This window comes from Haliaeetus leucocephalus, unplaced genomic scaffold, assembly GCF_000737465.1.
Source record: "Haliaeetus leucocephalus isolate CR32 unplaced genomic scaffold, Haliaeetus_leucocephalus-4.0 Scaffold587, whole genome shotgun sequence".
NCBI lineage: Eukaryota > Metazoa > Chordata > Aves > Accipitriformes > Accipitridae > Haliaeetus > Haliaeetus leucocephalus.
The window spans coordinates 1,810,026-1,873,887 of NW_010973023.1; the positions used below are offsets into that span (position 1 = coordinate 1,810,026).

At 41.3% G+C, this 63,862-nt stretch overlaps 2 protein-coding genes and 2 pseudogenes across 8 annotated transcripts; 1 reads left to right on the forward strand and 3 right to left on the reverse strand.

Moving 5' to 3' along the window:
- Positions 1-2,456: 2,456 nt before the first annotated feature.
- Positions 2,457-3,527, reverse strand: LOC104838315 (UDP-glucuronosyltransferase 1-1-like). Its single transcript, XM_010577998.1, has 2 exons — positions 2,664-3,527; positions 2,457-2,486 (listed from the first exon to the last, which is right to left on the reverse strand). Exons 1-2 carry the CDS (start codon positions 3,525-3,527, stop codon positions 2,457-2,459), a joined length of 894 nt encoding a protein of 297 aa, XP_010576300.1.
- Positions 3,528-6,042: 2,515 nt separating this feature from the next.
- Positions 6,043-6,831, reverse strand: LOC104838317 (annotated as a pseudogene).
- A 2,511-nt stretch (positions 6,832-9,342) lies between these two features.
- On the reverse strand, positions 9,343-9,867 carry LOC104838318 (annotated as a pseudogene).
- Positions 9,868-20,484: 10,617 nt separating this feature from the next.
- Positions 20,485-58,474, forward strand: USP40 (ubiquitin specific peptidase 40). Of its 7 annotated transcripts, XR_775046.1 has the most exons (33): positions 22,729-22,809; positions 23,561-23,777; positions 24,308-24,375; positions 25,375-25,488; positions 26,069-26,233; positions 26,811-26,957; positions 31,408-31,551; positions 32,521-32,649; positions 33,167-33,268; positions 33,607-33,714; positions 35,453-35,771; positions 36,305-36,386; positions 37,436-37,607; positions 38,419-38,503; positions 39,672-39,742; positions 40,899-41,218; positions 42,174-42,300; positions 43,056-43,113; positions 43,782-43,835; positions 45,517-45,605; positions 46,259-46,345; positions 47,148-47,184; positions 48,845-48,909; positions 49,510-49,584; positions 52,927-53,053; positions 53,998-54,092; positions 55,347-55,468; positions 55,873-55,938; positions 56,173-56,383; positions 56,522-56,617; positions 57,475-57,569; positions 57,994-58,324; positions 58,425-58,474. XR_775046.1 is itself a non-coding variant. In XM_010577910.1 (32 exons), exons 2-32 carry the CDS (start codon positions 23,579-23,581, stop codon positions 58,100-58,102), a joined length of 3,738 nt encoding a protein of 1,245 aa, XP_010576212.1. In that variant the 5' UTR covers positions 20,485-20,616; positions 23,561-23,578; the 3' UTR covers positions 58,103-58,412. The 7 variants fall into 7 exon arrangements, 6 of the variants coding, with proteins under 6 accessions (XP_010576212.1, XP_010576209.1, XP_010576207.1 ...); XM_010577910.1 differs by lacking the exons at positions 22,729-22,809; positions 58,425-58,474 and adding an exon at positions 20,485-20,616 and having other exon boundaries at positions 57,994-58,412; XM_010577907.1 differs by lacking the exons at positions 22,729-22,809; positions 58,425-58,474 and adding an exon at positions 20,835-20,953 and having other exon boundaries at positions 57,994-58,412.
- The last annotated feature ends 5,388 nt before the right edge of the window (positions 58,475-63,862 follow it).

The following is a 63,862-nucleotide window of genomic DNA, read 5'->3' on the forward strand; positions in this document are numbered from 1 at the left end:
AACAGGAATGTAGAGGAAATCAGCAATGATAAGTTGGACCCCAGGATGAGCGATGGTCTCCTCAAATGAAAGTCTGCCTTGCACCGCATCAACAGTCCTGAGCAACCTGCTCTAATGTCAAAGCTGGCTTTAAGCAGAGGCACGTGACCAATGGAGAGTTTCCCAGAGCTAAATTAATTTACAACACTTTCTCCATTTTTATACCATGATATTCAGATACCTTCACTGAAAGGAGTACTGGCACCTCTTTGCAAAGGAAAAGCAGTTTAAAATCATTTTACTCACAGAAAGAGATCTTTTTAACAAAACCTGTCTTACAACTTTTCAAAGTATGTAAAAGCCTGCAAGAATGACAAGAAAAAAAAGAGTACGACCCACCTGAGTCAGCTTCTTGTGAGCACAGTTTACTCCACTAACCATAATTATGTTGGGCATCAAAGGTCTCGGATAGTGTAAAACAAAGTCTAGCTTCATGAGCCAAATGGAAGCCTGCCGTAAGAGATGCAGCACAGTCACGTCCCGCTGAAGGAACTCAGAAGCCAGTTTTGCGTATGGTTGAAAGACAATATCACAGAGAAAATAATTTGGGAGTTCAAACATTAGATTCTTCACCCGCTGGAGAAAGTTCATGCGGTCTGTAAGGTCTGTGAATACCCTGGGGACATAAGAAGGGGGACTGGGACACTGAGTGGCTTCCAATTCTAAGCCACATGGTATTTGCTGCAAGAAAAACACGGAAGGGACTGAAAGATGCTCAGCCAGTATCTGCCCGCAGGGTAGTATTGGATCTGTAAAGACAGCATCAAACTTGCTCTCCTCAAGATATCTGACAAGCTCTTTGTTGTACAGTAAGTGTGCACAGGTAGAGAGAGTAATGGCAGAGATGCTTTTCAGTCTCCGGTGCACTTTAAGAATCTTTCCAGAAAAGGTCCTTCTTCAAATACATCCTGTGAAAAAGAATGGATACTTCCATCTACATCTTCCTTTGTGAACAGTACTGGATACATTGTCATAATAAAATTCTCTGATGGTTTTATATGTATGTCTATTTCAGGTGCAACAACGACTATTTCATGTCCCTTCTGCCTGAGACCATCCAACACTTCCCGCATGCTGAGCCAATGACTCCCGTCCACCGGCACCACCAGCAGCTTCCCACCAGCAGCCAAACTGAGCACAGACAGGAGCAGAACCAGTGTTGCCGTGACTTGCGGATGAACACTAAGCACCAGGGCCATTTCAGCAGAAATCTGGTGAGTATCCCCAGCTCCATGTTTTTAAGCAATCTGTGCTGTGCTTTCTCCAGATGATCTTTAGACTTATTTGCTGTGTGGTAAATGTATAATCATGGGCATGGCAAAGACAGAATAAAAGGTGTTAAAGTTCAGCCAATTTAGCAGATAGTAATCAGAGCATCAGCTAGATTGGGAAACACCCACCTATTTGTATTGGAGGAACACTGGGATTTAAGGAAATGAGGGATCCTTTAACTAGTGATCTGCTCCAAAGAGCTAATTAACAGATCATTAATTTTCCAAACAAGAATTTTCAGTCTAAGAAAATTCCTCCCCTCCTGCCAGTCCAAATCATTTTCTATTTGTAAAAGCTTAGAAAAATATTAATGCTTCACATGGGAAATGGTCTGGTTTCTTTATCAGTTTTATATCTTGACGCTGTCATGAAAATGGAAAATTAGCTATGAAAGTTCATTTCACTGAAAGGCCTCCTTTTGGAAGGAAGAAGTAAGGGCTGGAAGGAGAAAGGACAAGGACACGGGGTTTGCCACCTATATTTAAAATTGAATTAGGAACTCAGAAATACCGTTCCAGATCAGCCTGGGAAGAGTACGCCCCAGGGCCATGAAAGCAAACAACATTAATGCATAGGCAGGATTTGCAGACAGACAGCCCTAATTATGAAAATTATTGCAAGTAATTTTGACAATACAATAATTTTGTATGGAGGTTGATAGTATACAGCAGAATTTTTTTTAAGTACATTTACTGAACTACTGCAGCTCTACGTACTCCCTTTGCAGGGAAACTTTTCAGAAGGCAGCGTAAGCTGTTGCAGATGTGCAGTGTTGGCCAGCAGCTATGAAAACGTCCAACAGTTTTGCAGAAAATTTTGTAAGGAATCCATGCAGTGAAAGGATAAGCCTGGACTGACAGAGCAACCAGAACATTACCTGCCGACTGATGCGTTATGACACTTTATTTCTAAATTATGAAAGGATGGTTCTATTAAACCAAAAAGATTCATTGTTCTTAAAAATCAACTGTGACAGTAAAATAAATAGTTTGAGTTAATAATACTGATCTGGCAAACACCAGCAGCAGACCTGCCTGGTAAGACAGCAATCACCGTCACTGGTGGGTGTGTGCCTCATTAGTGAGAGTGCAGTGATGAACTACTTCCACCTAGCCCAAAGAAAACAATTATGTAAGCAAAAATGCTTATATCCTGCTAATGCTGTAGAAGAGTACCTGCAAGAGTAGGAGAGAATTAAAATCAACCCCGTTTTTTACCTATTTTCTTTGTCTTTACAGTATACCTTACTGCACATATAAATCCCACAAACCCATGTATACAATTATATACATACAGAGCAAACAGCATTCTCCCTTCAAACAATAATATTGTTCATCAAGGAAATCACTGACCTGAGATAATGTTTTTTTCTTTCCACAGTTTATACCTCCAATAAAAACTATGTTGGGCATCACTGGCATGGGATACTCAAAAACAAAATCCATTCTTTTAAGCCAAATGGATCCATGGCTTAAGAGCTCCTTCATTGTTACTGGTCTGTGAAGAACATCTGAGGCCAGAAGTTCAAATGGCAAATAGGCAAAATTGCAAAGAAATGATTCTGATGACTTGAGAAATAAGTTTTCCACACGCTGGATAAACGTCATGTGGTCTGAGTTGTCTGTAAATGTTCTTGGGACGTAGGAAGGGGGGTCAGGACACTGAGTAGCCTGCAGATCAAGACTGCAGGGGAGTCCCCGTAAAAAGAAAACAGATGGGATAGAGAGATGCAGAGCCAGTATTTGTCCACATGGTGCAACAGGATCTGTGAGAACTGCATCAAATTTACTCCCTTCAAGATATTGCATCAGATACTTATTGTGCAGTAAACTGCTACAGGAGGAGATGTAGAGATCGGAGATGACTTGAACTTTTTCATAAAGTGCAGTAATTCTTTGAAGAAAAGGTCTTCTCTCAAAAAGATCATTCGCAAATGAATGCATGCTTGCTCCCAGTTCTTCCCTAGTTAAAGGCACTGGATACGTTTTGAGAGTGTAATATTCAGATGCCTTCACGTTCAAGTTTACTTCTGGTGCAACAATGACAATTTCGTGCTCTTTCTGACTGAGGGCTGCCAGCAGTGAGCGCATGCTGAGCCAGTGACTCCCATCCATTGGCACCACCAACAGCTTTCCACCATTAGCCAAGCAAAACAGAGACAGGAAAACCAAAACCCCCACAGAAACTAAGTAACTGTATTTACTTACATGAGCCATGTTCCTAGAAATCCAAAGCCTGTTCATCTGCCCTGACCTAACAGATTTTAAGTAGACCCACAGTCCTCGTCGTCCGCCTGTCTGTCCGTCCGTCCGTCCGTCATCCCCGCCCCCTCTGCCAGATTCTCACATTCCCTCTTAACGATCCGGCTTTTCCAGCAAAACCAGTCACCAGTAACCATTCAAGGCATTGATGAATCATTAAAGAAACATGATAAATCAACTTAGGTTGGGCAAAACTGGGCTTAGTATCTGAGGCTCCCTTGGGATGGGTCCTTTCTGATTGTTTCTCTGTGCTGATTGATGTTAAATTGAAAATAAAATCAGACTTTGCAAAAACAAAATCCCAAGCCTTTGAATAATGCTGGCACTTGGAAGTAACTGGGCCTGCTGAAAGCAGGTATTAAAATGCTTTCCTTCTTTTTTTTCTTTCTTTTTGATAAGAATTTTACAGCTGTTCTGAAATGCTGTTCGAGTTTATGTTTGAAATTATGAAATTATGCCACTATACAGCATGATATCTGTGCAAATCCTAAGGAGGAGGCCTGTGATTTACATACAGCTCAGCACTGGGGCCAGATACAACACCAGGAACAAATTTATTACAGTAAGCAACACTGAAGCAGAGGCTTGCATTCACGAAGGAAAACCACCAACTGCTATGCATGACACTTCTTTTTTCTCATCCTGACCTACCTCTCTGTGCCTCTCTCAATCATTTTCTTCTTCCAGGAGCAATAAGAAGGAAAAGCCACACAATTCCCCTTATACCTAATACAAGAAAGCTTGGACAGAAGTACCCAGTAACAGCCCTCTTGTTTCAGGCCAGGAATTGATTTTAAATGGTAAGAGGTGGTGTTATTGCTTCAGATTAAAAGATAAAAGCAAGACACCATGTCTGAGCAGTTAACAAGTACTTGTGATAAACTTGTCAACCTGCAAGACTGTATTTTGCCGTTAGATCTAACCGTGATGCAGAGGCATAGTTGGAAGACAAGAAGAAATCAGGACTGAAGAATCAGTACTTCTGCAATAAATATTACTGCTGGACTATGATCTTTAGCCCCTGGGCAAGATGAGAGCGAGAGTGAGCTTCATCTTCAGAGGAAAGTCTGATTTTAACCTGGAGCTGCCACATGGCCTTGCCTGCAGGCAGGGTGCTGCTTTCCTAAAGGGTCTGCCTGGGTTTGTCCTGAGGAGCCATTAAGCAGCTCTGATGGACAGAACAGATAGGAGAAAGCACTACCCTGATAAAAGTGGCCGGGGGGGGGGGGGGTTGACAGGCAATTTGAATGCGACTTTTGTGAAAAAAGCAAGATATGAACACTAGCAGCTCAATAGAAATAAACAGTACTTTCAATGGGCAGCATCAGGGGAAGTACTGGGAGGAGCAAAGCAAAGCCTGAGGGCTGTTAAGGTTGGCTCTGGGGAAGATGTGCCAGGCTTGTAAAATGCAAATATATTTTATTGTGAAGCTTCACTCATTCATGTTCAGGAAGGCCTATGAATTTGGGGGAAGAGCAAGAGTGGTGATAGGCAGGAAGAATCCATTCCCTAAGACTCAGGGAAGGCTGGCAAGTGAAAAAGGTTCAAGGGAAGAATAGAGGAAAGTCTGTTTATTTTTAAGCAATGTTCACAAAGGATGAAACTTTATCCTTTCTGGGAACCAATGTGATTTATTGCTGAAACAGCTGGATGACACTAACTACAGATTCATCATCTGCTGAGGAGAGCTGTCTCCTCCTATCCTTTTCTACTTAATCTCTGACTTCACATGAGGCTGTTTGTCTTACAGCACAAGCAAGCAAGAATATACATCACATGCAGCAACAAGCTAACATATATCATGAGCACCAACAAGCTAACATACATCACATGCATGCCTTTATCAAGTACTTTTTGGACCACAGATGCCCCAGCAACTACCCATCAACATTTCCCTATCCAAAGAGGATGTCTCCTAAAAATGCAGTTGAGAATTCAGCTATCTAGTTTTTGTGATGGAAGCTGTTGTTAGACCAAAATCTTCACCACAAAATATTAGCCTTCAACTCAAACAGAAGGCTGCTGTTACAGAAAAGAGCACATGATGCTATTGCACATAACTCAGTGAGTTACTTTTCTGACTGGATAAGCAGCTAATGCTCTTGAAGAAATATTCTACTGCCTCTTATGTGGGGCACAGAATTTTTGGAAGAGCTGTTATAATTCACCTGCCCTTTTTGCATTAATTCCTAGGCTAGATGCTGTTTATGTACCTGACTTCAGCTGGAATTAAACTCAGCATAGCATGTGATCCCCTCACCAAACAAAATCCATGTGTTGGGCAGATCCAAGAAAAGGAGGTGGAATCACATCCTGTTCTGGTCCACTATACCACTCTGTTTCATGTGGATTGGCTATACAGAAAGCATTAATCTAAATTATCTCTTTAGGTAAGAAATGTCCATATCAAACACAGTATTAAACCTCACCCAGATCGTGCAGGTGTATGACTGCCAGAACTTTTCCCTTGTTATACCTTTCCCAGCCAGTCACTGACCTGAGATAATGGTTTCTTCTGTCCACAGTTTATGCCTCCAATGAAAATCATATTGGGCATTACAGGCATGGGATAGTCAAAGACAAAGTCAAGTCTCTTCAGCCAAATGGATCCATGACTTAAAAGGTGCGTAATTGTCATCGGTTTTTGGAGAAAGTCTGATGCCAGTCTTTCAAATGGTGAAAAGACCATACTGCAGGTGAAAGTCTCTGAAATGCTGATGAGGAAGTTCTTCACTCTCTGAGGAAACGTCATATGATCTGTATTGAGTGAGAACATTCGTGGGATGTAGGATGGTGGGTCTGGACTCTGAGCAGCATGAATGTCTATAGCACACGGGATGCCCCGCAAGAAGAAAACAGTAGGGATAGAAAAGTGCAAAGCAATTATCTGTCCACAGGGTGTCAGAGGATCTGTAAAGATGGCATCAAATTTACTTTCTTTGATGTATTTCATCATCTCTTTGTTGTAGAGTAAGGAACTGCAGGAAGTCTGAAACATGGCAGAGCTCTTTCTGAAATTATCCCAGGTATTCAAAAATCGCATCAGGAACGGCTCTTCGCTAAAACAGTTTGCACTAAGTGAGCGCATAAGTTCTTCCATCTCTTCCTTTTTGAAAGGTACAGGGTACATTTTCAATTCATATATCTCAGAAGAATCTATCAGCATTTTGCTGTCTGGTGCGATGACAACGATTTCATGCCCTCTCTTGCTCAGCTCGGCCAGCACCTCCTTCATACTGAGCCAGTGGCTGCCCTCCATCGGGATCACCAGCAGTTTCCCAGTAGTGGCAAGACTCAGGCAGCACAAGAAGGGGAGCAGCACTGCCACCAGCATGTTGCAAGTTAGACGGACAGGAACCCATGCACGAGAAAGGCCAGGGGTGGTTCGCAAGCTTTTGTAGCTATGCTCCACGTATGCAAACACACCACTTGGCAATGCTTTCTAATGATACCTCTGCCCTTTTGGCTTGCCTCACATTTCAGGTGTTCACAAGTTTGCATGCATTGGACCCACAGTAGGTGACTAATGATTATAAAAGCTTGAGATGAGGTTTGTACTTCAAAAGCGGGTTTGTATGAGCACGACAGAGGTGTGTCTCCTATCATATACACTTCGCTTGCCCAAGCTGAGACTACAGCTCAATGCCTCAGCCTTCTCTTCTTCCTCCCATAGTAGGAGCACAGCCCAATGACACTTCTTACCACCAGCAACCCAGCATGTTTTGCTGACATTTACTGACAACATGCTCTAAGGTGCATGGCAATCCATGAAAGAAATGCATACACAGAGTGAATGGACAGAAACACTGCTGACCCCACATGGTAGTACTGGGTCTATAAAGTAAACATAACATAGTAAAGATAAATATGAGAAATCAATGTTAAAGTACCTGGGTTTTGTTTTTTCCTCAGTTGGTACAACTGAGAAAAATGAATATTTTTTTTTCATTGATGCAAACATGCATTTTTTTGAAGTAGCCAACAGAAAATCTTTCCCCATCTCCACATGTAACTTCCATCTAACTGTTTATCCTATCAGGTATTAAAACTAAATTGCAAAACTGCACTTCACCATTGTACTTCAGATAACATAAATCAACAGCACATTTCTAATTCATGAACTCATGAGTTCATGGCCAATGTCAGTTCAGTTCATGACTGAAAGAGTTCATCAACTCTGTGGGTCCAGATCCTTCTCAGCTGTAAACTGCTGGATTTTTAAATGTTGGTGATAAACTCTCACCATAAAAGTTTATAAGTAGGTGGCTGGGCAAGTGCCTTTGGGATACAATTTGCTCCTCCAAGACATTCAGGGCTCTACATCACTGGTGGAGCTTTCTTTCACATGCAGTATCTGCATGCTTATTTTCAAGCCTGGTGGGAAAGCTTTGACCTTGTTGAGAACCTGCCCTCCAAAAAGAGCAGCCAGCTCCATCACCTGCACTGTCTCCATCTCGGTAGTTTCCAACATAGGATTAACTTAATGGGAATTTCCAAACAGCTCGGGAGAAGGTGATGCATAGAAACAGACCTGTTGCTTGGAACCTCTGACAAGGCTGTCAAATGTACACTAGAAGAAGATGCATTCAAGCTAGACTGACAGATGAAGACAGACAGTCATGCATGTCTTATGTGGGGCATTTACAGACATCTGCTTGGGTCTGTAACACCTAGTCAGCAATCTTTCCCACTCCTGACTCCATGTCCTTTTGAAAGACCCCTTGTGAACAACTGCTACTCCTCTTCTTTTATTCGAACATATATAACCAGTTAGAGTGAACCAAGTGGCACTGGAGACTGTCCTGGTAAGAGGATTGGCTCTGCCACTTCCAACACAAGCACTAAATATACTTATTGGGACAAAAAGGGAGGATATTAGGGCTTTCTTCTACTCTACTCTGTTTCAGGGGTACTCACAATTTGCAATACTTGAATATCCCTTTCCTGCTTTTGATCTGCTATAGAATATGCTGTACATGATTCAGAGACCTGGCTGGTACCCAAAGACCTGAATGGGAATTTACAGAAGACATCCACACACGGAAAAGCTTAAAACCTAATTAAATAACCTATAAAAAAAGGGGGGAGGGTACAATTTAAAAAGGCTTTCTTTTGGGGGTTAGGTATTGACACCTTGACATAACGGCAGAGATGTAAATAAATCAGTCTGGCAGATGGATGTGACAGAAAAAGAACTGATGAATAGCTAAAATCTTAAGTTCTATAACCTTCATTGTGGATGAAAGGAGAATGGGTATATGGAAGTATGGATGGACAGTCCATGAGACAGCTGGGAGGGGAGGACACCATGGGGCAGACAGAGAGCAGACTGCTTACGGGTTTTCCTAAGGCTACTCTTTCAGAGCAATATAGCCAAGTCCTGAGCCTGGCTTTGGTTGCAGGGACAGCTCTTACAGAGATGGACATGGCATAAGAAACTTAGATAAATGGAAGGTAACAAGTCTGGCTTCCTGTTGGGGAGGAAAGTTTGCAACTCACCAAAATTCAGGTGAGCTTCAGTTCAACAAAAGACCTTACCATTTGCATAAAATTTACATGTTACTTAAATTCTCATATCTGATAAGGATTTAGGTTTGCCAGGATATGATATAATCTGAATGCTGGATATTAGGAAATAACATTTCTGCATCATGCAGGATTTCTCATTAGCTTTCTATCTTTAAATACCAAAGTGTTGGCAGTTAGGTTTTAATGTAAGGATGTTTAAACATTTATGCTCTTGCCTTTTCAATAAAAATAAAATAAAATTTTATACCTGAGACAGTTTTTTCTTCTGATCACAGTTTATCCCTCCAATAAAAACCATGTTTGGCATCACTGGTCTCGGGAACTCAAACACAAAATCGTATCTCATTAGCCAAACAGATCCACGGCTTAGAAGTTCTGTAGATGTCATTTTCTTTTGAAAAATCTTGTATGCAAGTTCTTCAAATTGAGCGAATACAGGCTTACAGTAAATGAACTCCAGCATACGGACCAGCATGTTCTTCATGCGTTGAGCAAATGTCATGCTATCTGAATTATTTAGGAAGAGTCTGGGGACATAGGAAGGAGGGTTTGGACACTGTGTGGCTTCAGAATCCATACCACAAGGAAATCCCCGCAAAAAGTAGACAGAAGGAACTGAAAGATACTCAGCAATTATCGGTCCGCACATCATAATCGGATCCGTGAAAACCACATCAAATTTGCTCTCTCTCAAATACTGCATCATGTCTTCATTGTGCAAAAGGCTCTTACAGTTGGTGAAAAAGAACCTGAAAATTTCCGACATGCTTTGATACATTGTAATAATAATATTCAAAACAGATTGTTCAATAAAATGAGCACTAACAAATGAATTGAGCGTGACAGCTAAATGTTCCTCTGTGTAAGGTATTGGATATACTTTCACTGTGTAATTATGAGGCTCCTTTGATTTCATATGCAAACTTGTTGACGGTACAACCACAACAACTTCATGTCCATTTTGCTGGAGCTTCCCCACTACTGGGCGCATGCTGAGCCAGTGACTTCCATCCTGAGGTATTACCAAGATCTTTCCACCTTCAGCAAAGATTAAAGATGATGTCAGAAGAAGAAATATCCCAGTACATTGGTAAAAACACTGAAATGGAAGAGCCATTTTGGTGGAAGTAAACCGGAGGGTTCTGCTCTGGAGGCATCCGACACAGTCTTTTATATGAAGGTCCATGCAAGCTTTAACTTTTCTCCAGGGAACTTATTGACTGCAGAAATAAATATTTAACTTCCCAATATTGTTGTGGTTACCCTTCAGTATTGCAATTGCTCATGTAATGGGGAAGGAGAGCACACTGTTCTTGGAAAAAGATGTCTCCCTTTGTACTTTCTGTTAATTTTTAAGCTTGAAAGTATATCAGCACACTCCTTCCTTCATGAAACTAAGAAGACCAGGGATGTCATCTTGTAATAATACTTGTGGTTAATACCATTCACTTGGTAAGTACCCAGTGAGAAAATAAGCCTGGTTTTGCTTTCAAAAGGCAACCTTTAAAATACACCCAGCAGAATGAATGGCAATTGCAACACCATTTCTTTCATGGGCTAGCCTAACTGAGAACACCTAACCAGTATGTAAAAGGTTGATTTTAAATTCCCACCTCCTGGAAGCAGTCAAACCTGCATGTCTTACGAATATATCACAGCTACCAGGATGTACCATGCAATCCCAAATCTGAGGAGGAGAAGAACAATCCTGTTTGTCTTTTCTCCCCATGGTACTAGATTAAAAAAATGAACTAAATGATGGGTTCAGGGCAAGTGAAGGTAAAGGAGGCCAGTGTAGACCTTCCAGGACACAAAGAAGGAGCCACGGTGTTTGGTCACTGTCCTGAAAACCCTTTTTTATATATTTTGAGCAAGACAAAATTTAGAAGGAGATATATCTTTTACTAATCCCACTGGTAACACACACACAGAAAACCCCAACAAGCAAACTAGGCTTCTGAGCTCTCCTCCTTTCACAGATACAGGCAGTAATGTAAGCAACCACATACAGGCGTCTCCTGGACCTCTTCAGCTATAAGCCCTGACAGAGCTGCAAATTCGCCTTTCCTCTTCCATGTTCCCTTCTGAGCAGCAGCTCAACTTTGATGAGAAGAGAGATCCTCTCTTGATTAAATTAGCCAGGAACTTGGTAGTTGGACCTGTGGGTTTGAATCCACTCACAGGGAGGCACAAGCTGTCCCTAGAGTTCATGCTTCCTGAGGGAGGAACTGACTGCTGGGCTGTTATAAAAAAACTAGGTGGTAATATCCCAGCTTGGGTTTCCAGAGAAAGCTCTACTAGGGTGGTGTGACCCCTTGTTCGCTGCCATTCACTGTTATCCTCTGGAAACATGCAGTGAACTGAGGCCCTCAGGGCTTTGCTGGAGGGATGTTTTGTCTTTATGCAAGTAAAAGCAATGACAGATTGAAGCCTTTTGGGTGGTGCTAAGGAAGAGGTCCTTATGAAGTAAAGAGCTGATGAAAAACTATCAGCAGCACAAAGTTATTCCTGTTCCTTCCTTCTATAAGTGGTGGTGGGATTCCCAGTATCTTCGGTATGGAGAAACAAACCCTTACAGCCTTAGGCAATGGGGTTTGTCTCAGTAGATACCCAAAGGGTCCTAGCACTGCTCTGTGTAGCTCCACACTGTCACACTGACATGGAGGAACCACCTTTAGACATGGAGGACCGATTTCTAGAGAGGGCCAAATATGGGGGAGTGAGAGGGGGGAGACAGTTTTGCAAGGCACAGACTGAAAGCGTGAGACTGAACAGATTTATGAGTAATTCTGATTAAATACTGGAGATTTGAAGATAAAACTTTTATTGCAACTGCTGTGACAGGAACTGACTAAATCCATTTTGAACTTGGTACTTGGTATGTTTTTTACTCTGCACTTGGATATGATTTTCAATAGCAAAATTAGCTGGCTGAAAACAGCCAATACAAAGTTCATCTTCCAGTGTCTGTAAGAAACTACAGTATGGCTACACTTTCTTATGGACTCAACAGACTCCCTACTTTTTGTACCAGACCATTAGAGCAAAACTGTGGAAAAGGTGAGGCAGTAACAGGAAGGACAGAAATAAGAAAAAGAGAAATTAGAGGAAAACAGAGAACAGACGAACGGATAAAAAAAGGATGAAGTTCTTAGGTTAGCACAGAATCAGCTGAGGTCAGATCTAAGCTGGGTAATAATTATTCAGAAAATTAACAGACTGGCTCATTTCTCAAAGTAACATGGTAGGTTTACACATGTTTGTTGTTCATTATGCAGTAGTAAAGGGCACCTGGACCCCTTTCAGGTTAGAAGGGTGCGGTGCTCGTTACCAACTCCTGTTGTATGTGCAGATGAGCACCAGAGCAGTTTGATGATCAGAGGTTTCAAAGAGTGAGACCCATGTGCCAGCTTGGAGGACAGGCTTCCCCAGTGGATACTGAAAGACATAAATTTTATGTTAAACAAGGCTGAACCTTGGGTGACCCAAGAGTGCAGATTTGTTTTCCTCTCAGAAGTATCTCTTGCAATCAGGCTTATAGGAAATAAGGTGTGGGTTACTCCAGGGTTTGTCTTTGAGCTGGCAAGGAGCATTGCAGCAATGGAGCAGCACTGCAGCTCTGAGGAGTTCAGACTGCTTGGACCCTAAGCCATAACCATGTTGAGAGGTTTGGGCACAGGTGTGCTTATGCCTCACAGTATGGTTGTTTCAGCTGGAAAAGGTACTAAAACTCTCTCAAAGTGCTTATCTTTGAGTTGTGGTGTGTGGATTTCTTCTAACCTGAGCAGCAAACAATGAGTGGCACAAAAGGAAGAGGATAGCAAATGGATACCTCAGCAGCTACTTGTTAATATGAGCAGCACTAAAATGAGAACTAAAAACAAATGTTTTTTGAGGCAGCCTAGAAATGTTGGTTTCATCTACCAGATTTGTCTTCCTGTTGTTAGATGAGATTGCTCACCCTCTTATGCTCTGGCTCTTGCAAGCAGGTTGCTCAAATACAAGAGTGTGTGGATGATGTAATTTGTTTTCCCAGGTTTCTGGATGATGGATCAGGCTTATACATGGAGGAATCGTTGTGTAATTGAACCCAGTCCTTTTTTTGATACAGAACAGTGCCAGGCAAATGCAGGTTGGTAGCTGCTGACATGAACCTGCCTGATTCTCCCCTTACGTTTTACATCGCTATGGAGATACACTGGCATTTGCCTGCACAGGATAAGATAGTATGTAGTTTCGCTAGCATGACTTCAGAGGAAAAACAGGTCATAAAAGTGATGATATGTTGACTGCAAGTTAGAAAGTAATCTTAAGTCTTTGCAAGAGCAAGAAGCAGCACACACATCTAAGCAAATCACAGAACACAGATCATTTCTAGGGCAGCCCTTTCCTAAGCCATAAATAGAAATCATATGAAAACGATAGTATGTGATCGTGAAATTAATGACTGTATCATAACAGAAAGGTGACATTTAAGGCTGCCCAGGTACTGTAATTGGAACATTTCCTAACTTCTGTAGGGCAATGTGTTTGATATTTTAAAATATAATACTCTATAACCTTTCTAGATTTTTGTGCATAGACCTCTGTCAAATACTTACCTTTAGACTTACATTAGAGAAGGTGTTTTAATTTAACCAGCAGACAAACTTCCCATGGAAAGGGAAAATAAGGCAGTGGTTCCATTTGATATGAGGGAATTTTTGTCAAAAGAACTATTTTACATCTTCCTTCAGTATCTCTTCTTCAAAATATAGAGGCAAAGGGATGTGGACAAGAGCAAACTGAAGAGGACAGTGAGATGAACCGTTTGGTTAGAGCAGCTGTTTCAGGTTGATACATACTGTGCATTGAACATGAACAATGCATGACAGTTAAACTTTCTTTTTCAAAAGTATTGCTGCTTTTACTTGTCTGATGTTGTGTATTTTGACATTGCAATATAAGACAGATGAACAGTATTGCCAGCTTTAAAGGTGCTCAACATCCTTTACAAAAGCATAATAAGCAGATGCTGACAGGATACCAGGCTCCTCTGAACTGCCACTAAGTTCATCAACACCTTGAATATTGCACAAAAAAAGTGACTCTAGTATTTGGTTCATGAACGGAGTGATGATTACTGCTTCAGTGCAGAAAATGAAGAGTTCCCCTATAGCTGTACTAATCTTAGCTACCCATGTCAGCAAATTAACAGTACCCACAGACATGACAGGATCCCTTCTGAGGTCACACAAAGTGACGTTTGGGTTGTGCAGGCTTTTGAAAAGCATGTATCTGCGTACCAGGTATGTGTGTGCACTTTGGTACTGCTTACTGTATTATTTGGCTTCTTGCCAAAGTCTTTGAATTCCACTTTAATTGCATATTTCAAAGGACCAGTTAGAAGTGTCTCCTTATCAGAGCTTCCCAGATTCTGCTGGCTCTGGCAGGAGGGTTTCAGAACAGGACCTGTCTTCTTAATCCTTGTGCTAGAGGGACAAACCACAGGGTATTTATTTAGTTACACTTCTCTTTTACTACCTACTTAAATCTGGGGTTATTTTAATGTTTTAAGTTAACTAGTTGTTTAAATAAGTAATGGGTGGTTTAGATTAAAAAAACAGGAACTCTGAAAGGTTGCTATAATTTACATTTCTGAACTTTGTTTTGATCAAATCATATGAACCTTGTTTTTATGAGCTGCCCAAAAAAGCAACTCTGCATTAACTTTGGCTAAAGATGAGATATGCATCAAAACGTCTCAGGGCTCACAGTCTGAGTTCATTTGCGATGTCCCCCTAATGAGGGACCACTTACCATGCCAGCCTTCAGGTACTTCTGGAGTCATTAGCGCATGACGCTGGCACAGAACCTCTGCTCAGTCAAGATATTGGGTCTGATTTCCTGCAACCCTTGTATTAAACCTCCAGACACAGTAGGACTTGGCAACTGGATTTATGTGTCTGTTAATGAATATGTAATTGCTACTGAGACAGATGCCTATGCAAAGTGCAGGACAAGAGGAAATCCAGCCTGAGGCAGCCAGTGCAGTTATCTGGTTATCTTAGTCAATGAGTAAGTGCAGTTTGTGTTCCCCCAGGCCCAGTCCTGTGGTTTCATGTTCTCCCTCCGAGACTGCAGGCCACGGACAATGCTTACAGCTCAGGAGGGTCAGGGAACTTGGGATTTAATTCCCAGCTCTGGGCTAGATATGACACATATGCCCAGTTCAGCAAAAGCATGAGCTCCTCAGCACCCTGACGCTTTCAGCTCCACAGCAGGTACTCCATGGGGCCATGTCAGACGTGGCAGAAAGGAGCCCTCTTTGGGAATGAGGCCACAATGCCTGATTTCTCTGTCTGTGGAAAACTATGGCAAGTGGTGTAACAGAAACATCTGTGGCTTAAGCTCCTTATCTGAGAAAAGAAACCACATCTTGAATCTCTTGTTCTCTCTCCCTTTCCTAGTCATCCTAACTTTTTGTTTTCTTGTCTGTTCGGCAATGGGCTACCAGGTTTTGGAGAACTATCTATTCTTACCATATGATTATATTTCTGAACAGTAATGGTCAACCCAGGGCTTACCACTGTGTATGCATAGATTTCTTTCTCCCATATGACTCACTTCACATTTGTTTACACTCTACTGCATTATTGCCTTGTTGCTGGGCACTGTTCAAACTGAAATAGGGGAAGTTCCTCTGCTGTCTGTAGGAAATGTAGCTAGAAAAGGCAGACTGAAGATAGGAGGAATACACAAGGCTTTTCAAGGTTTGGAACATGTGATTTCCAGCAAATGACAAATGTCAGTGTGAAGATGGGAGATGCCAGGTATAAAATGAGGGTGGGATGTTCTACCCTTGTAGCAAGTTACAAACCGTTTGCAGCTTTAAGACCTTCAAGATATAGAAGTAAAGACTTATGTCATGGAACCAGCAAGAATTTGCCTCTTAAATCTCAAACTACAAAGTCCCACTCTCTTGAGCCTAACTTGAGAATGCCTTATTTATAATATTATTCTAATATTAGAATTTATAATAACATTCTAATATTCTAATTTATAATATTATTCTTTATTAAGTTCAGTGGACTCTGCATAAGCCTGTCAAAGATTATAAAAGAAATCTGAAAGAAGAAAGAAAATACCCTTCAGCTCAAAGATACTGCACTGCAGTTGTGCAGTGATATTGTGTGACCACAATTCAGAAGTGAGGAAGTAATTTCATAGGAAAGAAATTTGTGTCCTGCTTTGTGCCTGGAAATAAATGTCTGGTGCTATTAATTGTTTTAGAGACTATATGATAACTATCAAAATAGATTTAAATTTCTAGATTAGCTTTAAAAATCCCACAGAACAATTCTGGTAGGAGCAAACGTCAAGAAGTAGGTATGAAAACTTATCTGAGTTTTGCATACAAGTGTGTTTCACCAAATACACTACTTTAGATTAATTCTTCCCATTTCAAGGTGACATTTATGTTTCACCATGATCTACAAACAGAAACAACATAGACAGCCAGTTTGGAAACTGTATGTCATGAAAACACAACCAAAGCAAATTAACTGACTTTGCTGAGCTTAGAGTTAAAAACAAAGGAAGACTCTTAGAGCATGGTCTTTGAGCTTTCGGTCAGGTGAAAGAAATATATGTCAGACTCCATGAAAATGAAATCAAAACTGCATCTGGTTGGTGAATGATATACACTCACTGAGGACAGTAATTTGTGGCTGGCGGATGAAGTCCATTTTTTGTTGGACTTCTCAGAAAATCCTCATTGATTCAAGTAAGTCATTTGCCTCCATAGAGGTAATTTGATTTCAGCCTGTGGAAAACAACTGCCAGAACCTGGTTGTATTAAATCATTACCAGAAATAAAAAAAAATCAGTAGCACTAAACTTCCAGAAACAATGTAATCAGATTTCATTGGAAAATGTATAATTTGGAGGAAAAAGAACATACCTCAGACAGTGGTTTCCTCTGAGCACAGTTTATACCTCCAATAAAGACCATATTGGGCATCACTGGTCTGACGTATTCAAACACAAAGTCAAATCTCAGAAGCCAAATGGAAGCAGAGTTCAGGAGGTCTAGCAGGGATACATCTCTCTGAAGAACTTCAGAGGAAAACTTTATTGCATCTTCGTAGAAACCATTACAGTACACAAGCTCCAGGAGGGAAACCAGTGCATTTTCCACTCTCTGGAAAAAGGTCATGTGGTCCGAGTTGAAGGTAAATAGTCTCGGGGTGTAGGACAGAGGACTTGGGCACTGCGGTGCTTCGTAGTGTAAGTTGCAAGGAAATCCTCTCATGAAGAACACAAATGGAAGAGAAAAATAATTAGCAAGTGTTGCTCCACACATAAAAAAGGGGTCTGTCAGGACAGCATCGAAGCCACTTTGATTCAAGTACTGCAGGGTCTCCTTGCTGCTGAACAGGTTCTTGCACTGAACAAAGAATGTACGGAAAACGTGCACTGAGCTGTTGTATAGTGCTAGAGCATTCAGAGGGAAAGGCAGGTCCTTCAGGTGAGTGGCAATGTACTCATGAAAGGCATTATCCAGCTCTTCTAATGTGTAAGACACTGGGTATGTTTTCACCGTGTATGCCTGTGTCATTTCCATCTGCCAGCTTACTTCTGGTATAACCACCACCACTTCGTGTCCTCTCTCACTGAGCTTTTCAACCACTTGTCGCATGCTAAGCCAGTGGCTTCCACCCATGGGCACCACCAGGAGTCTCCTTCCATCTGAGAGGCCAGGCAGGAGGAGGATAAAAATCCAGGCACAGCAAAGCCTCAAAGTCATGTTCCTGTGGTCAGAGTACAGACTGTGGGAGAGTCTTCTCCCTCAGGCAGTAGCCTGAAGATGCTTTTGAATGAAGCTGATCGGTTTATCTGTTGAGTTGTGCTCCTTTTTCATAATCTTCTAGTTAATGATTCACTGCTTTGGGTTGTGGATGGTTTGGGTTCTTTTCTCATTACTTGTGAAGCCAAATGCTGTGACCCTTTCCTGTCCTGAGAGTGATTGGAGTTCCCCAGTGTTCAACAGAGAACTAGCTCCTCAACATGGTAGTCAGATTTCTTAGGAATTCTCTCTTGATCATTGATGTATCCTGTCTTACTCCTTGGCCAGGACCAAGGAAGGCAAGTTTGGCGTGAAAAAATCCAACACCACAGTAACAAATGAAAACAGCCTCAACAAATTTCATTGTGGTTGGAGACATGGAAGTTCAGATCATTTCTCTGAGGACAGAACAGGAGACCCTCAGGATAAGGGGAAAGGGCAGATGAACCAACTCTTCTGAGCTAGCAGGAATCTCCAGTCTACAATGACACCAGCAAGAGACACTGAGAGAGGCTGACCTGGCAGCTGAGGCAGAGATCTGTGAAGTTGAAGCCCAGGTTCTTGCTTCAGGGCAGTAATGCAGTTGTTTCACAGCCTATGAGATGGCCTTCAGGCGGTTGAAAACTCTTCACCACTTGCCTATACATCAAGTAGAGTCCAGACATAGGACATGTACTAAATGTGTTTTAACAACTACAACTCCATGTATGGCTTGGACTGTTCAGTAAAGACACAGGTGTGAGCCCAGGTATCGGACCTGACTGCTAACGAGCAGCTTCAGTGCAACTGTGGGTTTGCAAGAGCCTTCAGCTTCACAGCATTGCTTTTGACATTAATGGTGCCAAAAAGATTAGAAGCCTAAATAGCACTGTGACATGGAAAAATAATGAAATGTAAGATATTTAGAGCCATGCAGCCTCTGTCCCTCAGGAACACAACTTCTTTGATCTCCCTTCCGTACCATGGTCAATGCAATGAAATTAATTACGTATCATTTTCTTCATCTTTTCCTATTAGCCTTTTTGTTTCTTTTTCCCACTTTACCGACATCTGTAACTTTTTCCTTGTGTAGGGAAACTACTGAGTAAGTGGCAAAATGCAGTTTTCTTTCAGGCACTTGATAACTTTTCAGAAAACAAAATATTTGAGCTTCAGAGCAGGGGGAGAAGCTCTGAGGTAAAAGTGAAAAAAATACTTTCAGAATCTTTTATGTTATTATAAACTGTAAGGGAAAAAAAGGATGGGTAATAACTAAAATGTTATTATTTCCAGCTTTATATAAACTGCACTTAAAAATGATCATTGGAAAAAAGACTGGTTTAGTAAACAGCATTTTCTCACGAAAAGGTTATTTTTATTTTTTAAGTTGGTTTTTTTTGGCACCCCCCATTTTCTGGAGAGGGGTAAGCAGACAGCTGTTAGGGAAAATTCCTGTCCTCCCTTCCCTTCTGCGGCAGGATGAATTTGCCATCCAAACCTTGCAGCACCCTTAACATGAAGGGAGTGGGTACAAAAGCAAGTGCAGGACGAGCGAAGCTAATCAGTACCTTAGAGGTGTTCCTGAGTGTTTACTGGTGACTCCCTCAGTTGGCTTGGTTATCTGGCAAAGGGTGCTTGATGAGTTAAACTTTGCTGGGTTCAAGGGAGTGCGAGTTAAGAGTTGCTTACCCTTCACACGTGGTCGCCAGCGCAAGATGCCAGTGGGAACTTCGAATTAGGGAAGAAGCTGCATAGCTGGGGGATGCCAGGGGAGGAATGGAAAACCCCACGGGAGAGGGGCTGTGCTGGACGGCTGCAGCGGGAAGGAGGGACATTGTGTCAGAACAACTGCTGCCTGTGGCCCCACTGGCACGATGTGTGTGATTGCAGCAGACCACAGTGAGAGTCAATGCTGGCAGCAAACGATGTGCCAGCTGGGCCACTCTAGCCATGGTGGCAGCTGTGACCAACCACCTGCATGTTTCAAAGATGGAGCTGGTCATCTCTGATCACCGGCCAGGCTCATCTGTATTTGAAATCCCAATGCCAGTACAAGCCCTGGCCTGCACCTGATGGGGCCACACGAGCTCAGGGAGGGAACTGGACCAGAAGGGGCAGAAGGAGAAGCAGCCCCCGCCTCCGTGAGGGCTCTTCCTTGCAGCAGAAGCCCTTGTGCTACAAGGCTGGTACGCTGAGCTTCATCCCTGGCTATGTTTTTTGGAAGGCTTCAGCAGGGCCTGTCCCTGGTGGTGGCCTGAGACGTCTCGGTCATGGTGAAGTGTTGGTCTCCTCCCCCAACAGGTCCACCACCCAGCAGAAGCTGGGCCGGGGCAGGCTGGGCCTCCTCCAGGCCCTCAGCCTGGCGAGGCCGCGCAGGCCCCGGGGTCTCCACGGCAACCCTTGCCCCCCCGCCCCCAGCAGGCTGACTCCCACCATCCACCGCGGCCTCCAGGAAACTACAGCCCCCAGAAGGCCTTGCGGGGAGGCACGCCTTCCCAGCGGGCAGTGCGGCTCCCCCCCTCCGCCAGCGCGGTGACGCTCCGGCGCCGCACTACGACTCCCAGCAGGCTGTGCGCGGCCGCGTTGCCGGCCGCCCCCCGGTTCGCATCGGCTCCCGTGCCCGGCGCTTCCTTCCCGCTCCTTGCAGGAGGCGTCCCTCGCTCCACAGAGCGAGGGCGTGCCGCTGTTGTCTCTCCGGGACTTGGCCAGGTGCGTGAAGTCCCGGAGCGGCGGAGGCCTTTAGGTCCCAGCGTGCTTTGCGCGGCGCCACAACAAAGATGGCGGCGGCCGCGGGGCCGTGGCGGTAGCTGCCGGCCCGGCTCTGGGTGCTGGCTCTGAGGGGTGAGTCGGGCTAAGCGGCGGCTGGGGAGCCGTGCCCCGCCAGCCCCGGCGCTGCGGGCCGGCCGGGGTGCGGGCGGCAGGCCCAGGGTACCGGTTCTCGTCCTCTCTTCGGTACCGGTGAGACCGCCTCTGAAGACTGGGCCCAGCTCCGTGGGGGCTCTGGGACTGGAGCGTGTGGGAGGTGGAGAGAGGCAGGGGGAGCCGGGTGAGTTCAGCCTGAAGAAGGGAAAGCGAGGTGGAGACTGTACTGCTGTCGGGAGGGGGCATCTGCGCAGCCTGATTCTTGCCGGGGGTGCAGTGGGGTAGGATGAGAGGTGCCAGACCCAAGTTACAGCGTGGGAAGTTCCCATCAGAGATAAGGAATAGAGCGCAGGGGCTTAGAGGGGTTTGGGGATCTCCTTTCATGGAGTCATTCTGACTTTGGCAGGGCAAGGCCCTAATAAGCGATGCTTTTTGAGGGTGTTGGACCAGAGACGTCATCCAGAGTTTTGTTCTAATCTATGTTACTGCATCCAGATATTCATTCTAATCTATATTGCTGTATGATTTTTCAGGGAGGGAAGCTGCTAGCAGCAGTGCTTTGAGGATCCAGAAATAAGGAATGAGGGAGGATTTGGCACTGTCCTGCTGAAGTGCTTCTCTGGAGTGGTGCGTGGGTACAGCAGACTGTCAGTAAGATGATTGCTGTCTTCTAGATTTGTGCTTTTTTTATGATGAAGAAACCTATTAGGAGCAAGCTATTGTGCATTTGGGTGAGGAAAATAGGAATAGTCATCATCTTTGAATGGTTAAATGCTAACGTGCAGCAGGTCTAACTGGAAAAATGAATGAAGGCTGTGAGACAGTTTGGAAAGAGTGTTAAACCTAGTACTTACTTCTTGAAGTAGGAGCAGTGGGACCTTTACAGACTTTTCTTTTTTAGGCAGTCAAGGTGTAAGAGCTGCATTCAGAGGAGAAAAACCTACAAAGACATCAAAATTATTTCTTTCCTATCTCTGTTCGTTAAGAAGTATTTCCAGCCATGTTATTTTATTTTGTGAGGATTTATAAGGGGATATCTATTGTGTGAAGTGGTGAAGAAGCATTATAGCACAAGCAGAGTGAAGAGTGTCATGCTGCTTCATAGTCAGCTGCTCTGAGCATAGCCTTTTGCCTAAAAACTGCTCTATTCTGGGAAGGACTAAAATGGGCTTAATGTAATGCTATTTTATAGAAAGTTTTAGGAAATGCCTGACGAACTACCAGTTGGTTGAATGGGGAGCTGTCGACTACGTTTGGATTTTCAAAAAGCATTCAACAACTTTTGCCACTGAAAGCCTTTAAAGAAATTAAGCTGACACAGGAGAAGAAAGTTGTTGCTTGATTAAATGATTAGCTAAAAGATAGGAAACAAAAGGTCAACCATTACAGAGGGGAGTTTCTCTGTACTTTTGCTAGGGTCTGCATTCAGTGTATCATAAACTGTCAGCAATAAACAGCAAATGCTGAGATGATTAATTTTTCTTGTGAAGTCGACTGATACATTGCACTAAAGACAAGTGCCATCAGTGAAGCTTTAAAGTCTTTATGCTAACAGGCCGCTGAATGAAACAATAGCAGATGATATTCATTGTAGGTGAGTCCAAAGAGGTGTAGCATGGGGCAGAGCCGATCACAGCTTTACAGTTATATATACACACGTATTTCTGTAAAGTGTATGTATAGTGGTCGGATTTGAAGTGAACACACAGGAGTGATAATTGGGGTAATAATATATGTTGCTTAAAAAAAAAGTAGTTTAGTGCTCAGCAGTTGTACAAAAAAGAGCAAACCAGAGCATTATTAATTAGCTATAGAAGGCCATGATTTGCGCACATCTTGAACATGGTAGGCAGATGTGGTCCTCTGATCTCAGAAGCAGATAAAGAAGTTTAAGGGGTTCAGAGGTAGTAGATAAGGATAATTGAAGATAAGGGACAAGTTCTGTAGTAGGAGTAAATACATCTTTGTGGAAGCTTTTGTCTGGAAGAGATGTCTGAATGGAATATGATAAAGATCTGTAAAATTGCACATGGAATGAAGGTAAATAGAGGAATGATTATTCACTGCTTCAGTATAACTCCTTGATTACTCACTGTTAATGCAAGAGCTACAGCATACCAAATGAAATTATGGGGTGACAAGTACAAAACAAAAGTGAGCTAGCTTTTGGAGTCCTGGGACATGCTAAGAGGTTGTAAGGTTTCCAAGAAGGACTGAAAAAATTTCCATAAGAAGAATTAGTTGCCATTGAGTTTCCAGCTTGAACATCTGGAAGCAAGGATAATATTTTCATAAAATATCACTGTATTTTTGACTATTTATTGCACTCTTCCCATCTGAACTGGCCAATACTAGAGACAGGTTACTTGTGCACGTGGATTTTTTTTGAGAGGCAGCGCAGGGATTTTCATGAGTTTGAGAGGCCTTACATACCTTTCCTGCAGGAAGCTGGGCAGCTTGAACACTAGTTGATTATGCATGTTTAGAAGGATGTATTTATTTTGCCATGCATGTTTTTGCTGATGCAAAGTTGAAATGTGATGTATTTGGTTCTAGTTAAAAGTCTGTTCAGACCTGTGCTAACATAAATGCTTTTAATTCACCCTTTTTGTTACATTAGCGCACCCTTTTATATGGATCTGACGTTCACTTTTAGAATGAACAGCATAAGACAAAAAAAAGTTATAAATAAATTCGTCAGTCATGGATGAAAGGCTCATCTTGGAGGATTAGAGGTGGGTGGATTCAATTGCGGTTTTTATAGTAAATAGATTATTTTATATTTTTAAAGGACTGTTTTGCCTTCACAATGTTTGGGGACTTATTTGAAGAGGATTTTTCCTTTATTTCAAACAATCATTTTGGAAAAGGGAAGAAATCAAAGCCCAGAGATTTGGAGCCTCCGCCTCCCAGGGATTTCACCAATCTAAGTGGTATCAAAAATCAGGGTGGGACCTGCTACCTCAATTCCCTTCTGCAGACTCTGCTTTTCACACCTGAATTTAGAGGTAATGTGTTCAAAATCTTCTTAAAATAATGTTGGAATTGATATTTTATATCTGCATTTCTAGTTATTTATTAAAGAAATGTGACAAACACATTGTTTTCAAGAACAGTTTACTTCAGTTCAAATAAGTTATTACAGAATATTCAGAGCTATTGGTCTGTAAAATTAGTATCATCACTTCTGCACAAAATGTAAGTATTGTAAATGTTACCTTTTCTTACAGGTGCGTGGTTACAGTTTGTGTAAATAAGAGAGGTTATTGCTGTCTGTAAAGTGTCATTCATTTTTTTTTAATGCAACCACTACAATTCCTGAAAAAATATTTTACCATCTAAACACCTTCATGCTTACTTCTGCTTTATTTTTATAGCTTGAACCAGTTGCAAGGATGAATGATGTTCAGAAAGGTTGTTTAATGTCTTAATTTGCCAAAAAGAATAGTATCATAATGCTTGACAGCTAAAATACAGTTAATCTTCAAAGAGGGAATGTTGTCTTTTTTAAAATAGGCATTTTTCTTTACAATTACAGAGGCGCTGTTCTCTCTAGGTCCTGAAGAACTTGGGTCTCTGGATGATAGCAGTAAACCAGATGCAAAGGTATTTAAAATTTTCTTGTCATTAGTCACTGCTGAGTGTTGATTTGGAAGAACATTGTTTCAATTCACATGAAACTTCTTATGGCAATGAATGAAAGCCTAACTCTGATACTGCAAGGCAGTTTGGTTGGCTGATACTTGATTTTTCACACAGTTGTAAGTTTTCAGTGCCATAAGTGTTTGCTTCAGAAGTAAAATATTGAGCCTGTCTCTGCTGAAATTGATAGCAGAGATAATTTTGTCTTCAAGGTGAGCAGGAGCAATCCCAAATTCTGTACAGTTCTCGTATAGATTTTTCTCTTCTGTAATTCAAGCTACAGTGTTTTGACTTATTTGTGTCCAGGAACAAAAAAGTAAATGTGTGCAGCCTAAATGACTGCACTGAGGCTCTCTGAAGATTTAACAGCCCATCTGTGCACAGGATGGTATGGGACTGGAATTTAAGCTTTGTTTAAAAAGTGCTTACTAAAGTTGACTACAGAATTGCATTCTTTAGTTCTTGGGTTAAAGTGACACAACTGGTGGCTTGGAAAATTTTTTTCTTTGTAAGTCAAAGATAAATATAGGTAGCTGATTAAGCTTACTGATATTAACCATTCTCCTTCCCATCTCGTTCCACCCCACCACCAAACACCCTTTACTGAGCAAGGAGTAGCACACATTAAATCTGTATGTCATGATGTCTTGTAGCTGAGTTCTTAGGGTTTAGTATTATGGAAAATATCAGAGGAAGTTGTCTTTTTTTACGATGGTGATGGCTTAATTTTAATCTGTACAGTTTTGCTTTATCACAAAACATATGTTCCATGACTGTATTTGCTGAGTAAGGTGAGGCACTGTAGATTTTTGGGAACCAAGTCTGACTGATATTTTGGTGTGAATTGAGTAACCTGTGTTATGAAAGCCATAGACAGTGGTGGTGTACTAAATTATTTTTATTTAAATGATTGGTTTGAAGACTTTTTCTGATCTTCTGGGTATATTTGGTTTTTATTTCTAGGTTCGAATAATTCCATTACAACTTCAACGGTTATTCGCTCAGCTTCTGCTCTTGGACCAGCAGGCTGCATCTACAACAGACCTTACTGAGAGCTTCGGGTGGAACAGCCATGAGGTACAAATCACCATCAGTGACAGTATCATTGATAAACTTTTTCCTGAATGGAGATGATTTTTACTTTTTTTTTTATGTCTGACATTTAAGAAATATCTTGAAATACTTCAAGCTGTGGAGAAAGCATTGAATTGGGTCAACTATTGTTGTATACTGTTGTATCTCCACATGAAATACATGCCAATTGTTTACAGCAAGTAACAGAAGAAAACAGTTCTGTTAGATACAATTTCAGTAGCTTTTTCTTTGTTTTTACAGGAACATTTTTCCAACAGTACTTAGGGTTCTTGTCCTCAGATACTTAGATTCTTACCTAAATTGAACTGTGTAACTCATCTTAGTCTAAATCTACCCAAGTGAAAGTGTCTTATGTGGGTTATAGTAGCTACTTAGAAACCATATCTAAATTAAGAATAACAAGTAATAATAAAGGTAGTAATTTCCTACTCAAGGTAGTAAATACATGGGTAGTCACTGAGGCAGCTGTCTTTGTCACACTTAATACATGTTGTTTTTAAACAATAAGCAAAGCAGATGGCACTATTTTATTTCTTCAAGTTTGTTTTTTTTTATCGTGCAGGAAATGAGGCAGCACGATGTGCAGGAATTAAATCGGATTCTGTTCAGTGCTTTGGAAACTTCCCTTGTGGGGACTTCGGGTCATGACCTTATTAAGCGATTGTACCATGGGATTGTTGTCAACCAGATTGTTTGTAAAGAGTGCAAGAATATCAGTGAGAGACAGGTAAAGCCAAACTATTTTCCAGGAGGGGTTTCTGTTCAGCCTGTTGAGGATACTTTAAATGTTCTTTTTTTTTAAACTCCAAAAATAGTGACATCTTACTTGCGTGTCACTGGTGGTCTTGTTGAATCTAGGTAGTGTGTATTGGTTAGAGTGCTGCAGACTTGAAAACGTGAAAATTACGTGTGACTTTGTTGTTAAGTCTTGGCTGGCATTTCCTAAACCACCTACATCAGGCTGTGACTCAGAGGTAAAAAACGTAAGTGTTGTTGCATCTTCTGAGTTGGCAAGCGTTGCCTTTAGTAGATGTAGTTGGCAAAGAGCTGAACAGTGGGGTAACAACAGTAAAACATACTTTTACAGTCTTTTATGCTCTTTGTAATTTAAAAAAAGTTTGGTGGTGGTGTTTTTGTTTTGTTTTGTTTTTAAATTAATTTATCTTCTGTGGATATATGGAGGTTTTTCCCCATCAGCAATGAAAGCAAAATGAATGCTTGTTTCTGCTGTGGTGAATGGGATGAGTATCTTTCTAATGTACTGTGAGCTTACTACCTTATTTTTTTGTTGTACTTCTGCATAGGAAGATTTCTTAGACTTAACAGTAGCAGTAAAAGGTGTAGCTGGCTTGGAGGAGGCCCTGTGGAACATGTATGTAGAAGAGGAGTACTTTGAAAATGAGAACTTGTATCGATGTGGAGCCTGTGATAAACTTGTCGAAGCTTCAAAGGTAATGCATTGGTGATTCTCAGTGTTCAGTCTGCTGACAGTTAGGAACTTTGTTTACATTGCTGTGTCTGCCCTCTGACACAGAAATAAAAAAATCTGTGTCTTTAATCAGACAGTATATAACAAGAGGATGCCAAAATCTGACCTGTTTTTTAAACCTCAGCAACTATGTCAAGAAAAGCTCATGTGACTCTTGATTTCTTAACTTGAATGTTGTTGCAGTCTTTAATCTAGACAATGGTGGATGGGATGGCATGTGGTTTCGAGAGTATTGCCTTATTCACACACCTCTATGGGCACCTGGCTTTGGACATTTCAGAAGATAGGCTAAAAGATAAGCTAGACCCTGACGAAAAAGATAAACAGGTCCATGTAATGAAGAAAACTATGGAAATTCTCTCATGAAGAACGCAAATGATAGAGAAAAATAATGAGTAACTATTGCTTTGCACAGTTGAATCTGTTGATCTAGGTTTTGCATTGTTTCCCTGAGGCCAAACAGGTTCTTGCATTGATAAATTAACACCTTAGTAGGTGTTTTCAATATGTTCTGTAGTGCTAGAGCCTTCAGGTCAGTAAGAATGTATTCATGTAAGGAACCATCCAGCTCTTCTAATGTGTAAGGCACTGGATATGTTTTCACCGTGTATGCCTGTGTCGTTTCCATCTGCCAGCTTACTTCTGGTATAACCACCACCACTTCGTGTCCTCTCTCACTGAGCTTTTCAACGACTTGTCGCGTGCTAAGCCAGTGGCTTCCACCCATGGGCACCACCAGGAGTCTCCTTCCATCTGAGAGGCCAGGCAGGAGGAGGATAAAAATCCAGGCACAGCAAAGCCTCAAAGTCATGTTCCTGTGGTCAGAGTACAGACTGTGGGAGAGTCTTCTCCTTCAGGCAGTAGCTTGAAGATGCTTTTGAATGAAGCTGATTGGTTTATGTTGAGTTGTGCTGCTTTGTCATAACCTTCTAGTGAATGATTTGCTGCTTTGATCTGTGCTCAGCTATGGGCGAGAACTGTTGGGTTTGAGTTGTTTTTTTAAAAAAATACTTGTAAAGCCAAATGCTGTGACCCTTCTGTGCTGAGTCATTGGAGTTCCTCAGTGTTCAATGGAGAACTCTTGACATTAAGCCTGTGATGTTCATTGAGAGTGGTCCCCAGGAACTCAGGGACAACCAGACTGGAGTATTCCTTTTTCTGGCCTGGTTCCCTGCCTTCACCCCTGGGCACCTTGGGAAAGGTTCAGATGCTTGACACTTGTCTGTATTAGTATCCTCCAGAGGAATTGTGTATGTGACCCCAAGTGCTTTGTTAAATGGCGGTGTGTCTGATAACACCGGTCACTGTATGCCAGTGCAGCCTGCACCATCCTTGTGCTGACAGCTTGTCCCTGTTTGTTGGTTTATGACAGTTTGGACTGGTTTTCCCAACATAGTAATTGAATTTAAGGCTTCTTATTAGTGTTCTCATCCATCCCCTCAGGCAGGGCCAGGGAAGGGCAGCCCAGTGAGAGCTTTATGAGAGTTGTAGGTCTTTGAATTGCATTTCTCCAGAATAATACAAGTGGTGTTTGGGTTTCTTCTTTCATGTTGTAAGTCTTTTATAAAAAGTTGCTCCTTTTTCCTGTTATTCCCACTATTTTTTGTAAAGGGGAGACAGACATAGGTGTTAGGGCACTCTGACGTATTCTGTCATCTTCACAACAGCAAAGCTCTTTGGCCTACTGTGGTGACTCTCTTCTGCAGCAGGATGACTGCAATCCAAACCTTGCAGCACCCTTAATGTGGAAGCGAGTGGGTGCAAAGGCAAGCTGAGGACAGGTGAAATTAATCAGTGACTCAGGAGTTCAGAACCATTTGCCAGTGCTTCATGTGCCTCCTTCCAGTCCCTAAAGGGAACCTATAAGAAAGCCGGGGAGGGACTTTTTACGAGGGCATGTAGTGATAGGACAAGGGGTAATGGCTTTAAACTGAAAGAGGGTAGATTTAGATTAGAGGCAAGGAAGAAGTTCTTCACTGTGAGGGTGGTGAGGCACTGGAACAGGTTGCCCAGTGAAGTTGTGGATGCCCCATCCCTGGAAGTGTTCAAGCCTGGGTTGGATGGGGTTTGAGCAGCCTGGTCTAGTGGAAGGTGTCCCTGCCAATGGCAGGGGAGTTGGAACTACATGATCTTTAAGGTCCCTTCCAACCCAAACCATTCTAGGATTCTGTGTGGCTTGGTTATAAGGGCTTGTTTGAGTTCAACTTTGCTGGGTTCAAGGGAGTGTGAGATAAGAGCTGCTTTCCTTTCATACGTGGTCATCCATGCAAGAAGATGGTGCAAACTCTGAACTTGGGTAAGAAATCACATAGCTGGGGGATACCAGGGTATGAATGGACAGCCTCAAGAGAGGGGCTGTGCTAGAAGGCTGTAGCAGGAAGGTGGGATGTTGTGTCAGCATGACTGCTGCCTGTAGCTCTGTGACCCTGCTGGCATGATGCACTTGATCACAGCAGACCATGGTGAGAGTCAACACTGACAGGAAGTGAGGTGCCATATGAGTCACTCTAGGCTTGGTGGTAGCGTTAAGAAGGCAGCTGCCTAACAATGCGACCACCTGCCCACACCTAGCCTGTTTCAAAGACAATATGGCCCATGCCTACTCACTCCATTCCTCCCTTTCTTCAGTACACTGTGAGTCTTTGGATGTTCTTCTTTGCCCTCTTTTGTTTTGGCCTCTAGGGAATTTAGTAGTTGAAGAATCTAGTGTTCTAGAACTTGATCAGATTTTAATTGTACAGTCTGATTTTCACCCTAAACTTGGAAGAGCATGCAAAATCATTTGTGCCGCTAAGCTCTGCAAAGTAGTCTCTGCAATTGGCACAAATGAATTACCTAATTCAGAGAGTTTCTTAAGCCATAGGTATGTTCCTGGGAGGCTCTCTGGTATGGCTCTTCAAATGGAGAGTTGGGTGGAAATATTGGAAAGGCTCAGAAGTGTGTTCATTGAATCTACACTTACATTCAGAGGTGATACAAGACGATTGGTTTTGCTTTGCACCAGGGTTCCTGATGCTCTCTCACACCAAGTTGTTCAATCTTGATTAATATTCTTCCTTAATAAAACAGATTATGTTGGCTTTCCTGCCTTGAAGGTCCTCTCCCATATAAATGAGGGAGACTTTTAACCCTTGCTTAGTTGTTCTGTGGCTGTCTGTAGGGTCTTCCAGGATATATCTACCCCATGCTGCTTAGGCACAGCATTGTCCTTGTTTACCGTATGTAGCCCACAGACCTTGGTCAAGGCCCTTTTCTTCAAGCAGCCTGGCAGATCTTAAGCAAAATGCCACTGTGATATAATCTGGTGACATTTTTCAGACTGTTTCTGTTGCACTTGGAGGCAGCCCAGCAGTCACTCAGCAGCAGGCTGCAAAATACATGTGGGAGTGATCTCTTTTTCTGGACAATACACACCTGTCAGAGCTAGTTGTGTTACAGATAGGATCATTTCTGACTTCTGCATTTGAAAACACTGTGCCTGTATGAGCCCTGACCTGTACTTGGGGTCACACAACCCCAGAGAACTGGGAAACTCCTCAAACGTCATTGGAATAAACCTAAGGTGATCTACAAATGCTGTGTTTGGACAAGATGACCAGGAGGGGCCAGAAGAGTAATAGCCCCAGCCTCAGTTGAGGTCATTTCCTTGCAGCAGAAGCAAGCATGTAGGCTACATTTGTAGTCTGAGCTTCATTTGTAGTGGTGTTGTTTGGGGGTTTTTGTTTTTTTGTTTGTTTGTTTGTTTTTTGTTTGGTTGGTTGTTTTTTTTTTTTTTTTGAGGGGTGGCTTCAGGGCCTGTGCCAGATGCTGAGTGCCCCACTGTTCATCTGAGAATGATGAAGCTACAACGAAGCTGTGTTGCTCTTCTGCAGCACCTGCTGTTCAGCAGCAGTTGAGTGTTTGTGCTTTTTTCTCTGGGCTCTCAGGGTCTTTGTGGGACTGGTGGTTGCAGGTACTGTGCAAGGGGCCAAGAGCAAGGTTGCTGGGAAGATGCTGTACAGTCTGACTTCATGGGTAAGCACAAACCCAGGGGTTTGAAGCAGTTGATTCTTAGTATAAAATTCAAGAAAATCCTCTCACAGAGAACATGTGAGCTATGGAAATGAAATTACTGACTAGCATTTCAGCAATGTCCTCCTTTGTTTTCTGTAGGAGGATAAAGCATGGGTCTGGTCATCACCATGCAGTGAAGGTGTAGGTCTTAACAGAGGGGAAGGATCTTGATTACTTTTAGGATGTCTAGTTGGTAGGGAAACTGAGAATTAGGGAATACATTTTAAAAATGAAAACACAGATCATGTCTGCCTGGTTATGACGAAGCTTTGTTGGAAAATAAAGAGTTGACCACAGCAAGGTGGAAACCACTGTTGTGTATAACTTTGTACTTAAAATTTTTTAAAATCATTTTACAGTCTGCTAAACTACGCAAGTTGCCGCCCTTTCTCACCATTTCTCTCCTGAGATTTAACTTTGACTTTGAGAAGTGTGAACGATACAAGGAAACGAGCTGCTATACATTCCCTATCCAGATAAATCTGAGGCCTTTTTGTGAGCAGGTTTGTACTGTTACATTTGTTAAAGTTTCTATATACTCAGCAGAGAACCTATATCTCAAGGCCAAGTTCTCTTTTATTTTGCATTTTGTCAGGGCAAGGTGTTCAAGAAACTTTGTAGGGTTCTCCTCTGTGCCCGATTCCAACTTTTTGGAATTCCAATTTGTTTCTGAAAGACCACTTTCTAACTGAGTGGGAAATACCTTGTAGCTATACAGGGGGAAAGGGTATAATAATGACCTAAAACTTAATCTGATATTTGTTTGAAAGGAAGATTATGACCTGGATATTGAAATTCATTTTTGTATTGTCATTATCTGATAATGTCATGTATAAATTTTGCTATATATGTTTCATGTGCCTGTAGTTATTTCATTTTTCTTAGGAATCTGTCTTTGCATTTATATATATGTATTTTGATTATAAACTGAGCTATACCAGTGCTTGATGCCAATTTTTGATCCTTAAAATATGTAAAGAATATACTTAATAGAGGCACTGTTCTTGAAAAAGAAATTTTTCTGATCGAAATGTTGCAGTGCAAGCTTGGAAATTTTTCAGTGTTTGCATTTGAGGAAGTCTTTTTTTTTTTTTTTCCCCCTTCATTTGGTTTGTGTATATAAATGTGTTGCTTGTTTTTTCTCTAGTCTTTTAAGCAAATTAAGCCTGGTTATGAACAAGCAGGTTGAGCTGTTCTATTATTTTCATCAGTATGTCATTATTTTAAATTTTGAATTTCTAATATTGTTCAGAATCATGCTTAAAAAGTTGCTTAATTAAGCCTGTGCCTTGGTCCATGGTTTGTGTCAGTCTGTACTTGTGTTCCCCAGCGCTGAAAAGCCATTTCAGTCTCTGCATGTGCAAATGCACAGTGAGAAATATCTGAAGCTATGCTGATGGTGTAAAACTGTCCTTGTATGAAAGACTTACTGATATATATTATTGTTACTATTATTGTTTTTCTTTTTAAAGACTGAAATGGATGATTCAGAGTACATGTATGAGCTCTTCTCTGTTATTATACATAAAGGTGGCTGCTATGGAGGACACTATCATGTTTATATCAGAGATGTGGATGAATTGGGAAACTGGCAATTACAAGTAAGTCCTAAAGGTTTTTCTTCCTTGCTTGATATGTCTCATTTTTCAGAAAGATATTAAGAGCTAGTGGATGAAACGTATATCCAAACTAATGAATATTTTAGCGAGGCATTTGGTCTCTTACCTCATTGAGAAGGCTAGTTTTCCACAGTATGTGTTCTCTATCAAAATTTTATTGCAAATTTTAGCTTTCCAATCTGCTGAACTATCTCACTTTACTGGGCTCACTTTTTCTGTCCCAAATTAATTAATATCTTTGCTCAAGACTAGCACAGTTATTTTAGTGGATGACGCTGGCTGGCTGTAAATAATGCAAATGCTTTTTCTGTTAAAAAAAAATGATAGTGGATATTCTGTATGACAATATACAGTCAGTAGCGGGTGGCAGAGGTAGCTTATCAGAACTTCCTTCACACTTCTAAATTGTGCATGCTAATGTTAGTACAGATGATAATCGAAAACCGCTAGTTGTGTGTGAAGCAACAGTAGTTGTGAGTCTTGTATTTTTCTTATACAGGAAGAAGAAGATAGGCTGATTGAAGATATGGCTTTAAGAGATAATGAAAATGCCAAAGAAGTAGAAAATCCATTGGCGGTGTTGAAAGGGATTTTATCAGAGGTATGGTATGTAATGAGTTTATTGCTTTGATATTGATGTTTGGGAACATAGAAGAAGGAGTTAGTGTATGCAAGAGTGGGCAGGTTTAGTTGTACAGAACTCTTCTGAACTTATTGTGAAGCACATAACCTGACTAATACTAATAGTGGCTCTTCATACAGAAAATGGCCCTTTTTGGAGTATTTCTGAAGTTGCTTACCTAAGCTGTTGCAAAAGGTGAATTTTACACTGTTTTATTAACAAACAGGAGTGATTTAAGCACTTCAGAATTGGCTTCTTTGTGTTGATCCCTTGACTTTTGTAGCCTTCATTATCCTTGGTTTTGTATTTCTTTGTAGGAAGAATCTAAACAAATTCCCGTGGATCAATTAGGGCAGAAATTATTGGAGAAAAAAGGGATGTCCTGGAATAAGAAATACCGAAAACAGTATGGAGCATTACGAAAGGTAATATGCATGTATGTTAGTTTGTTTTTTACTGTTAAGATAACTTTACATTTATATTCCTATTGAATAGTCAGTAGGATGGTAATTGAAAATACTGGCCCTTGGACTAGCAAGATAGAGCACGTGTAAGAGAGGTTTGTAAGATAAATTAGTAGACTGGAGAACATGGACAAGATTCTAGAGGGATTGTCTGCCTGAAAGCTTGTAGCTTTTTTTTTCTATCTATATGGTTGGCCTATAAAAGAATTAACCTTACCTACTGAACCTTGTTTCACTTGTGTCTGTGGATGAAGCTGCAACAACACCACTACCACTTGAACACAGAAACACTGATGAGAATTAAAGAAGAAATACAGTACCTCTTCACAGTCATAACAGAAATGAGGTTTTGAAAATGTATGCCACTTTTTGGTTGATAAGGGCATATCCATAAAGTTAACACTTCCAGTAAAATCTTGTCAAGTAGTTTACTGTATTTTCTAATGCTTTAAGGAAATACTTGAGCGTTTGTGTTATAGATATGTGGAAAATTGATGTTTGACTGTTTTTTGACTAGAACCAGCAATGGAGTTTTCACAATAATTACTTAAAAGTAGTTGTGAAATCTGAATGTGAGTCTTCCCTGGAGGTAGATGCTTTTCTGACTTTGACAGGGAAGTGATAGAAACAAGTTGTGAGCAACCCAGTATTAACGATTTCAAACTTTGAGTGCTATTGTGAATATTACTAAAGCTGACTTTTCACAAGTGCTGGATCTATACCAAAAGCACATTGATCAGTGCAATACTTGCGTTATTGAAATAACTGTAAATTGTTTTACACTTTTTGAAGTATCAAATGAGTTTCTGATTATGGTTGAAACTGAAATTCAGATTTTTGGGGGGTTGTTTTTGTTTGTTTGGGTTTTGGGTTTTTTTTTTTGAGGGGGGGTTGGGTGGTTTGTGTAGTTTGGCGGGGGGATTGGAGGGTGGTTGGTGTCCAACCCGTCCCTCGCCATCTCTCAAGAACCGTGATTTTGTTTTGTGTAATTTGGACACTAATCTTGTTTGAAGTATCTGCATACCGCTAAAATGAAAGTAGACAACAGAGTGGATAAGCTGGGCGAAACGGAACGAGTAGGTTTTAAGTTCTTGAGCTGCCACAATGAGCAGCATTAATTTGGGTAAGGTACAGCTCAGCAGACCAGAATTGAGCTCAAGATCCCTGTCTGGTAAATACAGAAGGGAGCAATGCCGCAGATGCTAGGGTGTGGATGTAAAAGGGCTACACAAGTTGGGATGGTACTGTGTGTCTGATAAAGCAGAAGCTTTTTGATTGGCATAGAATATCGCTCCTTATGCTACCTTTCCCGGAACAGAGAGTATGCACTCGTGAGAAGTGTTTTAAAGGACTCCAGTGTCTCAAGCAATCCTTGAAATTCAGAAGTTAATCTGATTTAATTCTTAGTGATGCATGTAGGTTGAAAACAATTCTTTTGCAATTTCTTGCCTGGTAGTTTGAAGTTATATAAGAAATGAAGCGAGCAACAGCATATAAAAAAATCAGACAGATAAGTGGTGGCAGGGGAATTACGTTTTCTGTCTAAACTGAGGAAGTATGTGAGGAAGTATCATAAAACCGAGTTTGAAGGGGTGGGGTTTGTGTATCAATTTGAGAAGGAATCAGGTGAAGTAGCTAATGCAGGTTGCTGTATTTAAAACTGAGTATCTTCTTCATCTTGTCCTTGCTTTCCTTTTAGTATTTGCAGAATCATCCTCACATATTTCAGTTCAGTCCTGATGAAAATAAGGTTGGTCTGAAGGAAAAACACAAGCTCCTGTTTAAGTCAGATTCTCAAGGACAAGGTCTCCAAAGCCTTCCTCAGAAGAATGATGTCCAGTGGCATTCAGGAAAAAAGCCTACAAGGCTAAGGGACAGTTCTGGTCGCCATTGGTTTGATCTGAATGATTCAAAGGTCCAGCCAATCAAGGAGATGGATATTGAGAAACAATTTCAGGGTAAAGAGAGCGCCTACATGCTGTTTTATCGAAAATCTCAGTTAAAAAGACCGCCTGAAGGTACACAAAGCTCATTGTGATATTCTGGGGGCTTCATTCATTGGCAGTTTGTTTTCTGGAGGGCAAAGGGCTTTTCTGTCCTTTCCAAAAGTTGAAGATACAGTTTTCTTTCTAGTGCTCATTTGGAGAAAAAAAAAAAAAAAAAAAAAAAGGGGGGGGGGGTAACCAAGATACACAGAGGTTACCTCCAAGGAGGTGGTGACCAGTTAACTGGCTGTAGCTGACACTAACGTTTTTCTAGTACCCTTCACAAATACCAGCAGAACATCTACTGAAACAAATACACATTGTTGCTAATGGCATTCGTGTATCATTTTCCCTGAGGGAAAGATTGATGGGAAGAAGTAAAAGCACTTGTTTGTTCTTTGTATCATCTTGTGGTTTAATTTTCTCTGTTACGAAAGGATACAACATTATTGCTCTGAATTTTCAATGATTACTCTACTGTAATGTCTCATCTTGATCACTTTTATTGTTTGCCAAAACACATTTTAAGCAGCTGAGGCCAAACTAGCCTATATTGTTTGTTGCAGCGCGAGGAAATCCAAGGTACCACATTCCTGAACGCCTTCTGAATGAAATGAATGCTGCTAATACTGAGCTGCAAAAAAAGAGGTATATTAATGTAACTGTACCAATCTCTTAAACAGCATTCTTTATCTGCAGATCTCCAAAGTGATTTAAAATGAAAGAAACTCATTGAGTAGCGGCAGATACTAAAATGACTCAATGTCATAGAGATTTAATTGAGGAGTACAACTTGTATGTCCAGATTCTGCCTTCTACTGGTTCCCTGCCTCCCTGTTAGTGGTGTAACTAGGTGTTCTACAGAATTTCATGGGAAACTTACTTACAGTTTAAAGTTGTACCTTTTTTTGTGAAAATCAGGGCAATTCTGGAAGGAGGATGGAATATGTTATCATAATTACGTTTATAGAGGGAGTTCTCCTTTGGGAGAAGGGGAATGACTTGCTTTACTGTGAAACAACAAATAAATGGTATCCTTTGCCAGAATCGTAGAGGAAAGCGATAGTGGTATTCAGGTTGGTTGAAACTCCTCCTTCTGTTGAGGAACACACAGAACTGATGATACGCTTGAATCACAGTAAAGCTATCAAAATACAGACACATGCATGAGACACAAGTCCTGTGTGATATATCTCCTCTATGCAAATTTCACTCCTTTATTTTTTAAATGGCATATTTGCTGCTCTGTTTAGCTAATAGAACTGCATAAAGGTATAAAGGAGGAAGGCATGGCTGTGTCTGTCCTCACTCAGTTTCCATGCAGTTTTTCTGTCTGCGTTTCAACAGAGTACTGATCTGGAACACAGCCTGAAAAAAACTACAGTCTCCATATCCCTAAAAATGAAGTTTGTCATTCTGTTTAGAAAGGTAGAAGCAAGGTGTAGAAACACACAGAACGTACTGTTACAGTGCATATGTGGAGGATGTCTACACTAGCTCTGTATTGTACAACATGTAAATCACTGTCATCTTTGAGCACCTCTTTGCATACCCCTTGATGGAGGGGGGAATGTGACGGTGAATTTAGCCATGAGGGTATCAGTTCCAGGACAACTGCACAGAAGCATCTCTGCGATAAGCTAGCCATTTTTGGGGTGTTAAATTCACTGGTTTATTATTGTGTTATTCTTTCAAAGAGCGGAATGGGATTCAGCAAACAATGGCATTGATTTACATCTCCATTTGAGCTCATGTTATAAATTTCACAATGGGGCTTTGCATCCTTCACTTACTTGGAAAGAGGGTGTTGCGGATTTGACTATTGATAGAAGAAAAACGCTAGGAGACCTTCGACAATCAGTATTCCAGGTATTTCCTATGTTAAATGAACTCAAACACTTCATTATTACTTGAGCCACAATAACGTTTACAAATGTATTTATGCCGCGATTTTTATCTCAGTTAGAAATTTTCAAAGTAAATATAGCTTTAGGGGGCTAAAAACTACATGTGTTTACAGGAGGAAACATTAGTTTGAGGTCTGTTCTCGAAGTGTTGAAGAAACCATGAAATTGACGGAACTTAAACTATATAGACTTTAAAGCTCTCAGAAGCTAATAATTTATATTTGGGCACCATGTACATGGACATGGATTGACACTTTGCAGAACTCCAGACTTACTCTTAACATTTCAGTTTGTGACAGATTTGTCTTTGTATTTTCTAGGAGCTAGCTGGCCTTAAAAGGAAATAATCAGAGTAGTTTAAGAAAAAAGAAAATTAGTTAAAAGAAATATTTATCTTAACTCTTGAAAGTGTTATCTTTGCATTTATTCTCTACTTTGTTAAAGGAATATGACAATTTATAAAATGCTTTTTCATAGATATCTAAATCAAAGCTAACTCAATGTCAGGAAACACTGCTTTTCCTGTACCTCTGTAGCTCTACCTCGCTCTACCTCTCTCGTGTGCCCTCTCTCTCTCTCGCCCCCCCCCCCCGCGCCATCTCTCTCTCTTGCCATCTCCCCCCACTCTGGCCACCTCTCGCTCTAGTGCCCCCTCGCTCTCCCGCTCCGGCTGTCTTGCTGTTGCTCACGCCCGCTCTCTGTCTATCATCTATATCTATCTGTCTATCATCTATATCTAACTACTTATTATTTTTTTAATTCTTCCTGATTAGATGTTGGAATCTTGGGAAGGGGACATGATTCTCAGTATTGCCAAGCCTTTACCAGCAGGACTGCATCTTTACCAGACACTTGATGGTAAGACTATTACATACAAGGCTTCCATGTTACTTATATGTTGTATTTACAGCAGACATCGAGGATTTCATATATAAAACATCTTGGAGATGTGTATTACTGAACACTCTTCAAGCTCAAACTTACATGCAAGTCCACTGCCAAGTTATTTAGGACACTTTTATGAGTGAAATATGAAGAGTTTTGATACCTTTATATGTAATCTTTGTTGTGAAGTGCAGTAAGACTGCAGATCTTATGCAAGTTAAACGTATTTGCTGACAAAAATACATCAGTCTGTATTTTGACCTTGATTGCTTATGGATGTTTGCTTTCATAGTATTTACCTAGTAGGTAGAGGAGAGGGTAGAAGAGAGGAACCAGGGTGACATCAAAGAAAAATGTAGATTAGACCTAAGCTGAAGTAGGAATTTTTGTAAAGGAAAATGCTTACATAGAGAGTACATTAATTAAGAGTACATTAGTATTTTAAAATCATGAGTTCTGTCTCCAGCTTTGCATTGTTATGCAATTATAGGTGTTAGTCTTCAAAAGCCTTTTCAGCCATTTAAAAATTTTATAGCCTTTGTGGTCTGTTTCAGAAAGTTAGGGTTCTACCAGAACATAACCCAACTTTCCATGATGTTGATGTCAAAATACAGAGGCACTCGTAGCTGCTGTAAATATTCCTCCAGACACTAGTACAGTTCTTTAAATGACAGTGACTTAAAAAAATCTGAATCTGACTTATGGTAGGAAGGTAAAAGAAACTGCAGCATGGGCATTAGTATTTCAAAGAATGGGCTTGGAATGTACAGTATGTGACTTGTTTATTAAATCCAACCTTTTTATTTTAGATCTATTGATTTGCTCTTAAACTTTATGTAGATAATCCTGACCAAGCAGCTTTGCCAACTGCTAACTTGGGCCTCAGTTTGCAAGGGAAATTGAATTGAAACCTTTGTGCTGCAGCCCTCTTTACTCAGTGAGAGTGCTGTAGGGATGTGTACCCACTTGTGTTGCTCTTGCTACATGAGTGAACCCTAACTTACCCCCTGTAAATGCTGAACACGCAGCAGCTTTTGTAATGATATGCTTGAGCCAGAGTAGAATGTGCCAGCATATTTCAGTTTACCAGCTGACCCAACTTTTGGGAGGGGCAAGAACTTGATGATTTGCTCCTTTTTAGGAGATGAGCTGACTCTGGATTGCATTGGGCTGGCTGATGGAGCAGACATCTTTGTGTGGAATGGAAAAGAGGTAAAAGAACCAAATACCCTCTCTCCTTGTCAGTGTCTGGAGATTGCATCTTACCCCTTCAGAAGTTTTGGAAATGTTGAGCAGTTCTGCAGATGTGCTACTGACATACCAGCATTAGCTTTGGGGACACCTCTTCAGCCTCATCTAGGATACTATGATTTTACAGCTTGTCCGTAGACCTTGAGGGATGTATGTTGTGCTGCTTGATAAAATTATAAACAGAATTATAGTATACAGAATGCGATATGGTCAGATTGATGGTGCCTGTAGATATCCACTGCCAGTTACATTGGAGTGTATTCTAAAAACATCTGGTGCCTCTTGGAAGGAGATCAGTTGATAGCAATGCAATAACAAAAACTTATGCCCTGTGGTGAATCATTCCATATATATAAAATTAGACCTGTCAATGACTACTTCTGTGTATGGTCTCCCTGAAATACTGTGCTCCTTTTCTAGTGTTGCATCTTCCTTCTTAATATTAAGGCTTCTGCTTAACTTTCAAATACTTGCCTCAGCGGTTATGTAACACAGCATTTATTCCATCTCTGTAATGGAATAAAATTTTACTTTTAAAAGAGATTTGTCGTAAAAGTATACATTTTCTTTCTGATTTATCAAAAAAAAACCCAAAAACCTAAACCAAACCAGAAGAAAACATCTAGTAACGGAGTCACTCTTGTCTTGGTTGTACTTATGGTCTTCGCTACTCCAGGTTTCTGTGTGATTAAATTGTCTTCAGCAAGGAACTATATTCTTTGCCTAGGTTGAATATCAGAAAGGCCAGATTTTAAAATCTCTTTTGATCTGCTTCAGTCACACTTTTGGGTAGTTCTTTAATATCCTGAGGGGCTAAATTCTGCTGTTAATCTGATGGAGACCAAGTGTCCACTGGTTTCCCTGCTGCTGTTACCGATATATTTACTATACATGCAGACTTGGAACAGACCTTAGCATTATGTTTTCTTTTCCCAGCACCCTTGAGTTAGTCTAGTTGTTTGTTCAGTAGGCGTTTGGTCAAAGGTGGTTTATTTCTAATGAGGAGAGAGGGTCCATCTTTTTGACTCAGTAATTTTATTGTTGTCATTTATTGCTGTCTAGTCTTTTCTGTATTTTATTGATCACCACTGCATAAATCTTGCATTCCTCACTTCAGGTTGGTGGAACAAAGGTCATGACAGGTGCTGATCATGAACCTGTGGTCATAAACGTTCTTCGTTTAGCAGAGTATAATGAAGGAGGGAAGGGTCAGCATTTCACAGAATCGCAGCACGTCTTTTCATGCAGCGCAAAACTGGGTGATCTGCGCAGAGCCTTAGCACCATCAGGAGGAATCATTCTAAAGAACGGCTCAGGAGCAGATAAAGAAGCCAAGAACTGGGAAGTCTTTCTTGAAGAAGATATGAAGGAAACAGTGAAAGGTGTTGGCCTGATGGATGGATGCTCAGTACTAATCTTAGACAGCCATGACCAGAGGTAACCATTTTGATTACAAGTCTAATTAAACAAAAAAGCAATTTTGGCAAAATCAGCTCAGTTAAAATTATGCTAGCTGTATATATTCTTTTAACTACTTGTCACTTTGAGCTTTTTAATTCAAGATAATGTAATCTTAAGTTTTGGAGATCAGATGCTTATCAACTATTAGATATTTCTTTGCTCTTGAAGTGCACGTGTAGTCACATCCTTTGACTTACACTTGTAAAGGGGAAGAACTTAGGGAGAACAACTTGTGCCCAGTGTGCTGGCACATCTTTGGCATAACCTGAATTTCTGAGGCTTGAGCTGTGTGGTTCAGTGAGGGACTTGGTGGGATGAGAGAACAGAGCAATATCAGAAGAGTATGCAGCTCTGCTCAATCTGCCAGTTGAATCTGAAGTTGCTAGGGGCAAATTTCTGGTCTCATTTTGTTTCCCACTGTATAGCCCTGAGGTTAGGTTCCCGTTTTCAGAGACGTCTATGTGCTCGTTACCTAAATTATGACTTCCTAGTTAAAACAGTAAGGAAAAATTGAGATTAAATCAAGCAGTGAGAGGGTTCTACAGCAAGGACTGTTTCTGTGTTTATATACGGTAGCAGAAAGAGAGAGAAAATCTCAAATTTTTACTTATAACTAGGTATGCTTTTACTGTATTTTTTCCAGAAGCCTTAAATCCAGCCTCAGAAAATGACTTTAGACTCTGAAGTACCTTCAGAAGCTCAAGTCCCATTGAAAGCCAGTTACCAAAACATAGTTTTTACTGGTTTACTCGGTAACCAGCCCAGAGGTTCCTGGATGCTGCCTGAGGCCTCTGACTCTTACTCTGTAACATGCTATCACTCTTAATGACCTAGGCATTATCACTTTGAGAGCTTTGGTATTTAGCAATCTAGCCCAGACAATGTGTAGTTTTCCTGTCTTTGACCATCTTTGCACTGCTCATTTTTACAGCTTCGTGAATATGTCAAGTGGCAATTTGACTGCTTTTACATATGACATCAGCTGGCTCCAAGTTAAAAACTTCTGCAGAACACAAGATGAAGAGAAACATGTTAAAATTACTGCCACTATTGAAACAGTAAGGAGTCTGATTGTTCACGGATGTAAGACAGGCTGCTTCCCTGAAAAGCTTGGCCAGTGCACTTGGGCCAATTTAGTGGACTTAGCCTCGAGACTGAAGTTTTTCTGTGATGAAAATAGTGTGCAACTCAGAGTTACTGTTACTGGGATACTTAGACTGCTGTGTAATAAGACTGTAGCATGGGTAGCTTAAACCAGTGTAGTCTACATTAGTGTGTTTTAGTGTGAAACAATTTTCTCTTTGGACTGTCCTGTAAATGTATGTTTGTTGAGGCTATGTCAGTAAACAAAACCTAAAAGAGGAGGAAAGTATTATTTCTTGCTTTCAACATAGGATAGGAAAAAATGCTGGTTTTCCCCAAGGGGTGGGCTTTTCTGGTACCTTTTCTGCCTTTTTAAGTTATTTCTTGTTACAGAAAATAAGAAGTACTACTTAGTTTTGCTCACAAAATTACTGTTTGTAAAATATTAGTCTTCTGGTAAAACCAAATATTAAATACCACTTTCTTTTCTTTGGAATACTGTTTTTAAGGAAAATTTCCACAAATGTGTTATGATACCAGTACATTTATTTATTATATATATTTGGTAAGATAATGTTAAATGTATTCTCGGCTGTATATAGTGTTAACAGGAATAAGAACATAACTAGGATGCATTTCAAGTGAAGGCTGTCTTTTGTGGACTGGCATTTGAACAGCAGGTGTGTTACTGGCATCCTGTGTTAGAGGTGTTAATATTGCTTTCTTTTAGGTGATGTCTGATATCAAAATGAAAGCAATACGGGAGTTTCAGCTAGAGGAGGAGCTAGGTAAGTGTTCAGCTGCTTTACTTTTAGATCTGATAATGTTAGAATTTACTGGCTGGCATCCGGCTTTTTGCATCAGTCTGTTCAAAACAGCAAATCCATTGCTGTTAGGAGTTTTTTGGGAAAGGAGGAGAGTGCAAAGGACTTAAAATTCATCGAATTCTGAAGAAAATTACTATTTTTCCTAGCTTAAAAATGAATCAGTGTAAGTCTTGATTAAAATACATTTTATGAAGCTCTTACTTTTCAGAAGCTGTTTTAGTAGGAATAATCATGTTGCTTTACTAAAGTATTACACTCAGAATTGAAGAATAATTTTTTTTTTAACCTTATTTCTTTCTTTAAGACACTCCAGTTTTCTTTCTTTGAAGTTTTTGTTGATTCCTTTACCTTTGGAAGCACTTGGTTTTGTAGTATTACTGATTGTGGCTAACAGCTGTCTTCAAAAAGAAAGTAATCTATCACTGAAAGGATAGAAACCAAGACTGTTCATGAAGTCTCTAGGAATCTCTCTCCAGTTGTACTTTTGATGTAATACCTCCAGAGGGAGGCCTCTAAGATAAACTTGTTGTCATTAATCTTAAATATGTTCTCTGTCTAAACTTCTGAGCCAAATTTCTTCTTATTTGACTTAATATATCCATCTCTCTTTCCTGCCCTTTTTGTTACAGCAAATGACAGCTGTCTTAGACCTGTTAGTGGAAATGGGAAACTTTTGTCTCCAGGTAAATTTATTTAATCATCATTCTGTAACAAGTTCAATTGGGAGACTTTAAGCTTCCCTTTGTCCTCTCCTGGGAGAAGTACACACACATAACTCCACTGATTTCCAGACTTAACTGAAGCAGTTGTGTGGGGTTTTTTTTCCAGTTTTACTGTTTACTAGCAGTACCAATACAAAGGTAAAACTTAAACTTAAGTGTTCAGCTTGGTTTTGTTACTTGCATCCCTAATGAGTAAAACTGATTAGCATACCTGCTGTTGTTTATCGACCACTGGCCGTATGCTTCAGGACTGTGGGAATTAACAGAAAATTCTCTTTCCCATATTTATTTTATAAATTGAAAAATCTCTACATTATCTGTTTTGAATCATATTTAATACATTTACAGAGCAAATTTCTAGATGTTCCAGGAAGCAGAGTCCTTGTTCCATGTGTTTCTAACTTATATTTCCTGAAACAAAATGGACTAAATATATTTGTTAAAGTTTGATGTGTAAGGTTGGATTTCAGAACAGCTTGAGCAGCAAACTTGAGTCCTGTGGTGATGAAGGAAGCACTGTTAGGTTCCTGTTTACTATGAGAAGGCAGCTTGTGTCTGTGGTGTATTAACCCCACTGAATAACATCTGGATTTCTGCTTCCATAAGAGTGGAGGAACATGTTCATGCCATAGCCTGCTCTTCGGTTTACACGAGCATGCACTACCACCTGTCACTATATAACTGTGCTCCTGATGGGCAGTGTTCAGCAGAAAAGGACCCACAGCTTTGCTTTTGCCGTTATTGGGGCAGTGGTGAGAAACAGAGTGGATCAGCATTCTGCTTGCTGGGAAGTGTTTTCTGTATCTTTGCTATTTTGCTAATATATTGCATTAGTAAAACATGGCCAGGAAGCCAAGGAGAGATTCCTTCCTCTCCATTCAGTGCTTGTCAGACAACACCTGGAGTATTGTGTCCATTTGGGGGGCTCCCCAGCATGAGAAAGAAGCCCTTACAACCCAGAACCAGTCCAGAGGAGAGCACCCACAATGGTTTGGGAGCTGGAACATAGGAAAGAGGAGGGAAGCTGGGTTCTTCCAGGCTGAAGAGGAACAGGCTTGGGGGAAGGAGGAGTAATTGCCATCTTTAACTCCTTAACATGGACCTATAGAGAAGGCAGAGCCAGATTCTTCTCAGAGGAGCACACGGAAAGGATCAGAGACAGCAGACACAAGTTTCAGCAAGGAAAATTCCAGCTGGTATGGGGGTGGGGGACTTGCAGTATTCACATTGGGAGTGGTCAAACAATAGACAGGCAGCCCTGGGAGGCTGGGAGATATCCATCCCTGGAGGTATTCAGAGCCTGACTGGAAAAAGCCCAGAGTGAACTGATCTGACTTCAGAGCTGGTTCTGCTTTGAGCAGGGATTTGGACCAGACAACCTACAGAGATCTCTTCCAACCTCAATTCTTCTGTTGCCCCATATACAAGGGGTGGTGGGGAGAAACCATTATACGAATGTTGCTTTGCTGTCATCATAGGAGGTTTACAGATCTGATGTAAACACTGTGGAAGTGGAGTTCTCTAAATGTCACTGAACATTTTTATCTTACTCTAAGGAGCAGCATAATAGAACAGATATTTTCAGGAAGCAGCAGCTTATGATGTTCTCATCATAACATCATTGGTTTTGTCCTTCCTGAAGTGCCTGAGGATTATACTGTCAAGGAAGCGGAACTGAAAATGGGAAGCTTGCTAGGGCTGTGTCATGGGAAAGCTCCAACTTCCACTCAGGTATAGTAGTGCTGTGACTGAAAAGAGTCTCATGCTCCTTTGATAGTTTGTTTACATTTCCCAATATTTCATGTAGTCCTCTTTTTACTCTTGTAATGGTTGTAAACGGCATGGAAAAAATGCTCAGTGACACTAAGAATTATACATATCAGCATGAAGGTTCACACCATTTATCTCAGTTGCAGAAGGCCAAGAGCATATATATGACCAGTTAATATAGCTCATATGATTAATGGTAAATCGTTTATCATTTGTCTGAGGTTGTCCAGCTTCTGTGCTCTGATGTGCGTGTACTTTTGTAAGGAGCATAAAGTAAGAAAAGGGGGATATTGCTCTTGATATCTACGAGTTACAACTATTTTTTCTCTTGCATATTTATATATTTCTAAAGATCAGAGTGCTAGCAGGTTTTATCTCTCATTTGTAGCAGACATGTACAGATGGTTAAAGAAGCTCTACTGATGGCCGTAACTTAATTGCATATGCTCCTCTGTCCTGCTTAGATTGTTTACTTTAGCCCAAAGTAGTTTCAGTGCTATTTGACTGATGGCAGGCTTGCAATAGCTTGTATATGTGTGTGCATTAGGGGGTGTTATTTCACAGTATTTCCATACTTAAATATGTATTCTGATAGCTTATACTTGCTTTTTTAGCTCTTCTTATATTTTATTGTTGGGAGTGACCAAAACACAAGCCCTGAGATGGAGATAGTTGTGGAGGAGACTGCCTCTGTCAAAGAGGTAAGTCTAGCTGCTTTTAAAAGCTTTTGTCATGCCTAGGTCAGGTCTGTTGCTCCTGGAGAACTTTGCCTTATAACCATGCATCACTTCGGGTCACCAGGAGACATCGAGGCAAAGGAAGTGTTTCAACTTCAAAAGGCCAGCGGGGAAGAATGTCTTAATCTTTCACCAATTAGTAAAGAGACATCCGTGCTTTTTTCCAAGAATAAGCATAGCCTGGCTGCTTCATGCATGGCTAGCCACTCCTTTTATACACAGCAGTCCTCAGAATGATATGCAATTATGGCAGAGTCTGCCACAATTTCTTGTAGTTCATCAAACTCTGAACGCACAGAATTGGAGTGAGAGGAGTCAGGAAGAACTGTGTGCAGATCGAAGGAAGCAGTTCTCAGTACTGCCAATCCAGACTTCTGGCTCAGAGTGCCAACATCTACGAGTAGTGACTGGGAAGCGTTGAGTTTGCAGGTTTGATTTCTAAAAGGTGCATCTTCAAACTCTGGAACAGAACTTGTTCAAGTAAAGCAGCAAACTGACAGCAGAGTTTGGTTTTTTTTTTGTTAAGTTTGTAAAAGCTGACTCACCTGACATAGTAAATTTCTTGCCTGAAAACAATCTCATACTTGAAGAGATTAATACATAGCTCAAATACACCATGTCTATGTAATTATATTGGGTTTAGGAGTTGACCAGGAATCAGTCACTCAGTTTTTATGCTGGCAAATTCTAGTGTAGATTTGCTTAAAACTTTGTATTTCCCAACCTATGCTTTGAGACAAGTCTCACCATATGTTTCTTTTTTCAGTGTCTAAATTTAATGCTGGAAAAATCTGGATTATCAGGTTAGTTGTATTGTTATTTAATGATTTTTTTTTTTAAAGGATTTCCAGATTTCTAAGACAGCTCTTTCTACCCTAAAACTTAGAAGTTGTAAGTTTGTTACAATGGTCTATGTGTCACTGTAGTGTGAGGAGGGGAAAGAACTATAAACTTGCAGTCTTACTCTGATAAAAACTGGCTGTGCAGTTCCTCTTGAAAATCAGTTTCAAGCTTTCTATTTAATCAAAGTATGGGAAAATCCACAATTCCTAGACTATTTGCTTGGGTGCATGTGCAGGTGGAGGTGTTTGGCTGTTTTGATAAGATTTGCTGTCATAGTGGGAACCACTGCATGAGATTAACTATAAAAAATAGGTTTTGGTCACTTTGCAAAAACAAGTTATTCAAAATGAGATCACAGTTTGGCCATTATTTGGGAATCTGAGTGGTAGCAGTTACTTGTTATTAAGCTTTTACATGAGGATTAAGGGAGAGATATAGGCAGCACTAGTGTGACACATGAATTTCCTGGCTGAACATCTCTTTTTGTTGATGCTGATGGGGGGGAAGGAGGAGAAGACACTTGGAGTGGCATTGTTTTCCAGCTTTCGTTCTAAACATTCATTGAATATTGAATGTGTGTTACAGTGGAGTGATGGCTGCAAATTCAGCCATGCTCCAAAACCCATAAAAGTGCACCTGAAAGACATTATTGTCAGAATATACATTGAGTAGCCCAAATGAAAATTAAATAGTGTGCCCTTGTGTACATGTACGTATGAGTTGAAGTAGTTAATAGTGTCTTGAAATAAACTTAACCTTTTTCATTTCCCTATAGTGTAGGTTTACTGCCAAGAAACAATGGTTCTCTTTTTATTGCTTTATTTTATATTACCATTTTTGAACAATTGAATTTGACCTTGTGTAGAGATTCGTGATCTGACTGCTCTCATTCAAAAAAATGTCAGACTTCAGTGGATTTTGATGTTCTTGCTGTTTAAAAAAATTGCAAGTTTGGTTTGGGTTTTTTTGTTGTTGCTTGGGGTTTGGGTTTTTTTCCCTCCATGGAATTTACTGATGAGATTCCTTCTGGGCCTGAGTTTTTTTAGTTATGACAGTCAAATTTTGCACCTTGCAAAGAATAAAGTGGATTTTCATCAGTTTTTTTGGTCAAATTAAAAAGTTCAATTGTATTTGTTCCTTCTGTAGTTGGTGCTCTTTATATATAGGTGATAAGTCTAAAGTATTGTAGTTTCTGGACTACACCATCTCTTTTTTTTTTTTTTTTTTCTCCCTGCAGCATGAAGTCTCCTGGTAGACAGTTGGGGAGGGGAAGTTAGATTTTTCCTTATAGTATAGTTTTCACTTTAATGAGCCTGTCATTGATTCAAATAGTAAATTGACATGGGAATTCCTTCGCTTTCCTCTTAAACCAGGGAAATCAATTAGGTAGGTGAGAAGGAGACACTTATGCAAATAAGAGAAGACCATTTGCAAACAACAAAGTGTTTCCGGGGTCTGGGGAAGCACATGAAGGTGGTACTTCATTCAGTTTGTCAGAGCGTTGTTTAAAAAACAAGCAAAAGAACCCCTTAACGCTTATTAAGAGTTTTGTAATGTTTTTTTGAAACAACATTGTTGGCTAACTAGTTTTGCATACGTATGTTTTTGGTTTTTTGGTAGGTGACAACTGGCATTTAAGAAGGATTGACTGGTGCTATGAAGCAGGGGAAGCATTAAGTCAGGAAGTAAGAGCATCCTATTTTTGACTTGAATCATGCAGTAGTTTATTTACTCCATTTTTCTGTGGAGACTTTCCCTGACGAGAACTGCATTAGAGCAAATGCATGGGGGGGGTTGTGTGGGCTACGTTAGTACACACACTGTTTTATTTTCACAGGGCTTTATGAAGATAGTGTTGGAATACCTATGGTTAAAATGTAAATCTTGCGCACCTGCCTCTTGTGTTCAGAGACTAGGATTAAGCCATATCCACATAGCTTGTTCTAAAGTCTAGGCTTACCATGCATTAAAGATACATCTACAAAGAAGCATGAGGTGTCAGTTGGACAGCTGCAGAGGTGCAAAGGAAATCCACAGCTCAAGGGGATGCTCTGGAAGGACTCCTGCAGAGCAGACTCCTGTAGGTGCAACCCTTTTTTGTGTGCAGCTGCAAAGCTGTCTCCAAGCAGTGGATGTTAAATGGGTATTTCTGTGCTCTTTGGTGGAAAACCAAAACACCTCGGAGCTTTGGCATGCAGGGCTGAAAAACCACCAACGTATACTTTAGGAAACAAAGCACAAGAACATGTAGACTTACAAGCGTACTGTGCTTTCTTTTCCTACAGAATGCCACTCTGAAGGAACTTAATGTTTGCAGCGGAGATACTTTGGTTGTAACTGAAGGAAAACTTCCGGCAAAGGTAAAATGAGCGAGATGGTGTTCTTTAGTCAGTTGACAGTGTCTGGAGACTTGGATATGATAGTTGTTTCTTTTTTTCCCTTGCTTATTTTAAAAATGCTTCCATTGGAAAAATTCTGGTCGGCCATAATGAGCAATGCTTTTTGTAGTTTTACAGCTTTTTTGATTTCAGTCAATGCTTATAATATTCTTAGTCTGTCCATATTTATTCTTCTTTCAACTTCTGTAGCAGAAGGCTTTCCCATTGCAGCTTCTTTGCCTAGAAGTGTGTTAAGGTTACTGATTTCCTCCAGATCTGTTATTTCTGGCATGCAAGATTCTTGCAAAGGCACAACTTGTGCGCTACTACTTCCTCACAAAATGATAAAAAAAGAGGAGTTTAAGTGTTTGCCTTCAGCTCAGATTTGTGCCGAGGATGGTGTTTGAAAATGGCCCTACCGGGAGATCCTCTTGTCAGCAATGGTTACACAAACGGAAGGATTCTTTGCTAACAAACCTCAAGCAATATCATAGGTCGGTTAGGGTTGGAAGGGACCTCTAAAGATCACCTAGTTGCGATCTTTCACTAGATCAGGTTGCTCAGAGCCCCGTCCCACCTGACCTTGAGCTCTTGCAGGGATGGGGCATCCACAGCTTCTCTGGGCAACCTGCTCCAGTGTCTCACCACCCCCGTGACCAGAGGCCGTTCCCTCAGCCTGCCCCAGCCCCTCGCCGCCTCCAGGGCCCTGGGCTGGGCCCACAGCCTGCGCACCAGTGTCTGGGCTGGACTGGGGAGACCGGGAGGGGACAGAGGAGTCCAGCTGCAGTCGCCCGGGTACAAATAAGAGAGGAGGGAAGCACCTTTACCGCTCTTTTTCTTGCTTTATGGGGCCTTTTAAAAATGGGCGGTAAACCAGCCTTGAACAGAACTCCTAATGGAGCAGCTAGAAGGGACCCTAATGCTGAAGGCCAGCACTTCTTCCTGGCAGACGTGTGGCGGCCTGCTTCTGCAGGGGAAGAGCTGTCTCTCGGACTTCTTTGCTTGAGCTGTTGCTGTTCTTTGTGCACCGCCGCGGAGGGTCCGGCTTCCTTCTCAGGCTGGGCCGATGGCAGGGCGCTGGGCGGGCGCTCCTGCGCTGGTGTCGGCGTGCTGTCATGGAGGGGAGGCCTGGTGTAGTGGTGCCAGGGGAGCCGTGCTGGAGGTGGACCCGCTTCCTCGGCTCTCCTTGGTCTTCGGGTGGATCCACCTCCGTGGGCTCCACGCAGTCAGCCCGTGCAGCTGATAGTGCCTCCGCTCGACACCGCCTCCTCTTCCTCCACGCTTCCTGCAGCCGTCTCTCTTCTCTCCGGCTCATTCTCTCAGCCACCCGCCTTGCTGCTGTGAGACCTCTTGGCACCAACCGTTCTTGGCAGGAGAGGGCCTCGAGGCTCGGAGAATTGTGGGCCAGCTGCCGGGGTCCCCTATTTACAGAAGGCAGTGAGGCGGCTTGTGACATCAGGAGGCCATGTGGTGGCGATGCATACGGCCACATATGTCTGTTTTGGGAGCTGGGGGCCTGTGGCCTGAAAGGTGCCCTGATGTGGGAGAAGGAGGAGGGTTGGAGGGGCTGAGAGCCCCTTTCCTGGGGATGGATCGCTCCCCCGTGCGATTCTGCTGCCCCTCGGGCACAGGGACTGCCCTCCACCTCCCCTTGTGTGCCCTGGGCTCCAGCCCCCTCCTCATCCCGTGCCCAGGGTGCCCTGGGTGAGATGGTGGCAACAGTGTTCCAGGAGGGTCGGGGTCCTCAGTGACCCCCGCCCACCCAGCTCCCTGCAAGTGGCGCAGTCCCCCGTGCCTGTCAGCGTTGGGAGGGGGCAAAGTATCCAGACAGCCCGCAGGCGGGAAAGAGAGGTGCAGCTGCCCTGAGCAAGGTCTCCCAGTGCTCCCTGAAAGAATTGCCGATTGCCAAGTGTGTGGGCCCTTGTCTCCCAGCCCTGCCCATGGAGCATGGGGAGGTGCTATCTCTTCTGTACTGAGCCATGAGGGAGAGAGGAGGAGAGAGCCTGGTGTCTTTGGGGCTGCAGTGCTGGTGCAACGTGAGGAGCCTGTCGGAGGGGTTCTTTGCAAGTGAATATCTTCAAACATAACATCAGCTGGGTTGTAGAAAAGACTTGAACTGTTGCTCATTGCCAAGAGGTATCTTCTAGGTACAGTTGCCAGGGAGTTATGGGAGGCCACTGATACTGATTATTCCTGAAGGCATGTTACAGGACTAGCTACAGTCCTAATCTAGTTTGACACCCGTGGTATGCATGTCCCCATTTCCATCAACCTCTTCCCTCTGAGCTTGTGTTTTCATATAGATTGTGTTTTCGTGATTCTTGTAACACCACTATATCTCTGCAGAAAAGCTGCAGCATGAGATTTCCAGTTTATCCAGCAAATTTTGGAGTTCTTCACAAATACTGTTCATAAAGCATCTGAACTTTATTCTTCTTATGGATTACATAAAGCTCAGATTTTTGCCCTGCATAGACAAAATCTCCTATACGTGGCTGTCTTCACATTCTTGCACATTTTCCTCAGACTGTGACCCAGCTATGTCTGAGGAGGGGAAGGAGGGAAATAAGCACAGATGCTCTCTTAATGAGGAAATACAAGAGGCATGGAAAACCATGGGTCTGTACCCACTGCTCTATCCCCTGAAGTATAGGGCATTGTAAATTGAAACAAGGCTAAAAGACTTTGCAAGAACCAATGGGCAGACAATATGGATCTTGGCAAGTCCATGGTGAATAAAGCTTCATAAAGGAAAACCAGATATTTTTAATATGTTTCTTCTCAGAAGAAAAACATAGGATAAGAGCTTACACCAGCAGTGCAGTGGGTGTTAATAGCCCAGTTCAGAGTTGCATCTGAAAGAAAGCAACCTCTCCTGGTCAGGAAAGGAGAGGTATCATCAATTTAATGTCCCTTCGTGGCCATGCAGAGCAGGTAAGAACATCAGTAGCTTCTGAAGCAGCAGAGTAGCATTGCAGTGGGTGAGCTTAGATGAATCCAGCTTCCTCTGGCAAGGTTGTATCTATGTCCAAATCTTCAGACAACAAGTGTCACTCAGTTGGATCTGTAATGTTAGATGCCATGACAGCAGAGCCAGGATGGTGAGGTTAGGCTCCATGAGACCGGATTTTTTTCACTCTAGTCCCTGTAAAAGTAGGAAGTGAGCGTTCATGATGTGTTATCTTAGATGAATGCCAATAAACATGCCTTTACAAAAGCTCAGATTTGAATAAGTCTTTTCCTTCTTCCTGAGCTGAAGGTAAAATTTTTCATCGTCTGCATTGGAACACCAAAGCTACCTGGTACTTTCTGTTCACTTTTCAGGGTTTCCTGAAAATACCCATCTGGTGGTTCAAGTCTTCAAGCCATAGGAAACATGGAGAGAACACACAAGACCAAGTGAATGGGATGACATGCAAGATGGATGCTTTGCAGGTGTCTCCTGCAGGAGGTGAGCTTGATCTGCTTTTGAAAGGAATCATATAGCCTGATTGTCTGTGATTGCACCGAGAGCTTTGAGTCAAAACCAAAATTTTAATCCAAAGCCTTAAAATGCTTTTGAAACCAATGAGTGGGAAAGGAGCCACTTAGGAGACAGGTGCAACTTTTTACAAGGCCATGAATGCTAGGTAGTGTTCTGATGTTCCTTAGCTATATTTGGTCAAGGGTAAGACTTCCAGTGTGTTTTGCAGCAGGGGCTCTTTACTTGTCAGTAAGTAAAATGGCTTCCCCATACCTGAAGGCAGTGGCTGAATTGTAAAGCATCTCCTCAATGAGCATAGAGGTGATTGGCTTCAAATGCCAGGCTCCTAATATCATACTTAATTCACGTCAGGCTATGTTGCTTTTTGAGAAGGTGTAAAAGGGACGATGAGTAAATATTACACAGCATAAAAGACACTACATACAGTATTTTAACCTGTGATTCTTCTTGTAAAGGTCAAATCCAAATGAAAAAACAGCTAGGGTAGGAAAATCAAGTGAGGGTTGAGAAGAAGAAAATTAAGTGGGGACAACTGTGCATTGGAAAATGGGAAACAAACTGATTTTTCCTTTCTGCAGTTTTAACTTTCCTTGCAGCACACTCTACGTTTCAGAGTCATAACCAATAATTAAGACTAACTTGAATAACTGGTCTTAGTTTTAAAATTTGATGTATAGGATCTGTTTGAACTCTTCCTGTTTGGCAACTGACAGAATGTATTTTATCAGCTGTGTATTATGTTTCTTGAACTGCCCCCCCTTCCCCCCCAAAACAAAAAAAAACAAAAAAAAATGAGGTCAGGTCCCTTCTCCAAGTGAAATCTCACCATGAAGTGACTGTTATCTCTTAGGACGATAAACAAAGTCATGTTGACTCTTGTGTTGTTTCTTTCTTCTTCCCCCCATCTAAAGATTCACCAGAATACATCCACACAGACATGGATCTTTGTTATGCTGGCAATATAGAAATAGCAGGAGAAGCTTCTTTGGAAGATCTGAAGATGCAGGTTAGATGTTCTCCTGTATTGGAAATGTACGGCAACACTGTGATTAATTGATCTCTATTAATACCTATTTTCTATTTCCTTTTCCCTTGTCTCCAGTATGTTCTGATATGGCATTTGCTTATATGCCATGTTCAGTGGTAAGTACCAAGAGGCAGTTGGAGCATGTAGCTCAGAGACTTCCTTAGTATGTACCCTGCAGTTGCCATTCTACCTCTCATGTGTCCTGACCTGCAAAAGCCTTGTTGCACTTCATCCAGAACTTTGGCTTGCAGCCCTATCTTTATTTCACAATGAAAAAATTCTTCATGAGAAGCACACACATACAAGCACTTCCTAAAAAGCCCCTTTCCCTTTCCCCATTTTTTCTTTTTTTGTTTTTTGGGTTTTTTTTTTTTTTTTTTTTTTTTGTATGCTGAATCTAATGAATAAAGAATTGCTTTTGATGCACAGAAGGTCACGTTTGTCATTCAGGAAGGTATAGCTTAGTTTCTTTGGCCAGAAACTAAGGTGCCTTTTTATGCTTTTTTTAACCATAGAAGTATGATTTTAATACACTAAGAAAACCCGACCCAAACCAAAAAAAACCCAAAAAACCCAAAAAGCAAAAAAACCAAAAACCCAACCAAAAAAACCCACCCCAAACCCACAAAAAGACATGAAACAATCCTATCACAAGGCTCTTTATTGTTTAGCCAGTTGGTTGTTCTACTTAAACTGCATGGGAAAGGATATCTCATCTGATTCTGATCCTGATCCATGCCAACACTTACTCTTTTGGGTACGACTTCAGTTTCAGTCTTTGGCAAACTACTGCTATGAAAAACGGACCATTTGCATCTTGTGAAAAAGGAGAATTGTCGTAGCATGGAAAGAGTATTGTGTCCTTGATAAGGGCTTAAAGGAGCTTGCTTGGCACTCTGCTAGAGACTGGGGTAATGATTCTGTCAGCCTCATTCCCTCCCAGTTATACAATTTTTGGTTAAAAAAAGAAATTCGGTACTTTTGAAATGTAAGTTAAGTTGAGAAATGTTGGGAGGGAGTGAAGTCCAACTTGCTTTGAGGTTGAAGAGTGACTAAGTTGATCATAGCCCCTACCTGTAAGTCACAAGCAGCAGCTGGTGTGGAATAAATCTTCATACCTTCCCCTATTTCTGATTGCTTTAGTATTGCACTGAGAATTAATAAATGGGTTTTCTTCTTTTTTCCAAGGAGACTGGCTGCTAAATTTACTGAAGAAATGTTTCTTTTTTTCAGGCTATGACATTACTGTGCTGCCAGGAGCAGATTGTCCCACTGCCCTCGTTTCTCAGAGCATGGACAGTGGATGACAGTAAGCGCCCAGCCAAGCTTTTACGAAACAACAAGCAGCAACTCAAGTAGGTTTCTTATTGAACGTGCAAGTAGCATTGCAACAGACTGGCTGTTGACTGGATTGTGGGATGGTTTGGTAGAGAAATAAATCAGCTCAGTCAAACATCAGCAGAAAGCTCATTTCTGGTTACTTCAATTTTTTGCTGAGCACGTTTTTTTAACTCAAGAGCTGTGGAAGGGAGACGTGTGAGCATAAGTAGATCATACCATGCTTATTCTGCTAAGCTTTATATTAGGTGTTTTTAAATGCCATTTTTTTACTTTTCTGAGTTTTTAATTTTTGTTCCAGTAGCCTCTTGCTTTGATTTTCCAGATAAGCACAGGTCTACTTGACTAAAAGAGTGATTTATCTACTCAGGAATTTAGAATATATGGTTGGAAATGTATATAATCTTTGTTTTGTTTTCAGTGACTATAAGCTGGGTGCCAGAGTGGAAATCTGCATAGAACCTTTGCAAAAAGAAGAGCATTTGGGGTAAGATCTCAAGATACTTATTACAGCAGTGCATTTGAGATGAGACTTAATCGAGCACCTTTTAACTTAAATACTTTGTCAGGATTACAGGTGTCAGTATGCAAGAAGACTTTGGAGCTTGTTTTTTGTTTTCCACAAACAAATAAGGGAGGGCGGGAGGGAGTGAAAACTGGGAATTCTGGATTCTGAAAGCATGATTCACAAAACTGCTCTATTTTCTCTTCCTGATGACAGCCCCCATGAACTGCTGCTTCGAGTCCAGATGGGCATACCAGGGGAGAGGGACTACTATGACTCCACGGATTTGGTGTGGGATATCTCCAAAGAATGTACAACCTGGGCACTGAGGCAACAAGTGGCTTCTCACTATTGTCTCCCTGTAGATAAAATTGAAATAGCCAAATACTTTCCTGAAAGATTTGAGTGGCTGCCAATATCTAGCTGGGTAAGATCTGGAATGACAGAATCCAACCGTTGTTTGAGAGAAGTATTTGTTGGTTTGTGCTGCAGTTCTTGAGCAAGCATATTTAAGCAGATGTTGGAAATCTGCCATGTATGAATCTTCTGCTTTGATTTTTTTCAGACACAGCAAATTTCAAAGAGGAAACGGAAGAAAAAACAGGAGAGTTTACAGTCAGCGCCTTACCACCTGAAAGATGGAGATATCATTGGGGTGAAGGTAAATTAACTTGGCTTTAATTGTTGCACAAGGATTAGGTTCAGGCACTGTCCCCTTTGCAGTATCTTAATTTCTTGCTAGTTTTCCTGCATCCTGCTACATCTCTATGAAAGTACTGGGATGTGGATCTGGACAACATATTGTGTGGATTGGAAAATTGTTGCTACTGGTGCTTTTTCTTCTTTTTCTCCTGTTCTTAACCAGTCTGATTCAAGTTTCGTGCTTCTCCCCTTGTATCTTGGTACTGGCACTAGAGGGCAATATGTTAGAGGGTCTTGTGCAGCTCTCAGCAGTCAGTTCCTGCTCTACGCTTGAACACTACCCGGAAGAAACTGGATTTTTTTTCTTGCCCTCATTTTATTGACTGGTTTTTTTCCCAACTCAGCATAAAATCCAAGAACAGTGCCCTTTAAAAATCATATTGTAAATTTAAACCCATTACATTTTCCAAAGAATTATTACAGATCTATTTAATTCTTTAAAAAATAATTACACAGTGGCATATTGAGCTCTGAATTAGGAATAAGGCTTATTTAGGAGACCTCCAGAAGAACATACTTGCTGGGTTTTAAAGCAGTAGGCAAAACAGTCTGATGCCCTATCCTGATGCATTGGACTATTTAGAGAAGTCCCTGAATAAGGCAAATTCTCTGTTAAATGCAAAAACTGAACAGAGGAGTCTAAAAAACTTTTCTGTCTTTTTGAATTTTTTTCCACTTAATTAACATGAAGTTAATTGCTGTAAAACTGGCTAGAGGAGATACACTGAAAATTAATTGCATAAACTGAGTAACGTGGGAAAGAGTTTTGGTAGATGAAAAGTGTAAGCTAATAAACTCAATCATTTTTTACAACAGAATCTTCTCCTTGATGACACTAAGGACTTCAGCACAGTGAGAGATGACGTTGGAAAAGAGAAACAAAGGCAGCTTGTGTTACAAAAACAGAAAAGGTATTGAGTATTTACATTTATTTTTCTTTAGAAATATGCAAACTGTTCTTTGCTGCTTTTCAGACTGGCTTGATACTTGGATAATTTTTTGCAACAGCGCTTGCTTGGTGCTCTCAGAGCACACAGTTCCAGTAGTCCTGAAGGAAGTGCTCAGATAGTTCAAACTCTTGGCTTTAAGTGCCATGTTCCTACACCAAGCCGCAATTTTTGCTCTTGCAACACACTGCAACATTTGTCCCTGCCTCTGGAGATGAAAAATGAACTGCTTGGCTGCACTGGCCCTGCACAGGTTGTAAATGTGGGCTTGCAAGGTCATTCTTACAACTAAGTGGAAATCAAGTTTCAGTCCAGGTTTGTGGTGCTGTTGGCGCTTAGGCTCAACTCTAATAAGAGGCATCTTAAATTCTCTTTTTTTTTTTAATAGTCGGCAAGCCGAACGCTTACATGACCATGTTTTCTCTGAGGAGAAGCTGAATATTAAGCACCGTAAACCAGAAGTGGCACTTTCTATCAACGTGGGTGTTTTCAGATAGCACCAGGAGATGATTTGCTGACCAGACCATACTACCTATGTACTCAATTGGCATGGAGTACCTCAACTGGACCAACAAGAGGGTCTTTCCTGAAGTGTCTTCAAGAATCACTGAGACAAACTGGATATATAGGGTTCAGGATAACTCTGATTTTCTTCTAATCTCTCTTGGGGGAAGTGCTTTAGCATCCCTTTATCCATGTGGTACTTTTTCTCAGGCTAGGTAAATGCACTTTATCCATGAGAAAGCTGATTAATATATTGTATAACCTTTTGGTGACTGTTTTGTAATCACCCTAAATGCTTTTTTTTTTTTTGGTCAGATGCTGATGTCTTGCACCATCACTACAGCATTGCTGGGTTTTTAATGCAGTCATAAACATCTCTTTTTTTAAGATTTTTTTTTTCATCTCTGATCACTGAAGTTACTAGTGATACCAGAATTTGTTTTTGTCTCCTTATATATAAACCTAAGGCTGTAGTAGCTGGAGTCAGATTTCAGGAATGAAGGGAATGTGGAAATCTCTGGACAAAGCGTACTGAATTGGCAAAAAAAAAAAGTAAGTTCAGAATCTGTCAAGCTCTAAAACCTGAAGACCTTTTGCAATATGGAACAACAGTGCGGTAACCTATATATTTAAAGTTGCTAGGGCTTTTGTTTTTTTCCCATGAGCTTCATTAACAAACAAAAGGGATGGAAAAAATTGGCAGATCTGATTTTTGATCTTAAGTGGGTTTTATTGTACTCAAGAAAAAGGCTTGTATTTATTTTCAGTACTCTTATTCAGAGGACTTTCCCTCCATTTCTTATTTTTTCAATTGTTCTAATATTCTTTGTTACATTTCAGAAGAAGTTTCTCTTGGTGTCACAAAGCTGATTTACAGCATCCATAACAGAAGAGGATGTGTATGGCTGACTACAAGCTGAACTCAGTAACAAAGGTTCTTAAGTATTAAGTAAAATGTTTACCAGGTGCTTATGAGACTGGATCTCAAGAATGAGAACATGTGTAACTAGCTGATGAGAGACCATATTTTTCTCTACCCCTGAGGTTGGGAATTGGGGTTGACCAGAAGCTGACACTTAAGCATCTTTATCAAAACTTTTTTAATGCTTACAATACTTAAACTGTGTTTCCCCCACTGTATGTGACTATTCATAACTTAATTTCCCATTAGGTTCAGAATTTTCTTTGAGCACAGCTAGTACTGACAAATTAACCCAAACTCTTGATGGAGTTAATTGTTTACAATCAAATTCTAAACATGTTTTGAATGATAAGGTGAAAATGGAACAGTGGCAGATAACATAACAAGCATTTCTATGCAGCAGTGACTTGCTGGTGGCATCTAACGTGTTTGGCTGTTAACGGCTGGGAACCTGTGCAAATGGATTGCCGTATCACATGAAGTCTGCTCTCAAACACAGTGCAGAGCTTTGTTGAACTGCACAAATGTCCGGAAACCTGTTCTGAAATGAGCAAAGCAATTGTTCAAAAATAGCTTTTGAACATAGCCTGAGGTATCCTTAGTTAAATCTGTGTTAACGAGAGGACAAAATACAAGTCACTTTTGGGGACTACCATAAATGTTTAACCTGCTTTGTGTAGGTGTAGAAGATGCCAGTACAGCAGACTACTAAAATTTTGGCTAATATGAGAAGATCTCTCGTTTATCTTTTATAGGTTAACAATATTCTGGTATTTCAGACAGCTTCAAGACAAAAAACCTGACACTCTCAGCTATCAGGAAAAAAAAAAGTCAAAAGCTCCTTGAAGCATATGATTATTATTTATTTCTTTGCATATCTTTAAAATTCAGCACGTGCTTCTGTGCTTTCTTAGGCTGATTCATTCAAGAAGAGGATATTTTAATTTCCTCACTATTTCGGTTGTAGGTAGGCTTTACTTGAATCTTGAAATCTTAGTAGTGTGGATAGATTTTTCTGACTGAGGTGAGGGCAGCCAATTGCTTTCCCCATCTTATTTTGCATCGCCTTCTTCCATATCAAGTGTTCTTGCGAGCCAAAAATGATCGTACATGATGATTACTAAGGTAAGCAAGAAAGGTTTGTGTCTGCAGATTGTTTCATTGCATTGCACTTACTTTGCTGTCACTTTAATTCCTCCAGTTCCTTGCTGGACAGCTGTACTGACCTCAGCCCTCCCACGTACCTGTTAATAACTCTAGCCTCTTCTAGAAAACACGAAGTTTGGAGAAATCTAAATATGGATTCCATGTGCTAACATGGGGATTTTAGTATGTGCCTTTGTTAAAGTGTAATGTAGCAGCGCCTGCACTGAACCAATCTTGGATTATTTCTAATGTTGGCTCAAAATGCTATTTTTTCCTTAAAACTATTGTGGGTCATTCCACAATGAGAGAGTTCATTAAAAATGGGGGTGGGGAGAGGGAACACCTTTTTAAAATGGAGTCTTTGTGATTCCACGGTTTATGATGGTTACATTCCAAAGCCTGGAAAAGCTTTCGTCTTTATTTTTCAAGTGTTCTTCACAAAATAAAAAGTAATTTCTAATTGATTTGTCTGTCTGTGTCTCACTAAATACATTGATTGGGAATAGCATGAATTGGTTTCTAACGCTGGACGGGGCACAACCTTCATTAAGCTTTAATTTCCAAATCTGTTCCTAAGACAGCATTCCGATCTCTGAGAATTTTCCCCAACCCAGCTGGGGTTGCACTGTACAAAGACCTGGGTTCAGTTAGAGGACTGGGATTTTGGTGCAAGTTAAAGTGATTTTTAGCTTGTGTTTCTCCTCTTCTTCAGAAAGCATGGTCTAGTATTTACTGCCCAGTATTCCAGCTCCTAGTTTGTGCACAAATATATTAATCTGGTCTATTTTTTAAAGGAACTAGCATACATCATCTAGAGGACTGTGGCTCTGCATAGAGTAAGAAACATGGATTGCTAAGGAATGGTTATCTTTTGTATCTGCTCCTGGGGCAGCCCTTGTAAAAGAGCAAGTGTGCAGCTCTGGGAATCTTATTATAAGAAAATTGTGTGTTTTCTTTTCCTTTTCCTCATAACTCATTCTAGTTTGCTGAAGTGATTACAGAGCAGGAGGAAGTGGCTCACAGAAAAAGCAAGTCCTTGCTCACTTCAGTCCTCCCTCAGTGGCAGCTGAGCAGAGCTGTCATGTTCTGAGGGGTGTTGGAGGTACAAACCCCAAGAAGGAGGAGCAACGGCACGGAGGGATGGAGCTGGGGCAGGTGAGCTCTGACACGGCGGCTGCAAGCTGTGTGCAGGAGAAGCTCTCTGGTTCTGGGACTTGCTGGCTGCTTTGGCTGTTTGCCCGAAGCTGAAGGGAGGGGGATGCCAGGAATGCCCTCCAGTGTGGTTAGCTGCAGTTTTGGGATTTTGCCAATACTTCTGCTGACATTGCCTGTAATCGAGGAGTTAATCTTCAGACCTTGCAGTATCCAAGGCCACGACATCTGGAGGCAATGATACCAAGCTGAGTTTGCAAGCAAGCTTAGACAGACCAAGAGGTGTGAGCTCCCAGCCCTGGAGTCAGTGCCTGGAATGCTAACAACTAAACTGTTATCTTTCTGTTTTCTGGCTGACCCTTGGTCAGCACAGCTCCATGTGCAGATAAATGCAAAGGATGTGATAATGATACAGCTCTTTCTGTGGATCTTTATTACTGCCAGCGCAGTGGAGGCCTATAAGCTGTGTTTATTGAATGGGGTTTGCAAGTACTGCTGCTTCTGCTCCTGTTTGATCTAGGCATTTGTGGCTTGTAAGAGCATCGATCTTCTTGGTAGCTGGTGGGTTTCTTCCAAAGAGAGTATCAGCTTCGTGGTTAACACATCTATAAATTCCTGCATTACAAAGCTTTCCTATAAACTTTTAACTGCAGCCCAAACAGATTTTAATTCTGGTGGTTGTATTTCAGATGGTGATCAGTAGAGGTTAAACACCTGCTTTTGCTAAAATGTCCTTGCTAATCACTGGGGAGAAACATATTTAGAAAAAAGAAAACAAAACTGGCCTTAGGCCATTGTGCTTGCTTCCTTGCTGAAAAGTTTTACTGCAGTTAAGTAACTCTTACTCATTCTAGGGGTTAACCATGTTTAATTTCCTCCGTGGCCCACTGCGGTAGTGTCTGAGCAATGCCGGCATTGCTCACTGAGCTCTGAGGTGCCCTCTGCCCCTCTGTGCCGGCAGCCTCCCTCATGCAGGTACCCGCTAGGATGCCCCTCTCTGACCACCCCGGGTCCTGTGGCAGCACTCAGCCCATCATTGTCCTCTCTGAACTGCTCCCACCTCTGCTCTGAGCTCCAACCAGCTCTCCTGTCTCTGCTGGGTAACCCCAGGGTTGCTCTTCTCCCCTACGGCTGATCCCTGTCTTTATTTGCCCTTTTATTTGTCTCATATGCAACTTCTCCCAGGGGCTCAATCTGCTGCAGGCCTTGTCTTCAAATTCCTCTTTAATTCTCTTTTTCCTAGTGATCACAGGGAATCGCTGATCACTTCTGAACACACACAGTCTTCTGCGTTTCACACAGAAGCTGCTGAGGGCACTGTAATTCTGCTGCCGTACCCATCTCCTTTGGCTGCCATCGGCTGCTCAGAACCATGTTTTTACTGTAAGCCCCTGCCAGCAGCCTGTGGTTACGAAACAGCTCCCAGGTGACTTCTGTGAATTATACCTGTGTTCTTAATGCTGGAAGAAGTTTAACCTTTCTCCCACCCACCAGCCCTTTTGCTCAAAAAAAGAAAGGTATTTGTTAGCTAGCGTGCTTTGTTTTGTTCCCATGGGATGCTCCTGACAGGGACAGGCTGTGGTGGGGTTTTTGTTTTTTTGGATTGTAAGTAGGTGCAGCCATGATAGTTTCTGTTGAACCGATGCCTGTTCGTCTAATCCAGCTAATTAAGCTTAGTATGATTACTGCAGAAACAGCACAGCTGTAGCTGCAATGTACACATCAAGCGTATCTTCCTTTGGGGTGGGTTACAGGGCCATTAATGATTCCCCAGTCAGAATTTACTTGCAGTGATTTACAAATTCTTGATTTTCATATCATAGACTCAGTGTGCCCAGCTGGAGGCTGAATGCGCTTGGTTAACAGCCATGTTGTGATAAGACGGACTTGCTCAGTCTACAGAGTATCAATTTTTTTTTATTATGGCTGTGCACATAAAATAATGTGGAAATCAAGGAAAAGAAATTTGGAAAGGAAATGGGCTGATCCTCTATTTTTGTTGTTTGAATTATGCAGCAAAATTTTTAACAATAATAAAACAATTTTCTGAAATTCACATTAGTGAGCATGGCAATTCACAAAGCAATGAAAATACAAAACCCATCTTCACATATGGTTGCATTCTGTTGTTTCTCACTATACTAAAAGCCTTTCAAACTTATGGCTTAAGAAGAGGGAAAAAAAAGTTGTGCTGTGGAAAAATGACTGCAACAAGTACAACGTAGCTAGGCACACACAAGAGAAACTTAGAAAATGTATTTATAATCAAAGTGTGCTTTTTAGAATGACACCAGTTGGGGTAAAGAAGAGTTTGTGAACGCTACAAAAGACAATTCTCCTCTATTAATGATAACTGTAAAGTCATTAAGATAGACTGCTACTTAAAAATCAGTGGGTGTATCTATTGCACCAAGTTCTCATGACCATGGCTTCTCGACAAAGGTCTGCGAGGGGAGGCACAAGGATGCGCCGCATGTGCTGTTCTGCATCTCTTGGCGCTGCCGGGGCTGTCATCTCAGCACGTGTGTACAGG

Excerpts from the sequence above, each read along its gene's own strand:
- USP40 (XM_010577905.1), top strand. The coding sequence starts at position 22,759 with ATGTCTGAATGGAATATGATAAAGATCTGTAAAATTGCACATGGAATG. Across the intron at positions 43,836-45,516 it reads TGGGAAACTTTTGTCTCCAG|TGCCTGAGGATTATACTGTC; the intron begins GTAAATTTATTT and ends TCCTTCCTGAAG. Across the intron at positions 53,054-53,997 it reads GCAGGTGTCTCCTGCAGGAG|ATTCACCAGAATACATCCAC; the intron begins GTGAGCTTGATC and ends CCCCATCTAAAG.
- LOC104838315 (XM_010577998.1), bottom strand. The coding sequence starts at position 3,527 with ATGGCTCATGTAAGTAAATACAGTTACTTAGTTTCTGTGGGGGTTTTG. Across the intron at positions 2,487-2,663 it reads AGAAAAAAACATTATCTCAG|GTACTCTTCTACAGCATTAG; the intron begins GTCAGTGATTTC and ends CTACTCTTGCAG.